The sequence below is a fragment of the Heloderma suspectum genome, chromosome 2 (assembly GCF_057233095.1).
Source record: "Heloderma suspectum isolate Gila_16-S chromosome 2, 16-S_ref, whole genome shotgun sequence".
Classification (NCBI taxonomy): domain Eukaryota; kingdom Metazoa; phylum Chordata; class Lepidosauria; order Squamata; family Helodermatidae; genus Heloderma; species Heloderma suspectum.
Window position 1 is genome coordinate 402,760,798 of NC_139459.1, and position 71,076 is coordinate 402,831,873.

The 71,076-nt window shown below is 48.5% G+C and overlaps 2 protein-coding genes across 2 annotated transcripts; both read right to left on the minus strand.

Annotated features, from left to right (window-relative positions):
• Positions 1-23,301: 23,301 nt before the first annotated feature.
• Positions 23,302-46,603, minus strand: LOC146356673 (vomeronasal type-2 receptor 26-like). Its single transcript, XM_084830251.1, has 5 exons — positions 46,365-46,603; positions 31,101-31,164; positions 29,581-29,811; positions 29,005-29,131; positions 23,302-24,206 (listed from the first exon to the last, which is right to left on the minus strand). The coding sequence occupies exons 1-5, from the start codon at positions 46,601-46,603 to the stop codon at positions 23,302-23,304; spliced, it is 1,566 nt and encodes a 521-aa protein (XP_084686377.1).
• Positions 46,604-55,335: 8,732 nt separating this feature from the next.
• Positions 55,336-68,169, minus strand: LOC146356674 (vomeronasal type-2 receptor 26-like). Its single transcript, XM_084830252.1, has 6 exons — positions 67,931-68,169; positions 62,575-62,698; positions 61,452-61,748; positions 58,573-58,803; positions 57,989-58,115; positions 55,336-56,237 (listed from the first exon to the last, which is right to left on the minus strand). Exons 1-6 carry the CDS (start codon positions 68,167-68,169, stop codon positions 55,336-55,338), a joined length of 1,920 nt encoding a protein of 639 aa, XP_084686378.1.
• Positions 68,170-71,076: the final 2,907 nt, after the last annotated feature.

A 71,076-nucleotide genomic window follows, 5' to 3' on the forward strand; every position in this document is an offset into this window, starting at 1 on the left:
CACCTGGGTCAGTTGTTCCCAGTGACACCCAAGCTTCAGCCCTTTTAGCCTCTCAGGGTTCCAGAGAAACCCAATATGCTCAATTGGTTCTCTCCACCCATTACAGGAGAAGTAACAAGGAAAGAGATTCAGTAATGGACACACAATAAGACAATTAACCCATCGGAATCTGTTTTTAAAAGCAAAAACAAATAAAAGATGTATTTGTAACACCACAAATTATATGTTGTTATTATTCATTCATGCTTGGTCCTAGCTTTCCTGCCTACTCTACCCCTTCTCAACTCCTTTATGCAACCCCCCTTGCTAACTAGAAGTAGCTTCTTCAATCCCTAAGGCCCCATCTGACTTCTAACTGACAGTTCATCCCTGATATGACCGTTCAATCCACACACACACCCCTCGCACCTTTCACTCACTCACTTCCCTGGGTCACATTGAACCATGAGAAGACTATCATTAATATTATAGGCATATGACACCAGCCTCCCCAGTGGCTGTAAGCCACATTTCGTATGTTGGATATGCTCAGGGAAAGTTTTACTAAATTCAGCAATGTCAGCAGTGTATGCCGTGGTGAAATAAGACATGCCTCTGACTGCTTTATTAACCAGTCTTTGAAAGGAAGAGGAACTACTCATTAGGCCAAAAGCTGTAGCGGAATACGCACTGCACTGTGTGGAGTAAAAAAGAATTAATTGTATTTTGGAGACGTGACTAGTTCCGTGAGTGTGTGTGTGATGAGGTAACTATGAGTAATGGAAGGTATAAAGGAGTATGACAAGGCTGTATATTGTCGCCCTGCTTATTTAACTTATATGCAGAGTACATCATGAGAAATGCCGGGTTGGATGAATCAGAGGTCGGAATTAAGATTGCCGGGAGAATTATCAACAACCTCAGATACGCAGATGATACCACCCTAATGGCAGAAAGCGAAGAGGATCTCAAGGCCTCTTGTTGAGGGTGAAAGAGGAGAGTGCAAAAGCTGGTTTGAAACTCAATATTAAAAAGCGAAGATCATGGCATCTGTCCCCATCACTTCCTGGCATATGGAAGGGGAAGAAATGGCAGCAGTGACAGATTTTATTTTCTGGGGCTCCAAGATCACCGCAGACGGTGACTGTAGCCATGAAATTAAAAGACGCTTGCTCCTTGGGAGGAGAGCTATGGCAAACCTAGACAGCACAGTAAGAAGCAGAGACATCACCTTGCCGACAATGGTTCGTATAATCATGGCTATGGTTTTCCCAGTAGCAAAGTATGGCTGTGAGAGTTGGACTATAAGGAAGGCTGAGGGCTGAAGAATGGATGCTTTCGAACTGTGGTGCTGGAGAAGACTCTTACGAGTCCCCTGGACTGCAAGGAGGTCAAATCAGTCCATCCTAAAGGAAATCAACCCTGACTCCTCATTGGAAGGACAGATACTGAAGCTGAAGCTCAAATATTTTGGCCACCTAATGCGAAGAGAAAACTCCCTGGAAAAGACCCTGATGCTGGGAAAGATTGAAGGCCAAAGGAAAAAGGGACGGCAGAGGATGAGATGGCTAAATAGCATCACTGATGCAATGAATATAGACTTGAGCACACTCCAGGATGGAGCAGAGGACAGGAAGGCCTGGCGTGCTATGGTCCATGGGGTCATGAAGAGTCAGACATGACTGAACAACTGAACAACAACAATAGAAAGTATTCTTGGAATGGAAGGGAGGCTGCCTCTCAGTCAGGTCAGTCAGGTACTGGAAGCAGCATTGGGAACACTGGGAATGGTGGTATGCCCAGGTCCAAAAGTAAGGGCGAGGTCATCAACCTCATGGGGGTTATAAAAGACCAGGGTTTGATTTGTGTTGGAGAGAGATCCTGGGAGAAAGAGAAACCCGCCATACGTGCCTAGGCTGGCTTGGCCCACCATGCCTCCCATTTTGGTAAATATGAAACTTTGATATTGACTGTTAGACAGAGGGGAACCTAGGTGTTACTATGTTGACCATATGCTTGCTACGATTTCCATTATAGTTTTAGCTAAGTAAATACTTATGTAGCCTATCACAGCCTCTACAGGGATGCAAATGGCGTCCCTGCGTTAGCCGTGATAGGCTACGTATTTGCGTAGCCTATCACGGCTATGAAGAGGAGGAAGCGAATGGCGGCTGCAGGATGGCCGCCATTCGCAAAGCAGCGCAGACAGGAGCAGGTAAGCGCTCCCTTTCGCACACCGTTCATGGGGGGGCTTCATTCTGCGATGGATTTCAGCCTCACCGAGATCTGTTGCAGAATTCTCTGCCATCCCTAATTTTAGCAATTATAAATTGTGAGTATTTAGGGCAGTTTGCAATCTGCCTCGTCATAGCTAAAGCTTGTGATTCTCTAGACTGTTTGAGCAATGAATATAGATTCTTCAGTACCATATTGTGTTGTCTGGCTTGAGACAGGTTTCAAGGATCACTGCCCATACATTAATCCTTGAAGCCCAAAACACGTGGTAAAAATCTGGCAATCTATCACTGAGTGGGGTCTCTCCTTAAAGCCGTTGCATTGTCCCTTGCTCTGGTGAGTCTCCGACACACCCATTCAACTTTGGCAAATGCGCTAGCGGGATGAAGCAAGAAGAAGTTTCTCCTCTCAGGTCCACCTGCCCTCCTCCTTGCTCTGCCTTCTCTCTCTCCCCCTGCCCCCACTCCACCAAGGAGGGCCTGTATTTCAGCAGCAGCAGGAGCGACACTTTGTGGCCTCCACACACACAAAAGAGTTATGGGGGGCGGGTGGGGTTTCCTGAGCCAAGGAACCCAAAGATGGACCAAGGGGCGGGTCCTTCCCCAGCCCCCCCTTGGGCTGCAGCCCTGCTTTTCTCTGTGAAAGGCCCAGAGTGACCCCACACACACACCTTCAGGTGGGAATTTGGCCTCCCCCCTGAGGTGCCGCTAAGAATGGAAACACTCTTGGGAGAGAGGGGGACCAGAGATACTGAGGAAGAGGAGGAGGAGGAGGGAGAGGAAGGCTGACAGCTGATACATCCCAATCAAGGAGACGGGAATCCTGGGAGACACACAGCTCCCTTCTATCCCAGACAGGTGGAAGATGGATCCCCTCCCCACTCCGTCCTTTCTACTGGAGCGTCTGGTCAAAGCAACGGCTCTTTGATGGCAATTTTGTTTGCCACCGGGAGCTCCGTAATTTGGTGTCATCCCCCCCCAAGTCTCCCAGTCTTGCTTCTGAATGTAAGTTTTTCCTCTCTGCCTCCTTCCTGCCCATTCATGCCATGGGAAAAGGCCCCTGTGCTGACCAAGCTGTTACCAGAGGAAAGACACTTAGTGAACTGCCCAAGGAGGGCAGAGTTCCAACTTTCAGCCAAGGCACCCGAGGCGAGTGGTGGGGTGGTACGTAGGCTAAAACAGTGAAAAAAAGGGAACGCATGTGGCAGCTGCCGTAGCCGCCACCATTTGCGTACACTTTTTTTTTTTTTTGCTTGACGTGATAGGCTACGTAAGTATTTATGTAGCCTATCACGGCAAAGGCAGCTACGCAAATGGTGTGGTGGCCACCATTTGAGTCCGCAGCAGATGTACAGAATAATGCATGGTGTGGAGAATGTGGATGAGGAGACATTTTTCTCCCTCTCTCAAAATATTAGAACCTGGTGTCATCCTATGAAGCTGATTGGTGGGGGATTCAGGATAGATAAAAGCAAGGACAACAGCAACTAGAAGCCCAAGACCAAGACCTAGGGGTGGATGAAAGTCCCTTACCTGTTCTCGAAGGACGTTCACGGTGGGGGGGAGGCGCTTCGCTGCTCCCCCCGCGAAGTTCCGGCCGGGGGGGGAGGCTTCCCGCCTCGCCCCGGCTGAAATTCAGGCCGGGGGGGAGGCTTCCCGCCTCGCCCCGGCCGCGAACGCGAAAGTTTTTTTTTTTTTTAAAAAAACGCCCCCTGATAGGCTACGTGACGATTCACGTAGCCTATCATGGCTAGATCTGAAAAGTCAGCCGTGATAGGCTACGTCAATCGTCACATAGCCTATCACGGGTGACTTTAAAAAAAAAAAAAGCGCGTACGCTAATGGTGGCCCCCATAGGGAGCTGCCATTCGCGTTCCTTATTTAGTCACTGTAGTCTACATAAATCTTTACGTAGACTACGGCGAAAATAAGGGCAACGCAAATAGCGTTGCCCTTATTTTCGCTGTAGTCTACGTAAATCTTTATGTAGACTACAGCGACCAAATAAGGAACGGGAATGGCGGCTCCCTATGGGGGCCGCCATTATCCGTACACACTTTTTTTTTTTTTAAGTCACCCGTGATAGGCTACGTGACAATTGACGTAGCCTATCACAGCTAGATTTCCAAAGTCAGCCGTGATCGACTACGTAAATCGTCACATCGCCTATCACGGGTGACTTTGGAAAAAAAAAAGCACGTACGCAAATGGCGGTGGCCCATGGACGCCACCATTTGTGTCCCTTATTTTGGCATGTCTAGTCTACGTAAAGATTTACGTAGACTATGGCAAAAATAAGGGCAACGCAAATAGCGTTCCCTTATTTTCGCTGTAGTCTACGTAAATCTTTATGTAGACTAGACGTGCCAAAATAAGGAACGCAAATGGCGGCGCCCATGGGCCACTGCCATTTGCGTACGTGCTTTTTTTCCCCCAAAGTCACCCGTGATAGGCTACGTGACAATTAACGTAGCCTATCATGGCTGACTTTGGAAATCTAGCCGTGATAGTCTACGTTAATCATTACGTAGCCTATCACGTTTTTTTTTTTTCACTTTTTCTTTTGCGGCCAGGCGAGGCAGGGCGCCTCTCCCCCCTCACCTGAACTTCGGGGGGAGAAGTGAAGCGCCTCCCCCCCACCGTGAATCACCCCTGTGAAAAGGTAAGTGACTTTCGTACATCCCTAACCAGAGCTGCCGCCGCCAGAGCCGCCGCTGCCAGAGCCACATCCCCAGGTAAGCTTTGTCCCGGGGGGATTCCACGAAGGGGTGGGGGGTGGGAGGCCGTTCTGCCACAGGTTTCGGGGGGCCAAATGCCAATGCATTCGGCCTCACTGAAATCCATGGCGGAATTTTCCACCATCCCTACTCTAGGAATTCAGCCTTCTTAGCACATCATTCCTAGAAGCCCTCTTGCCCACTCCTGCTTCTTCTCACTAGGGATGGTGGAGAATTCCGCCACAGATTTCAGTGAGGCCAAATGCACTGGCATTCAGTCCCCGCAAAATCCGTGGCGGAATGGCCTGCCCCCCAACCCCCCTGCTGCTCTGCGGAGCTGCCGTGGAGCAGAGCCAGCCAGGCAGGATTCTGGGGGGGGGAGGACTGGATCGCCTCCCCCTCCATTGAGTATTCCGGGGGGAGGGACAGAGTGCCTCCCCCCACACCACGAGCACAATCTGCAAAAAGGTAAGTGACTTTCGTACATCCCTATAATCTGTCCAAATTGTATGATGTGAAGCAAGAGAAGGATGAAAGCCGCTTTGCATTCCTGGAAAAGTTGTTTGAAGCCTTTAAGAAGTTTAGTAATATGTAGGGATGGCAGAGAATTCCACCACAGATTTCAGTGAGGCCGAATGCACTGGCATTCGGCCCCCAAAATCCGTGGCAGAACGGCCTGCCACCCCCCACCCACCTGTGGACTCCCCCTGGGATGAAGCTTACCTGGGGCGGATGTTCCGGACGGCGGCGGCTCCGGCGGCGGCTCAGGCAGTGGTGTCTGGTCTTTCAGGTGGCTGCATCCTGGTCTTTGCCATGGTAGGGTACGTAAGTATTTACGTAGCCTATAACAGCAAGCGAATAATAAAAAAAATAACGGCGTACGCAAATGGCGGCGGCTACGGCAGCTGCCATTTGCATTCCCTATTTTTCACCGCTTTTGTCTACATAAATATTTACGTAGGCTATTACAGCAGGGAAAAAAAGGGGAATGCAAATAGCATAGTGGGCGCTATTTACGTTCTTTTTTTTCCTGCCATTTTAGCCTACCTAAATACTTATGTAAGCTATTACGGTGAAAAATAGGGAACACAAATGGCGGCTGCCGTAGCCGCTGCCATTTGCGTACGCTGTGGGGTTTTTTTGCCCTGCCATGATAGGCTACATAAATACTTATGTAGCCTATCACAGCAGCCTGGCTGGACACAAATGGTGGCCGCTACGGCGGCCACCATTTGCTTTCGCAGCAGCCCATCAATGGCCAGAAGTCCAGCTGCAGATGGCCCTGGTTGGCTGCTCCATGGAGCCACCGTGAAGCTCAGCCAGCCAGGCAGGATTCCAGGGGGGGAGGATCAGATTGCCTACCTCCGTCGAGGATTCCGGGGGGAGGGACAGAACGTCTCCCCCCCCGCCGTGAATCAATTCCGCGAAAATGTAAGTGACTTTCATACATCCCTAGTAATATAAATCCCGAGGTGGTGGAGAATCAACGAATGGTGAATGTGATGTTTATTGGCCAGTCAACTGAGGACATCTGTCGCCAGCTGCAGAAAACTGATGGCATCCAGGGAAAGCCCCTGTCTGAGCTGGTTGAAATTGCTTATACGGTCTACAACAATCAGGAAAGAGCCCAAGAGAAATGACTAGAGATGAGGGAAGAGAAGAGGGGGGTGAAACAAATGTCTCTCTTGGCGGCTGCCCTAGAGGGAAGAGGACCTGATCAGAAGAAAGATAAAAGAAGGAAGAAGGGGCAGCCCCAAAGAGGTGAATGTGCCTATTGCAGAGAAAAAGGACATTGGAAAAAGGATTGCCCCAAGCTGAAGGAAGGCTCAGGAGGATGCCAGATGAGGGCAGAGACCTCTGGAGAAGATTCTAGTTGAAGAAGAATGGGATCTAAGGCCATGCCCAGAAGGATCCTGTGGTTAAAATTAGGGCTGGTGGCAGGGACTACGAAGCTCTAGTGGACACTGGGGCTACATTTTCTATGGTCCCTGAAACATCTTCAGCTACAAGTAGCGGAAAGCATGTGACTATTGAAGGAATAGAGGGAAGAAAGGTCAAACTGCCAGTGTGTAAGCCTCTCCTCTCAAAAGTTGAAGGAAATTATTTGGAACACGCATTTGTTGTCTCCCCATCTTGCCCGATTGCTTTGATCAGACGCAACTTGTTAACCAAGCTCCAAGCTGAAATTTATTTTCAAGGATATCAGATGGTTGTGAAATTGCCAGTAAGACAAGGATCCAACTATCAAATGGCATTACAGGGGGGAAAGAGTCAACCCAACAAGACCCAACTACACCTGGAAGGTGTGGATTCAGTAGTTTGGGCAAATGGGGTGCCTGCCAGAGCAAGGGAAGTGGAACCTGTGCAGATCAAGTTGAAGGAAGGCGAGATACCCGTGTGCATTCAGCAATATCCCCTCAAAATCTCCACCTGCCAAGGTCTGAAGCCATTGATTGAGAAATTTAAGGAGTATGGCTGGCTAATAGAAGGATCATCCCCCTTCACCACCCCCATTTTGGGAATTCTGAAGGCAAATGGGACCTCTTTTCATTTGGTCCAAGACTTATGGGCCATCAACCGGAAGGTCCAGCCTGAACATCCCACAGTGCCAAATCCGCACACGATCCTCACACAAGTACCTGGGAAAGCTGCTATATTTATGGTGCTCAATTTAAAAGATGCTTTCTTCTCAATTCCCCTGTGTGATGATAGCCGGAAACTGTTTGCCTTCGAGTGGGAAGACTCTGATATTAGGGATATACGAATCCCTTACCTGGCTCCGCACCGGGGCATCTGCAGTGGGGGGGAGACGCTCCGTCCCTGCCCCTGGAAGCCTCCCCGGCTGGTACCACTCCATGGCAGCTCCGCGGAGTCTCCAGCCGGGGCCAGCCGCAGCCAGAGTTCTGGCCATGGCCGGGCTGCTGCGGCTGCAAACAGCGGCCATCGTAGTGGTCGCCATTTGCGTCCTTGCAAGCAGCCATGATAGGCTACATCAGTATTTATGTAGCCTATCACGGCAAGGAACAGGGATGCAAATGGCGGCCACTACGCCCCTGCTCTTTGCTGTGATGGGCTACGTAAGTATTTACGTAGCCTATCATGGTAAAGCACCTTCACGGATCACTGTCTTGTTGTGGCGAAGGGGCTTGCGTAACTCAGTGAAGCCATAAGCTATGCTATGCAGGGCCACTCAAGATGGACACATCATGGTGGAGAGTTCTGACAAAATGTGGTCCACTGGAGAAGGAAATGGCAACCCACTCCAGTATTCTTGCCAAGAAAACCCCATGGAACTAGGGATGTACGAAAGTGACTTACCTTTCACGGATTATGTTGATGGTGGGGGGGAAGCGTTCCGTCCCTCCCCCCGGAATCCTGGACGGGGGGAGGCGATCTGTTCCTCCCCCCCGGAATCCTTGATGGCCGGCTGTGCTCCGCAGCAGCTCCGCGGAGCAGCCGGCCAGGCCCAGCCCAGCCCAGAGCCATCCGCAACCAGATTTCCGGCCGTGGAGGGCTCTGGGGGGGGGGAAACAGCGTACGCAAATGGTGGCGGCTATGGCCGCCGCCATTTGCGTTCCTTATTTTTGGCCATCTGAATCTACGTAAATATTTATGTAGACTATGATGGCGAAAAAAAGGGAACATAAATAGCGTAGCGGGCATTATTTGCGTCCCTTTTTGATTTCGGATTACCTCTTGGCAGCAGAAGGAGGGGTTTGTCAAAAATACAATTGGACAGACCGCTGCATGGAAACCAACGATAACAGCCAGGCAATCATCGACCTGGCAGATCACATGGTAAAGATCACCCATGTTCCAGTGCAAAAATGGTCAGGGTGGGATGTGAGTAACTGGTTTACTTCCTGGCTCCCTAACTTTGGCTGGCTGAAAGGTGGCTTTATGATTTTATGCTTTGTAATCTTGATTCTTTGTCTGCTTCCATGCTTACTTCCTTGCCTTATGGCCTTGATAAGAAATATAACAGAAGTGGTGGTGCACCGTGAGATGCACTCCCAGTACCAGTTGCTGGAGCAGGTTACGGATACTGAGGAGGTTGAATAAGAAAGCATCTTGAGGGGGGAATTGATTAGGGATGTACGAAAGTCACTTACCTTTTCGAAGGGTGACATTCGCAGTGGGGGGGAGGTGCTCCATCCGTCTCCCCGAAATTCTCTCCGGCTGACTCCGCTCCATGAAGATTCCACAGAGCTACCAGCCAGGGCCGCCCACAGCCGGACATCTGGCCGCTGGGCAGCCTGCAGGGACGCAAATGGCAGCTGCCTTAGCTGCCGCCATTTGCGTCCCTATATTTTGCCATGATAGGCTACGTAAATATTTACGTAGCCTATTATGGAAAAAAAAAGGAACACAAATGGCAGCCACTACGCCATTTGCATTCTTCTTCTTTTTTACCGTAATAGCCTACATAAATATTTACGTAGGCTATCACTGCAAAAAAAAAAGGGAACGCAAATGGTGGCTGCCGTAGCTGCCACCATTTGCGTTCCCTTTTTTTCCCATGATAGGCTGTGTAAATACTTACGCAGACTATCACGGCTTCCACAGGGATGCAAATGGCGTCCCTGCGTTAGCTGTGATAGGCTTCGTAAGTATTTACGTAGCCTATTACAGCTATATGGAAGAAGCGAATGGCGGCCACAGATGCGGCCACCATTCACAATGCAGCACGGATGGCAGCAGGTTCCAGGCCCATTCCAGGTGGGGGTGCGGGGGGCTTCGTTCCACCACAGATTTTGGGGGGCCGAATGCACTGGCATTTGGCCTCGCCAAGATCCATGGCGGAATTCTCTGACATCCCTAGAATTGATGCATTAGCTGAGCTGGGAATTAATAAATCAACTGAGTTGGCCAGCAAGGATTTCTTTGCTAGCACATTCTTAGACCCTTGGTCAGCAAGAACTGCTTTTGCTTATTCCAGTACATTCTTAGACCCTGTTGCTAAGGGGAAGGGGCAAAGTTTCCAGTGAGTTACTTATTGCCTTATGTGTACACAAGAGAAGCAATATACCAGGAAGTGCATTAGCCAATCAGAGGAAGGGGCTTTGTCTGTACAGCCTATAAATGCATTGCCTCAGGCATTGCCCGGGGCCAGCTTTGTTTTTGGCGTTAGTCGCTTACTGGACTGTTTGCAAGCAATAAAACTGTATTGGACCAAGCCTGAGCATGACTCATTTTCTTGGGGAAATTGACTGCCTCCAAGGGAAGCCGAACTGTAGGGATGGCAGAGAATTCCGCCATGGATCTCAGTGAGGCTGAATGCCAGTGCATTTGGCCCCCTGAACTCCATGTCGGAACGGCCTGCCACCCCCTGCCCCCCTGCGGATCCCCCCAGGATGAGACTTACCTGGGGCGGATCTTCCGGGTGGCGGTGGCTCTGGTGGCGGCTTGGGCAGCGGCTTGGGCGGCGGTGGTTGTGGTGGCTGGTCTTCCGACCAGCTGCCGCTGCCATCATTTCCAGTGTTAAAAAAAATAAAAGACGTGATAGGCTACGTAAAGATTTACGTAGCCTATCATGGCTAGGTTAAACAAAAAACAAAAAACAACGTGATAGGCTACGTAAATCTTTATGTAGCCTATCACTCCTGACTTTAAAAACAAACTAAAATGCGCGTACGCAAATGGCAGCGGCTACGGCCGCTGCAATTTGTGTTGCTTATTTTGGCCCGTCTTAATCTACATAAATATTTACATAGACTAAGACAGCGAAGATAAGTGGGAATGCAAATAGCCATTTGTGTATGCAGGTGGCGAAAATAAGGGGGAACGCCATTTCCGTACGTGCGTTGTTGTTGTTTTTTTAAAGTCAGACGTGATAGGCTATGTAAAGATTTACATAGCCTATCATGGCTGACTGCAGGGATGCAAACTGCAGCGGCTACGGCTGCCGCCATCTGCGTCCCTGCTAGCCAGCGGCCGGATGTCCGGCTGCTGGTGGAGTCGGCCGGCGGCTCTGCGGAATCCCCGCAGAGTGGAGCCGGTCGGCCAGGATTCCGGGGGGAGGGACAGAGAGCCTCTTCCCCCCAGCGGAACCTGGCAGAGATAGGTAAGGGCAATTTCGTACATCCCTACCGAACTGCCCCTCGTGCAACAATGGGATGACCGCGAGTTCTCGTATATTGAGAGAGGAAGAAAGATCCATCCCATCATCTCCAAGACGTCCCCACCCCACCCCGCCGAGTGCCCATGTGGGGCAAGTAAGGAGGCATGGAGCATCTCAATGGATCCTGTCCCAGACTTTCAGGCCTTGATATTTGGTGGACCTCTGGGGCAGCAGGAACATTGGTGCTTGCTGTGTCTGTGTGTGTGTGGGGGAGTCTTGTAACATATGCCTGTTACATTGATGTATGTGTTTGCATGGTGAGTTGTGACCCAGGTAAGGTAGAGTTACTAGAGTGTTAGAGAATGAGTGAAAGGTGGGAGGGGTTTGTGTGTGTGTGTGTGAGGACTCTGGGCTTATATAAAGGGTGAGCTGACAGAAGTCAGATAGGGCCTTAGGGACTGAGGAAGCAACATCTAGTGTGTGGGTTTTGGGAATAGGATTTAGAAGGGGTTGAGTAAGTAGGCAGGTTAGGACCAAGCATAGATGGCTTAATAATAATATATAACTCTTCTTGTGCTAAATTAAAAAAATGGCTTGTTTTTAACTATAAAATCCCACGTGTTAATTTATCTTATTGTGCAACCATTAGGAAAACATATTTCCTTGTTACTTCGCCTGTACTGGGTAGAAGAAACCAACTAGGCATATTGGGTGTCTCCTTAGTCCAGAGAGTAAAAGGGGCTGAAGCTGTGTGTGACAGTGAGGACAACTGACCCAGAGGAGGCGGACGTCCTGAAGGGGTTTTCTTCTCAATTTCATTGGGGGGAAGCTGGGAGCGTTCCATTCCAGCCAGTTTTGCAGAATATGGACTATGGCCCAGAAGGGCTACTGAAACGTGGTTTCCGTGGAAGTTTTGTGGCTTGTTATATCAATCCTGTCTAGTCTGGTGTGAATGGTGAATTTGATTGAGTTGGCTCACTTGGAAGTTGCTATTCCGGGCCTGTTTTGCGAAATATGGACTATGGCCTGGAACGTCTACTGTTTGAAACATGGTTTTTGTGGAAGTTTTGGAGCTTGTTATATCAACCCCATTGAAAAATGTGCGACTGGTGAGTTTGGTTGAGTTGGCTCACTTGGAAGTGGTTGTTCCAGGCCATTTTTCTTGAATACAGACTGTCACCCAGAATGGGTATCAGAAGGTGGTTTTGGTGGACGTTTTGTGGCTTACTGCATCCCTGCCATGTAGTTATGTGTGATGGGTGAGTTTGATTGATTTCATTCATTCAGAAGTGTCCGTTTCGGGACATTCTGTTCTGTTCTGGATGTGTTCTGGGCATTATGGGGTTAATTATAATATATTATTCCAACATGCACCTATTTTTAGCTTTTTTAATATTGGGGCTATTCCAGCCCGTTCAGTTATTTTACACCACCCCACAAGTAGTGCATGCTGGATGCCACAGAATCAGGGTCCCCTGTGGGGTGCTACTTCAAGAATCAGAGGATGCAGCCCCAGAGTGGAAGGAACAAAGAGCCGCCTTTTGGGGTGGGGGCTGAGCCTGCCTCCCCCCCCCCTTGAGAGGCCAAGGGAAGCCCAGCCCAGTCATTGAGCAGGCTCCCTCTCCTCCCCTGCTCACTGTAGGTCAGAAGGCCTGCTGGGCATCTTGTGGATGCTCTTTCCCCAAAATCACCAGGCTAACCGGGCAATTGACTGCCCCCTCTCTGCTTAAAATGTGGCTTCTGCTTTGGAGCCCCAGCTGAGCTGCAGCCCCCCTAGCCTGGCAGAAGGAGAAACTGGGGGGGTCTTTAATTCACACACTCACAAACACACACAGAGTTTCCTCTGCCTTCCTTCGCAACAAAAACCTATCTTCTCAGTCTGGACAAACCAAGGGACCTTCTGCCTGGAGACTGATGACACTGTTAATAGGGAATTCTCAGTGGTACTTCCTCCCTCCCCCCCACCTTAAATAGACCAAAAAGTTTCCATTCTGGGGCTGGAAGCAGATTTCTCTCTCCCCTCCTTGCAGAGTAGCATCCATGGGTCCGGCTTTGGCTTTCCCAGTGAGGCTGATGCTGATGATGGGGCCACCCTTGGTCTCTGGGACTGGAGGAAGGAAGGAGCCCCCAGGTAAGGAGAAGAGATGGGTGGAGGGAGGAGGGAGGGCATGAAGAAAAACCCCCTTATGCCCCTCACCATCCCAATGGGATACCAAATAAGTCTCCCCTGAGGACTAGAATCATAGAATACTAGGGTTGGAAGGGGCCTACAAGACCATCCAGTAGAACCCCCTGCTCAGTGCAGGAATCCAAGTCAGAGCATCTCTGACAGATGGCTGTCCAGCCTCGTCTTGAATGCCTCCAGTGTGGGAGAGCCCGCCACCTCCCTAGGGAATTGGTTGAAGATAAGCCCAAATCTTAGAGGATTTCTGACAGGTAATCTTACCTCTGAGCTAGTGAGTTGCTCTAACTCCAACAACACAGTTCCTCAGCAGCTCCCCTTTCTCCACTGACAGGAGAAATACTGTTTTAAACTGGCCTTTTGACAAGGGCTTCTCTTAGTGAAGTCAGAATGTACCCTTGTGACCACTTGTCTGGTCATACTTGTTCGTATCCCAACCCTACCACCATCTGTGACGAAACCTCCCTTTCTTCACCCAGGCTACGTTCCCTCAAGTCAGGGGTTGTTCTTCTTTGCTTCCACCTAGGCAGGTTGTTCCCACCCAGCTCAGGTTTCCACCTTTTACCACCTTTCTCATACTCCGTTATTTCCCCAGAGTATAATTGTGTGTGTGAGTTGTGCCCTTTTTTAACTTCTCCCTAGGTTAAGTATATGTAGCATGATGAAGACTTCAGCACAGATTCAGTGCAAAGGAATCAAAATAATTTATGTGTATTATTATACAGACTGAACTATAAATTCAATGACCCGCAACGTTCGAATTTCTCTGTTCCTCAAATGGCTAAAATTTGAATCCCAGCAAGCTGCCCCCATCTGTAGCAAAACCTCTTCTCTCTTCTCCCAGCCTACAGTCCCTCAAGAGGGGGGTTGCTTTTACTTCAGCCTGGGCAGGTTGTCCCCACCCGCCTCAGGCATCAACCTTTAACTAGGGATGGTGGAGAATTCCGCCACAGATCTCGGTGAGGCCGAATGCCAGTGCATTCGGCCCCCCGAAACCTGTGGTGGAACGAAGCCCCCCTGCCCCCCCGCCCCGCGAAAGTCGCATGCAATGGAGGACTCACCTGCTGCCGCTCGCGCTGCTCTGCAAATGGGTTTCCTGCCCTGCTCATCTCCCAGCAGAAGCTGCCCAGGAATCTCCCAGCTCCCTTCTAAAAGGATGGGCCCCGATCCAAGGGACGTTGCCACCCTCCTCCTAGCAGAGTGGCTAAGAGATGGAGTGGTGAATCAGGAAGTCCTCAGTTCGAATCTCACCTCTGCCATGAACTCATCCAGTGGCTTTAGACAAGCCGCTCTCTCTCAGCCTCCGTCTCCCAGCCTGCAATATTCCAGATCACTTGGAAGTGCGACTGGCTGTGGCAGAGAGAGGAGGGCCTCTCCCATCACCTCCTCCCTGGCATTCTTGCTTAGCTGGAGATGCCAGGATTGAACCTGGGGGGATCTTCTGCATGGAAAGGAGCACTGAGCTACGGTCCCTCCCCTCGTATTCATATCCTGGTAGTTGCACAGATCCTGCACCGGTGCTCAGGGGAGCTTCTGACCACAGGAAGGGAGGGGGTCCTTGTGCTCAATGCCACCCCATCGGCCAGGACAACAGAAGGCCTCTGAGGAGGGTTTGCTTGGAACGATCCCCCTCGAGTAGAGGTCAGTTGAGCTGCACGGTCGGGAAGCGGGTTGAGTTTTGCCACAGGTGTTTTGCCCAAGTCTTTGGCTGGGCAGAGAGCAGAGGTATGAGGGGTTTGTGCTTTGAAGGGCAGTTCAGGCCTAGGGGAGGAGGGCGTCATTTTGACCCCCACACACACGCACAACACCAGCCCTCCATGGATGTACAGAACTGTTTCTCCATCTCTCGCTCTCTCTTTTTAGCAACATCCATCTAAGAACCTGCAGGTGAGGACTCTCTGCAACTCCTCCCCCAATTGCTTGTGTTTATTTTTATCCTGCCTTTCCAAAAGAATTTGTCTAAAGTAGTTTACAAATGTTTCAAAAAGACCACACAACTCAGTATCCAGAGTGCAGCTCCTCCGCGGCGTGCAGAAACCCCTGCTCTGCGAGTCCCTTGGAGCAGAAACAAGCAAGCGTCCTGTGGCACATCGAAAGCTTGCAGATTTATTCTGACAGAAGCTTTTATGTGCAGAGCCCACTTCCTCAGATGCAGGAAGGGCTATCCCCAGTTTGTCTGTTCGTTTATTATTAATATGTATATTAGGGATGTCAGAGAATTCGGCCATGAATCTCAGGGAAGCCGAATGCCAGCGCATTCGGCCCCCCGAAATCGGTGGCAGAACGGTCGACCCCCCCCCGCCCCCCCCGGGACGGGGCTTACCTTGGGCGGATCTTCCTGGCAGCGGCGGCTCTGGTGGTGGCAGCTCCGGCGGCGGTGCAGCAGTGGCGGCTGCAGCGGCCGGTCTTCCAACCGGCTGCCCCCGCCGCCATTTCCAGTTTAAAAAAAAAAAAAACACGCACAAAAAGTGATAGGCTACGTAAACATTTACGTAGCCTATCACGGCTAGATTTTTTAAAAAACACCGGGATAGGCTACGTAAATGTTTACGTAGCCTATCACGGCTGATTTTTTTAAAAAAAACAAACAAACGGGCGTACCCAAATGGCAGCGCCCATGGGCGTCGCCATTTGTGTTCCTTATTTTGGCACGTCTTAGTCTACGTAAACATTTACGTAGACTAAGACGGCGAAAATAGGGGGAACGCAAATAGCGTAGACACTATAACGTAGACGTTGTTGTTGTTGTTTTTAAATCAGCCGTGATAGGCTACGTAAACATTTACGTAGCCTATCACGGCTGACTGCAGGGATGCAAACGGTGGCAGCTATGGCCGCTGCTATTTGCGTCCCTGCTAGCCAGAATCCCTGCGGAGCAGAGCTGGCTGGCCATAATTTCAGGGGGGAGGGATGGAGCGCCTCCCCCCCGGCCAGAATTTCGGGGGGAGGGATGGAGCACCTCCCCCCCCACCTTGAATCAATTTCGCTAAAAGGTAAGTGACTTTTGTACATCCCTAACGTATATACCACTTAATATAATAAAATCTCCGAGTGGTTTACATATAACGATATTAAAATCATAGCTTAAACTACACTGTTAAAACGTTTGCAACTACAACAATAAAAACAATACAAAAACAGTAAAATAGAGCAGCAGTATGATTAATTACAATTATTACAAGCCAGATTAATTGCAAGCCTGTTTACAGATAGATATATATGTATTCAGAGGGGGCAAATCCAGCTAGAGGGTCCCAAAGGCATTGAAATGCAAATGTTGTTTTGAGCGAAACACATGTATACAAGAAAAGCACAGTGATAATTTACAACCGCAAGAAGTTGAGATAAAGCCTTCCCAGTTTTGCTATGTTAATTTAACACTTCCAAAGGGAGAGATGAATCCTTGTTCTCAATTAAGCCCGAAATGAATAGAATCAAACTTGCTGACGATTCTTCTTCAGCAGTTTCATTCTGGAGCCTCCCTTTACAGTTGGTCGGTCAAAACCTCATGATCTTTGGGTCAGCAGCAGAGTATCCAAAGAGGCTGACTTGTGGGGGTTCCCCTCACTGGGCTGCAGCCCCCTTCCCTGAATAGCATGCCATTCTGAAACATCCATCAGTCATTCTCAGTGGGGTGATGGTGGGGTGTGAGGGGCTGCAGTGGGAAGGGGATTAGTGGGAAAGACCCTGGGCAACTCAACATCCTCAACCCTCTTCACTTCTGGCACACTGGAACATGTGTACTTTCCTATTTACTTTTGTATTTGACTATACATTTTCCTTTTATTCTCTCCTACTTTTTCCAGCACAGCACTTGTCAGCTAGTCCTTCCAGCTCTGAGTCCCAACATGGGAAACAGCTCTTTGAATAGCTACTGGAGCTCTTTCTTTTACTCCTTTCCTGAGAAGATGCAAAACTGAAGGGGGTGGAAAACACCCGCCCCACAATGGTTGAGACTAACTGGGTGACAACTCCCCCTCACCCCACCCTGATCCCCCTGTCCAGAGCCTGTAGGACCCCTATCCCCCCTTTCTCTTCCACCTTCTTTTTCTACAAAAAGACCTTCTCCAAGGGGACAAGCCAGGGGCCCTCCTGCCTGGAGACTGATGACACAGCTGAGCAACAGATTCTTATTGGTGCCTCTGTTTGCCCTGGCACTCCTAGGACTCTAGAAGTTAAGAGAAATACTGCTGTCCCTCCTCCCAGTCCCGCCCCCCATAATCAGTCCCCACGTTTTCTCTGGTGGGGCTGGAAGGAGGTTGTTCTGTCTCCCAGTCCATGTGGGGCAGCAGCTGTGGGGGCTGCTTTGGTTCTGCTACTGGTGCTTCCAGTGGGGCCATCCTGGGGGCTCCCCTATATTAAAGAAAAACTGGGAGTCCTGCAGAGCTTTCTGCTTCCCTTTCGGTGAGATGTTGACAACTGGCGCTTTAGACCAAATGTCCTTCCTCAACATCCCCCCATTATCAGTGACTTAAAAACAGCTTCATCCAGTGGCTGAAAGACAGCAGTACACCCCGTGGTTTATTCAAATCCAATTTAAAAGGGGCTTAGATTGCTCTGACTTACACCGAGGATAGTGCCGGAGGGGCTCTGGATGCTGACCACATCATATAATGGACCTGCAAGCTTCTGCCAGTGGCCAGTCATGAGCGCAGGATAAATGCCTCCTATAGAAATGGCCTTGGGACATCTCTACACCAGCCTAAAATCCTGCATTTCAAACAGGGCTTTCTGCTTCCGTTTTAAATGCAGGATCACAACGACACCCTTTTTTCAGCCGCTTCCTCCCCCACCTCTCCTTCCTCCCTCCTTCTCCTGGTATCTGAGACTTCCATTATCTTTCATCGATCTCGTTCCTCTTCTTGCCGCTTTTCCTCTTTTCATGGAGGAAAACTGAAGCAGAACACAGCGGGGTAATTTGATAGCTCATGATCTGCGATCTATTTCAAAACGCAACAAAGGGCATTGAGTGCAGGAGGGTCATGGTGTCATGTAAAGAGCCTGCAACCTTCCATGAAGGAGCAATCTCAATTGCAGGACAAAAGCTCAGTGGGAAGAAAGCCTAGGTCACTGGAACTGAAGGAAAGAAGAAGCCAACAGGGGGGAAGGGGAGGGGCTGGAGGAGGAGCCCACCCCATTATGCCACTCACTGTCCCAGTGGGGTTGCCAACAAGTCTCCCCTGAGGCAGGGGTGGTGGTGGAAGAACCTGAGACCTTCAGAGACCCCCGAAGGCAGAAGACATTTTTCTCTCTCTCACTTAAGACTAGAACCCAGTGGGGTCATCCCATGAAGCCTCGACTCCAGAAAAGCTTTTGACAAAGTGCCCCGGGCCATGATATCCTGATGAGCGAACTAGCTCAAAGTGGGCTAGATGAAACAACGATCAGGTGGATCCACATTTGGCTACAGAATCGGACTCAAAGAGTGCCTATCAATGGGATCTTCTCAAACTGGGGAGAGGTAACGAGTGAGGTACCGCAGGGCTCAGTCCTGGGCCCAGCGCTCTTCCACATTTTTATGAATGACTTGGAGGAGGAGGTGCAGAGAATGCTGATCAAATTTGCAGATGACACAAAATTGGGTGGGATAGCTAATACCTTGGAAGACAGAAACAAAATTCAAAGTGATCTGGATAGGTTGGAAGGCTGGGCGGAAAGCGAGAGAATGAAATTTAATAGGGATAAATGCCAAGTTGTGCACCCAGGAAAAGATACCAAATGCACAGTTACAGGATGGGGGATACGTGGCTCAACAACACTACAAGAGAGAAGGGTCTCAGAATTGTTTTCGATCACAAGCTGAATATGAGCAAACAATGCGATTTGGCTGCCAACAAGGCCAATGCTCTTTTGGGCTGCATTCATAGAAGCATCGCTTCCAAATCCCGGGAAGTACTAGTTCCCCTCTACTCAGCACTGGTTAGGCCTCATCTGGAGTACTGTGTCCAGTTCTGGGCACCACACTTGAAGAAGGATGCAGACAAGCTGGAGAGGGTTCAGAGGAGGGCAACAAAGATGATCAGGGGACTGCAAACAAAGCCTGATGACGAGAGACTGAAAGAACTGGGCCTGTTTAGCCTTGAGAAGAGAAGACTGTGGGGAGATATGATAGCACTCTTCAAGTACTTGAAAGGCTGCCACAGAGAGGAAGGCCAGGATCAATTCTCAATCCTCCCAGAATGCAGGACACGGAATAATGAGCTCAAGTTCCAGGAAGCCAGACTCCGGCTGAACATCAGGAGAAACTTCCTGACTGTTAGATCAGTACGTCAATGGAACCAATTACCTGGGGAGGCAATTGGGCTCTCCCTTGCTGGGGGCATTCAGGATGAGGCTGGACAGCCGTCTGTCAGGGATGCTCCGACTTGGATTCCTGCACTGAGCAGGGGGCTGGACTCGACAGTCTTATAGGCCCCTTCCAACCCCACTATTCTATGACTATTCTATGATTCTGTGATCGGTGGGAGATTCAGGACCAATAAAAGGAAGGACTCCTTCACGCAGCACAGAGTCAAACTATGGATTTCACTGCCTCAAGATGTCGCGATGGCCACCAATTTGGATGGCTTTAAAAGGGGTTAGACAATTTCCTGGAGGAGAAGGCTATCAATGGCTACTAGTCTTGATGGCTATGTGCCACCTCCAGTATCAGATATAGTATGCCTATTGTGCACCAGTTGCTAGGCAACATGGGCAGGAGGGTGCTGTTGAACTCATGTCCTGCTTATGTGTTTTCCCCAGGCAGTTGGTCGGCCACTGTGTGAACAGAATGCTGGGCTAAATGGACCTTGGTCTGATCCAGCAGGGCTCTTCTTATGTTAAAGTGATTCTACAGATCCCAGAACTTCCCAGAGCCCCCTCTTCTGCTCCTTCGCCCTGCCCTCGTTTCCTTGCCAGTCCAAAGGAGGCAGAGGATCCTGACTCAGGATGTTTCCACGCAGCTACGACAAAACCCAGACCCTTGTTTCCCCACCCCACCCACCCCTTGATGTATGAGACCAATAGGGTGACAACTCTCCCCTGGCCAGCCCAGAACTCCCTTCCAGGAGCCCATCAGCAGGGATGGGTCAAGACATTTTGCTGCCGGAGGCAAACCAGAAAATCGTGCCCCCTGGTCTGTCCTCTGTGTGCCCCCGCATCCCAATGCACACACTATCACACACTACTCAAGATGTCTGTCTCAAATTCCAGCTTCCCCATGAAGCTCACGGGGTCACCTTGGCCCAATCACAAACTCTCAGCCTAACCTACCTCATAGGATCATTGTGGGGATTACAATGTAATGTGTGTGTGGGGATCTTGTACACCACCTTCAGCTCCTGGAGAAAAGGTGGAATAATAAACTGACTACAGGTAAGAGTAGTTATAGTTGGAAAAACATGATTTTTAAAATACACTATAAATAGTTCAAAACAAGCCACCCTGATGTGCAAAATGACCATCTGTGCATTGCGTGGGTGTTTATAATGTGCATGCATGACCAAAGATAAGACGCACCAAACGACTGTACATGGCCCTGGTGGTGTTTGTCAGTTGGGTGGATATAAATCTAAGGAATTAATTATTTAATTGAAAGACGTGGTTTTGATATTACATTTACACAGACCTTGGGAAGGCAGCTAAGGCTGCAGTCCGATGTGCACTTACCAGGGAGAAAGCCCAGTTGGCAACTGAACAGGGTGGGACTGACTTCTGAGTAAACATGCATAGGACTGTGTGATCAGTCCTAAAAACTGGCACAAACCAATTCTTACAAGGGACGTTAATGCTTCAGTAGCTGAACAAGACATCGACTTGCTTCTCATTGGCACCACCCATCTGCCTCCATCTTTTTCATGATCACCAAGGTGTGAAAGAAATTTGCAATAATTTCTCCACCACTCTCTGCACTGTAAACACCCTTGCTGAGGGAGCTGGTGTGTTGTTGTGGCCCTGTTCTTCTTTCCTGCCCTGGAATTGTGGGAGTGGAAAAAGGGGGTCTTCTTCCTGGCTCTGGCTGCTGGTACAGGAGATTACTTGGGAGAACTGCCAAGACCAAATTCAAGCATCCGGAGTTAAGGGTGATGCAGTCATGAGAGCCTCTAAGGACATCTCATTTAAGGAGATGTTCACATCAATGAGGGCATATTTTCAGGAGGAGGACAAGGGTCAGGCCATTCACATCTTTACACCCTCATTTCCTGAAGGCACATGATATCCAAACAGTGTGAGTAAAAATGCAATAATAATAATAATAATAATAATAATAATAATAATAATAATAATAATAACTGCAACATGAAGTTAGGTGTACTCAAACTGGCAATGGGAGGGAAGTGTCTCTCTACAGGTTTAATATCTTTGTGCTTCTTTCTTTCTTTCTTTCTTTCTTTCTTTCTTTCTTTCTCTCTCTCTCTCTCTCTCTCTCTCTCTCTTTCCTTATTGCATTTCTATATACTGCCCAACAGTGGATGCTCTGTGGGCAGTTCACAGCCACGGGTTGCAGGGGTGAGATCATCGACTGCAAGGGCAGACTCACGCTCAGGGCGAACTGCCAGGTTCCGCAGACCTTTGCCTCTTAAGACTCCCTGGGGGCAGAAGTCGGAGCTGCCCATCGAAGCCAATGGAGATGGAACCCAGGCTTTGGCACAGCTGTGTCTGGGCAGCGGCATGTCTTCCACCCTCCCCAAGGAAAAGGGAGCAGCACAGACAGGGCCTCCTGCTCTTTTGAACTCAGGCCTTGTTTGCTGTGCAAAATATGAGTTTCCTTGTCTGGGAGCATCTAAGGTAGATCCTGACTTGGCTAGGGATGTCAGAGAATTCTGCCATGGATCGGCCCCCCTAAATCCATGGTGGAACGAAGCCCCCCACCCCCCCACCCCATGAAATGGGCCGGGAATGGAGCACCTACCTGCTGCCGTCCGCGCTGTCTTGCAAATGGCGGCCGCGTCTGCGGCCACCATTCGCTTCTTCTATGCAGCCGTGATAGGCTACGTAAATACTTACGTAGCCTATAACGGCTAACGCAGGGATGCCATTTGTGTCCCTGCAGAAGCTGTGATAGGCTACATAAGTATTTACATACCTATCACGGCAAAACTAAGGGAACGCAAATGGTGGCACCTACGGCGGCTGCCATTTGCGCTCCCTTTTGTTTGCCGTGTGATAGGCTACGTAAATATTTATGTAGCCTATTACGACAAAAGAGGGGTGCAAATGGTGTAGTGGCCACCATTTGCGTCCCCTTCCCCCCCATAATAGGCTACGTAAATATTTACATAGCCTATCACACGGCAAAAAAAAGGGAACGCAAATTCGCTGTTTTTGTTTTTGTTTTGCCGTAATAGGCTACGTAAATATTTATGTAGCCTATCAAGGCAAAATACAAGGACACAAATGTCAGCGGCTACGGCAGCCGCCATTTACGTCCCTGCAGGCTGCCAAGCGGCTGGATGTCCAGATGCGGGCAACCCCAGCTGGCAGCTCCTTGGAATCTCCATGGAGCGGAGCAGGCTAGAGAGAATTTCAGGGGGAGGGATGGAGTGCCTCCCCCCCACCATGAATGTCACCCTTCGAAAAGGTAAGTGACTTTCGTACATCCCTAGACTTGGCCACTTTGGCTCCCATGTGGTCCTGGGAATTCCCTGATCCCCCCCTTGGGTTGTTGGAGGTTGAGAGGGGATCAGCTGAGAGGCTGGGGTAGGTGAGAGGCCATAAGATCTTCTGGCTGCATTGGTCTTTTCTCTTGCTGCTCTATTTTGCTTATATTGGGCAGGATTGCTTATAATGTACACACACACACACACACACACACACACACACACAGAAAGAGTTAGAGTTTTTACTAAAAGGCACCTTACATGGGGTGATATGGCTTGAAAGGGGGGTTGGAAAGATTGATGGAGGAGAAGATATCAATGACTTCTAGTCATGATGGCTATTTACTACCTCCTGTTACAAAGGCAGGAGAGGGCGATTCCATCAAGGGAACCATGGGGAAGGGGGATTAGGGAAGAATAATTGGGTTTCACCATGATGGGCCTCCTCCACTTCCTCCCTGCCTGTCCCTCCCCCACCCTTGAGGAGTGGGGAGAGGGGAAGGGAAGGGGAGCGGACTACTGGTGTACTTAGAAACACTATGAATCAGAATTATTCTTTTGTTTTCATCATGAGAAGGTCTTTTGTATTCAGATCAGGCCTCAGTACGATAATGTAGCACTTTGGCAGAAAGATGCAGCCCAGCAAGCCAGCACTGGAGGCCAAGATGGAGAAGACCTGCACGGCCACCATGTATTTCCCCTTGGTGCTTAGGTAGGTGGGCACAAAGGACACCCAAACACTGCAGAAGACCAGCATGCTGAAGGTGATCAGCTTGGCTTCATTGAAGGTGCCAGGCAGCTTCCTGGCTAGGAAAGCCACCGTGAAGCAGATGGCCGCCAGGAAGCCCATATAGCCAAGGGCAGCATAAAACATGGTGACAGACCCTTCGTTGCATTGCAGGATGATCTGTGCAGGCTGGGAGTGCATGTCAGAGTCTGGGAACGGTGGAGAGATTCCCAGCCACATGGTGCATATAACAACTTGGACACCAGAACAAGAAAGGATGATGGAGTTGGACAAACTCTTCCCCAGCCATCCCCTCACCCTGTTCCCTGGCTTTGTGGCCAGGAAGGCCAGCACCACAGTGATCGTTTTGGCCAGCAGAGAAGAGACAGCAACTGAGAAGATGATGCTGAAGGCCATTTGCCGGAGGAGGCAGGTTGCTTTCCATGGCTGACCAATGAAGAGGAAGGAGGACAAGAAGGAAAGCAGGAGGGAGACAAGGAGAATGTAGGAGAGATCCCGGTTGTTGGCTTTGACTACGGGAGTGTTGAGGTATTTTATGAAGATTGCTAACACAAAACCTGTGATTAAGGACAACAATAGGGCAAAAGAAGCCAGGATGATACCCAAATATTCTTCATATGACAGGAAGGTTATATTCTTGGGGATACATTCATCTCGGTCCTCGTTTGGATGCTGATCCTCTGGACACTTGGTGCAATGGTCTGCATCTGGAAAAAACAAGACAAACATCTCCCTTACACCCTTAGCCATCTCTGTTCTTTTACATTCCATCAAAGATATTTTTCTGGTGTGATTGGCAGGACGTATTATTGTCATGCAGGGCATGGTCAGGCCTGCTGGGCTTCATCATTCTCCCAGGTCAACAACCCACATTTGGTGCTTAATCCGGACTGCAAATGTTCCTTATTCGTCCCATGAAACCTTCATGAATCCCTCCAGGCTGATCAAGTGTGCTTTATGCGGATCATCCATCTGGCACCTTGCCTGGGAATTACATTATGTCAGCAGCCTGGCCCTCTCCCTGATGTCATTCAGGGCATGGAGGGCAGGGTGGGAAGCCCCCCATCAAAATTTAGTCCCCCACTTCTGCTGTAACGATCATGTTGTTTTAAGAGGTCAGGTGAGAGGATCCAGGAGCATTCTGAGAGAATGCCTTTTAGCCCTCAAAAAGGTGCGTCCGCTACGTTATTTGCGTTCCCCCTTATTTTTGCTGTCTTAGTCTACGTAAATATTTACGTAGACTTAGACGGCCAAAAATAAGGAACGCAAATGGCGGCGGCCATAGCCACCGCCATTTGTGTACGTGTTTTGTTTGTTTTTTTAACCCAGACGTGATAGGCTACGTAAGTCTTTACATAGACTATCACGAATGGGGGGGGGAAACAGACTGCAAATGGCAGCGGCGGCGGCAACCGGAAGACCAGCCGCTGCCACCGAAACCGCCGCTGGAGCCACCACCATCCGGAACATCTGCCCCAGGTAAGTCTCGTCCCGTAGGGTATCTGCACGGGGGTGGTGGGGTGGCAGGCCATTCCGCCACGGAGTTCGGGGGGCTGAATGCACTGGGATTTGGCCTCACTGAGATCCGTGGCAGAATTCTCTGACATCCCTAACTCAGGGTTGATTTCCTTCAGGATTGACTGATTGGAACTCCTTGCAGTCCAGGGGACTCGTAAGAGTCTTCTCCAGCACCACAGTTCGAAGGCATCCATTCTTCAGCCCTCAGCCTTCCTTATAGTCCAGCTCTCACAGTCATACGTTACTACTGGGAAAACCATAGCTTTGATTAGATGGACCTTTGTCGGCAAGGTGATGTCTCTGTTTCTTACTATGCTGTCTAGGTTTACCATAGCTTCCCTCTCAAGAAGCAAGTGTCTTTTAATTTCATGGCTACAGTCACCTTCTGCGGTGATCTTTGAGCCCAAGAAAATAAAATCTGTCACTGCTGCCATTTCTTCCCCTTCCGTATGCCAGGAAGTGATGGGGCCTGATGCCATGATCTTCGTTTTTTTTAATGTTGAGTTTCAAACCAGCTTTTGCACTCTCCTCTTTCACCCTCAACAAGAGGCTCTTGAGATCCTCTTCGCTTTCTGCCATTAGGGTGGTATCGTCTGTGTATCTGATGTTTTTGATAATTCTCCCGGCAATCTTAATTCCGACCTGTGATTCATCCAACCCAGCGTTTCTCATGATGTACTCTGCATATAACTTAAATAAGCAGGGAGACAATATACAGCCTTGTCGTACTCCTTTCCCAATTTTGAACCAATCAGTTGTTCCATGACTGGTTCTTTTTGTTGCTTCTCGACCCTCGTAAAGGTTTCTCAGGAGACAGGTCAGGTGGTCTGGTACCCCCATCTCTTTCAGAATTTGCCACAGTTTGTTGTGATCCACACAATCAAAGGCTTTAGCATAGTCAATGAAGCAGAAATAGATGTTTTTCTGGAATTCTCCTGCTTTCTCCATGATCCAGCGAATGTTGGCAATTTGATCTCTAGTTCCTCGGCCTCTTCGAAATCCAGCTTGTACTTCCGGTAGTTCTCGGTTCGCATACTGCTGAAGCCTAGCTTGTAGGATTTTGAGCATCACCTTGCTGGCATGTGAAATGAGCACAATTGTGCGGTAGTTTGAACACTCTTTGGCATTGCCCTTCTTTGGAATTGGAATGTAAACCGACCTTTTCCAGTCTTATGGCCACTGTTGAGTGTTCCAAATGTGTTGGCATATTGAGTGCAGCACATTAACAGCATCATCTTTTAGGATTTTAAATAGCTCAGCTGGAAGACTGTCATCTCCACTACCTTTGTTGTTACTAATGCTTCCTAAGGCCCACTTGACTTCACTCTCGAGGATGTCCAGCTCAAGATCAGTGACCGCACTATCATGGCTATCAGGGACATTCATATCTTTCCTGTATAGTTCTTCTGTGTATTCTTGCCACCTCTTCTTAATCTCATCTGCTTCTGTAAGGTCCCTGCCTTCTTTGTTCTTTATCATGCTCGTCTTTGCACAAAACATTCCCTTGAGATCTCCGATTTTCTTGAAGAGATCTCTAGTCTTTCCCATTCTGTTGTTTTCCTTGATTTCTTTGCATTGTTCATTTAAGAATGCCTTCTTGTCTCTCCTTGCTATTCTCTGGAACTCAGTGCATTCAGTTGGATAGATCTTCCCCTTTCTCCTTTGCTTTTTGCTTCCCTTCTTTCTTCAGCTACTTGTAAACCCTCCTCAGACAGCCACTTTGCTTTCTCGCATTTCTTTTTCTTTGGGATGGATTTCATTGCTGCCTCCTGAACAATGTTACGGACCTCCATCCATAGTTCCTCAGGCACTCTGTCTATCAGGTCTAATCCCTGAAATCTATTCCTCACCTCCACTGTATATTCATCAGGGATAAGATTTAGGTCATACCTGAACGCAACAAGCTCATGATCTGAGCCACAGTCAGCTCCAGGTCTTGTTTTTACTGACTGTATAGAGCTTCTCCATCTTTGGCTGCAAAGGTCATAATCAATCTGATTTCGATATTGACCATCTGGTGATGTCCATGTGTAGAGTCGCCTCTTGTGCTGTTGGAAAAGAGTGTTTGCTATGGTCAGCGTGTTCTCTTGGGAAAACTCTATTAGCCTTTGTCCTGCTTCCTTTTGTACACCAAGGCCATGCTTGCCTGTTATCCCGGTGATTTCTTGACTTCCTACTTTAGCATTCCAATCCCCTATGATGAAAAGGACATCTTTTGTTGGTGTTAGTTCTAGAAGGTGTTGTAGGTCTTCATAGAACCGATCAGCCTCAGCTTCTTCGGCCTCAGTGGATGGGGCTTAGACTTGAATGACTGTGATGTTGAATGGTTTGCCTTGGATTCATACTGAGATCACTCTATCATTTTTAAGATTGTACCCCAGTACAGCTTTTCCCTCCTTTTTATTGACTATGAGTGCTACTCCATTTGTTCTACGGGATTCTTGCCCACAGTAGTAGGTATGATGGTCACCTGAATTAAATTCGCCCATGCCTGTCCATTTTAGTTTGCTGATTCCCAAGATGTCGATGTTCAATCTTGCCATCTCATGTTTGACCACCTCCAGCTTACCTTGATTCACTGCTCTTACATTCCAGGTTCCTAAACAATATTGTTTTTTACAGCATCAGATTTTCTTTTCACCACCAGACACATCCACAGCGGAGTGACCTTTCGGCTTTGGCCCAGCCGCTTCATTCTTTCTGGCGCTACTTGGAAATACCCTCTGCTCTTCCCCAGGACTACATTGGACACCTTCCGACCTGAGGGGCTCATCTTCCAGTGTCATCTCTTTTAGCCTTGTGATACGTTCCATGGGGTTTTCTTGGCAAGAATACTGGAGTGGGTTGCCATTTCCTTCTCCAGTGGACCTCATTTTGTCAGAACTCTCCACCATGACCTGTCCGTCTTGGGTGGCCCTGCATGGCATAGCTTATGGCTTCACTGAGTTACACAAGCCCCTTCTCCACAACAAGGCAGTGATCCATGAAAGGGGAGCACCAGTTAGGATGGCTTTAAAAGGGGGTTGGACAAATTCCTGAAGGAGAAGGCTATCAAAGGCTACTAGTCCTGACAGCTATGTGCTACCTCCACTACCAGAGGCAGTGAGCCTATATGCACCTTTTGCTGGGGAACATGGAAGGGAGGGTGTTAGTATACTCATGTCCTACTTGTGGGTTTCCCATTGATGTATTTCATTGGCCATTGTCTGAATACAGTGCAGGACTAGATGGGCCTTTGATCTGACCCAGCATGGCTCTTCTTATATTCCTATGAGCATTTGTGAACAAACTGAAAAGCTACAAAATGCCACTAAGCCTCCACTGACCACCTTCCAAAGGAAACCAAACACTTGGTAAACGCTCCATCCCTGAAATTTCTGGAGTCCAAATCAGCCCCCACATCAGTAACCACAGATGTGGACAAAACACACTCGAGTGGTGGGTTAGGAACAGACTTTACTGGAGATACAGCAAAGTGACTTCTCCAGGTAAGTTGGCTGTGGTCAGCCCCATGGTCAGCATCATTTGGAGAGGGAAGAAGGAAGAAGAAAGGAGAGGGAGGAGACCAGGAGAAGGTAGGACGACCTCTTAGAGATCCCCTCCCACCTCACTCAGGTACATATTAACCCTTCCACTTCAGGTTAAGTGACTCATGGCCCGAGTCCCTCCAACAATTTCTCACCACTCAGAGAAGTGGGGCTTAGCATAACAATATTAACCATGGAGGACTTGCACCCAATGTCAAGTGCAGGAGACACATGCAAGCTGGGGGTGCTGATCCCTGTCCCATCCTCTGCCTCCCCCCACCCCAACCCTCAGTCCATTCTCCCAGGTTATTTTTCATGAGTCGTTTTGGGAAATAAATTGTGGCTATTGCAATAAAGGATCCAAGTGCAGAAATGCCTTTAAGAAAAGCTTCAGTGAACATGTCCGGGTGGATCTTTACCATCCCTCACTAGGGCTGCATTTTCCTCTGGAGTCACTCACCTTCCTGGCTGGAGATGGTCCCTTCACTGCAGGGAGAACAGTCATAGCAGCAAACCAGCCTTCCTTCCTGAACCACCTTGACGGATCCAGGGCGACAGCTTTCCACACACCTGGAACAAGGCAGGGGCTACGCACAGAAACAAGGATCACCAAGGGAAATGTGTTGGGGCCAATTTAGCTACAGAAATGACAGACACAGTTCAAAGGGCCCAACAGGGTCTCCAGGACTGAACATGAAGCTCGTCACTAAGCCTGAGCATGTGCAGCTTCCCAGTTTCCTCCCTTGTTTCCTTTGTGTTGAATCTTAAGCGACATGTCCACTTCTCCTCCATGAAGTGTCATACAGACTTGTGGTGCTATTCAAATAAGATAAGAGATAAGTCCCAAGTCACCTGCTGCAGGCTGTGTTTGGCCCATAGCTGGGAAGCAGAGCTCTGAAAATGATCCCCTCTCTCTGAGATCTTGGAAAACTGCTGCTACTTGGAACTTCCAGGCAGACCGGGAACCTGTTCCATTTAGCAGAGGTTAAAAGATGGTAAATAAATACCATGAATTGAAAGGAATTGTTTTCCTCACCTTGTTGAACCATTGGGGCCACACAATGGCATCCTGATCAATGGTGAACTTGAGGTCAGCTGGGGATCCCCGTCTTTCCATACTCCCAAATTTCACTTTAACCACAGACATATTGGGGAACTTCACCCAGTTCACAATGTCAAAGGCGGCTACTGGGTCTGCGTTCTCATCCAAATACACTCTGTCCATGGAATCATTGTAGAACTGGGGGTTTCTCAGGAAAGGATGAAGCTAGAATGGCAGAGAAAACACAAGCATGGGGGAAACCAGAAACCACACTCGATTTCTCAGTTCTACCCATTACATGCTTGAATCTTCTATGGCTCAGGAGTGGTTCCCGACCCAAGTGGATGGGGGTGTCTCTTCACATTCTCAAGGGACCTCATTTCATCCCTGAATGCCCTTTCTCTGCTTAAACAATTAGGGAGCTAAACTCTTCCCATAAACTATGATCATCATCAGAGGTTGTTGATTATTTTTCCATTGTTTTATGTAAATATTTTCTATATTATGTTTTCTATTTTATTTTAAGGTTTTAATCTTTTGTAAACTGTCCAGACAGCTTGGCTATTGGGAAGTATAGACATGTACTTTTAATAATGCTTAAAAATTGTAGGCGTATAAATTAGTTCAGCAATCTGGGCCTGGTCCTACCATCAGGCAAAGGGAGGCCGACCTCTCCATGGGGCACATTCTCAGCCCAGTTGAAAGGCAGCAAGTTGTCAGGTAGGTAATGAAGGCTGAGGTCCTATGCACAAAAAATGCTAGTAATTTCGGCTGAACTCAGTAGGACCCGGTTTTGAGCAGTAGGCACACAGAAATTGAGCTGTAACCACTATAGGTTTAGCATATGTCTGGGAACGAATCTAGATTCCTTGTGTCAGATGTCAAATTGTACAACTGGACATTTAGAAATTGTTCTAGCAAGAAAATCCTTATTGACATGCGATAAAACCAGATGCAAGATACTTTTCTGCACATTGTGGAAAAAGTAATTTTAATTCTACACAATGGGGGAATGTTCAGCTTAGCACTGTTGTAAAAATCAACAGAAAAAATAGAAATGTACATTTCTCTTAAACGCCATCACTACATGAACCTTTCATTTGTATCCAGCAACCATTTCAGATGGCAGCACTCCCCCCTGACATTCACACAGACAAAGGAAGGAGGGAGGGGCAACAGTGGACCCAGGTAGGTGTCAAACTGGCAGCCCAGTCAAGGTGGCAGGAAGGAGCAGCATGGCTGACTCCAGTGGTGGAGCACGGGGAACGGGCCAGGGCAGAGACAGAGGGGCTGCACCCACATTGGGACTGTGGCCAGATGGGCTGAGTCCTCAGGGGCTGGTGTCAGGAGGCCAAAAGAGGGAGCAGCACAGGGAGTTTCACAGCTGGTTTTACTCCACAGATATCCAGCATTTCACCTCATATTCTAATAGTTGCAGCTTCTAAAACCAGGGAAATCATGTTTGAATTGTACCACTGATTCATCATGGATATCTGTGATGGTTAAGGGAATACCTGCCATGGCTGCAGCCTTGGAACATCCAGCCTGTCTCCACCCTGCAGCACCCTCCTTTTGGATCTGTACAAATAAGCCGCATCCAAGGCATGGGCCACAGCATGGACAGTGTTGTAAATGATGTAGCTGTCTAGAGACAGGATTCTCTCCATGATCTCTTGGGGCAGGGCCTCCAGTTTCTCATTCTCCCTGCATCTTTTCCAGCCTTTCACAGACAATGTATGCTTTGAATAGGCACAATTAAATGCTTTCTCCACAAACTGCTTGATAATAAAGCGAAAGTGTGAAAAACCATCATATTTTGACCTTTTATTTTGCTGGAGAGTGAAGGAAAATAGACCAAGGATAAGTTGGAGAGAAGGACGATTATAAGTCAACTCCAAGGCAAAGTCCCACAAAGCCGTTGTGACCCAGACTTTCCCTACAATGGGTTTCATCAATATTTCAACATACTGTTGCATAACGTTTAGTCCAGTAAAGAAATATCTAGTCTCTGCACAATAAACAAAGACGTTGACTTGTCTCCAGTTGTGGAATGAAGCCTGAGGGAAGTCCACTTTGTTTGTATTCAGTCCTGAGATGCTTTGTGAGAAAGCAACACAAACACTGTTCCTGATGAGCTTGGGGGTCAAGGCCCTCATGCATGTCTCTCCGTTGTCGGTGTCCGGAGCAACGAGACCGATCAATGTCCATCTGAAATGCAGGAGCAGTTTGACAATCCCTGGGTACTGGCTTCCTTCTTTGGGGACCATCCGGTAGAAGAAAGGGAACTCAGTTTTTTCACTCACAAGATCAGAAACAAAAGCATAGCTGACCTGGCAAAGAAAGGAAGAGACAGGTGGGTTTTTTGCATCACAACCACATTTCAGTTCTCCATTGGATACTTCTGAAAGATGGCCAGATGATACCAATTAACTGGAAATATCTGTGCCATCGTTCATAGCAGTGGAACAAATGTGCAAGCACAGCAGCAGCAAAAAACAACAACACAACAGCAAACGCAAATGGCGACGGCTATAGCGGCCGCCATTTGCGTTCCCTTTTATTTTTGGCCGTGATAGGCTACATAAGTATTTACGTAGCCTATTGCAACAAGAGATGGGCATAAATGGTGGCCAGTATGCCATTTGCGCCCCTCTCTTTTGCCGTAATAGCCTATGTAAATATTTACATAGGCTATCACGGCCAAAAATAAAAGGGAACGCAAATGGCGGCCGCCGTAGCTGCTACCAATTGTGTTCCCTTTTTTTTTTTTTTTTTACCATGATAGGCTATGTAAATACTTACGCAGCCTATCATGGCTTCCGCAGGGAGTCAAATGGCATCCCTGCATTACCCGTGATAGGCTACATAAGTATTTACATAAGATGGATTATCTAGATCCATTTCAATTGGGCTTCAGGCCTGGTTTTGGAATGGAAACTGCCTTGGTCGCCCTGTGGAATGACCGCTGCCAGGAGAGGGACAGGTAGGGGTGCACGAAAGTCACTTACCTGGTCTCGCAGCTTTTCGTGGGGGGGGGGAGGTGCTTCGCTGCTCTCCTCCTGAAGTTCAGGCTGGGGGGGGGAGGCTTCCTGCCTCGCCCGGCCGAAATTCAGGCCGGGGGGGAGGCTTCCCACCTCGCCCGGCCGAAATTCAGGCCAGGGAGGAAGCGCCTCGCCTCGCCCGGCTGCAAAATAAAAAGTTAAAAAAACACACACAAAAATGCCCCCGTGATAGGCTACGTGACGATTAACGTAGCCTATCACAGCTAGATCTGCAAAGTCAGCCATGATAGGCTACGTAAATCGTCACGTAGCCTATCACAGGTGACTTTAAAAAAAAGAAAAAAAGCACGTACGCAAATGGCGGCCCCCATAGGGAGCCGCCATTCGCGTTCCTTATTTGGTCGCTGTAGTCTACGTAAATCTTTACGTAGACTACGGCGAAAATAAGGGCAACGCAAATAGCGTTGCCCTTATTTTCGCCGTAGTCTACGTAATCTTTACGTAGACTACAGCGACGAAATAAGGAATGTGAATGGCGGCTCCCTATGGGGGCCGCCATTAGCCGTACGCTTTTTTTTTAAGTCACCCGTTATAGGCTACGTGACGATTAACGTAGCTTATCACGGCTGACTTTGCAAATCTAGCCGTGATAGGCTACATTAATCGTCACATAGCCTATCACGGGGGCGTTGTTTTTTTTTTTAGTTTTATTGGAATGGCGGTGGTGGCAGCCAGTTGAAAGATCGGCTGCCGTCCCCGCCCCTGACGAACCGCCGCCGGGACTCGCCACCAGGAGGGACATTCGGGAAAGGTAAGTCCCGTCCCGGGGGGGGGGGAGTGCGTGAGGTGGGGGGATGCGGAGAATTTCTCCCGGAAACTTGTTCGGGGGGCCGAACACATTGGCGCTCGGCCCCCCGAAGTTTCGGGGAGAAATTCTCCGCCAACCCTAGGGACAGGGGAAGTGCGACCCTGTTGATTCTCCTGGACCTCTCAGCGGCTTTCGAAACCATCGACCATGGTATCCTTCTGGATAGGTTGTCTGGGTTAGGAGTTGGAGGTACTGCACTACAGTGGTTCTGCTCCTACTTGGATGGCCGATTCCAGAAGGTGGTGCTGGGGGATTATTGCTCTGTGCCATGGCAATTATGCCATGGGGTTCCACAGGGCTCTATTTTATCCCCCATGCTGTTTAACATCTGCATGAAACCACTGGGGGAGGTTATCCGGAGGTGTGGGCTGAGGTGCCATCAATATGCAGATGACACCCAGCTCTACCTCTCTTTCTCATCAAAACCAGGTGAGGCAGTGGCTGTTCTGAATGGTAATGGTATGGATGAGGGCTAATAAACTGAAACTCAATCCAGACAAGACGGAGGTACTGTTAGTGGGTGATTCTTCTGCCTGGCTAGGTGATATTCAACCTGTTCTGGAGGGGGTTACACTCCCCCTAAAGGATCAGGTTCGTAGTTTGGGGGTACTCTTGGATCCAGAACTGTCACTTGAGGCACAGGTGAACTCAGTGGCATGGAGCACTTTTTATCAGCTTAGGCTGGTATACCAACTACGCCCTTATCTGGACAGAGAGAGCCTAGCTACAGTTATCCATGCTCTGATAACTTCTCGTCTGGATTACTGCAATTCATTATACGTGGGGCTCCCTTTGAAAATGGTCCGGAAACTTCAGCTGGTCCAAAATAGGGCAGCAAGATTGTTAACAGGGACTGGCCTGCGAGCTCATATTACGCCAGTACTTTTCCAGCTGCACTGGCTGCCAGTCCATTTCCGGGCCCGATTCAAAGTGCTGGTGTTAACATTCAAAGCCCTTAACGGCTTGGGGCCAGGTTACCTGAAGGATCGCCTCCTCCCATATCTGCCTGCCCGGACCTTAAGATCATCCTCAGCGGCCCTTCTCTGTGAGCCCCTCCCAAAGGAATTGAGGCGGGTGGCTACTAGGAGGAGGGCTTTTTCTGCTGTGGCACCCCGGCTCTGGAATGAGCTCCCTAGTGAGGTTCGCCTGGTGCCTACATTGTATTCCTTTCGGCGCCAGGTGAAGACCTTTTTATTTTCCCAGGCATTTTAGCATTTTAGCTTTCTAAATTTTTATCTTTCCTGTTTTAAATCTGTATTTTAAACTCTTGCACTGCTGCTAGGTTTTATTGTGGTTGTACTGTTATATTGTGGTTTTAATGTTCTATATATTTTAAATTGTTTTATTGTGTGTTGTTTGGTTTTAATTTTTGTGAACCGCCCAGAGAGCTTCGGCTATTGGGCGGTATAGAAATAAATAAATAAATAAATAAATGAATGAATAAATAAATAGTGATGAAGTGAATGGTGGCTGCGGACATGGCTACTGTTCGCAAAGCCGTGTGAACGGCAGCAGGTAGGTGTCCCGTTTCGCGAGCCTTTCGCGGGGTGGTGGTGGTGGGGCTTTGTTCCGACACGGATTTTGGGGGGCCGAATGCACTGGCATTTGGCCTCACTGAGGTCCATGGAGGAATTCTCTGACATCCCTATGAGGATGCCAGAAGCTACGGAGCATTTCCTGAGTGTCCATAAGGGAAGCAAATCTTTACGGAGACTACAGGGACCAAATAAAGAACGCAAATGGCGGCTCCCTATGGGGGCCGCCATTTGTGTATGCACTTCTTTTTTTTTCAAAGTCACCTGTGATAGGCTACGTGACGATTTACGTAGCCTATCATGGCTGACTTTGGAGATCTAGCCGTGATACACTACATTAATCGTTACGTAGCCTATCACGGTTTTTTTTTTTTTTTACTTTCCTTGTAATGGCAGCGGCAGCAACCGGTAGAAAGACCGGCTGCCGCCCCCGCCCCTGACGAAAACCAAATTGCCGCCAGGACCCGCCACCGGGAGCGACATTCGTCAAAGGTAAGTCCCATCCCGGGGCGGGGCAGGGGGGTGGCGGAGAATTTCACCACCGATTTCAGGGGGCCAAATGCGTTGGCACTCAGCCCCCCAAAGTTTCAGGGAGAAAACCTCCCCCATCTGGGTAAAATAAAAGAAAAAAGGCGTACGCAAATGGCGGTGGCTACGGCCGCCGCCATTTGCGTTCCTTGTTTTGGGCCATCTTAATCTACGTAAATATTTATGTAGACTAAGACGGCAAAAATAAGGAACGCAAATGGCGGCGGCCATAGCCACCGCCATTTGCGTACTCGGTCCCCCCCCCCAAGCCCTCTGCGGCCGGAAATCCAGCTGCGGACGGCTCTGGCCTGGCTGGGCCTGGCCGGCTGCTCCGTGGCAATGCTGCAGAGCACAGCCAGCTGTGGAGGATTCCTAGCGGGAGGAACAGCACGCCTCCCCCCTCATCGAGGATTCTGGGTGGAGGGACGGAATGCCTCCCCCCTCACCATCAACATAATCCGCGAAAGGTAAGTGACTTTTGTACATCCCTATGAATAGGAACATGCTTGATTTTCAGGGGTGACCAGCAGCTGCACAGAAGTTTGCCCACCCCCTCACTCCTTTCTCTGGCTGCTTCCTTCTTTTCTGAGTTATAAATAATCATAAATTAGGAACAAACCACACATGACATTAATTACGTTATTTTCCCTTGAATGTAGGATTTTGCTTTCACAAATACCCTGTGTGCCCCCAATACACTGTCAGACCCACGAGGGGAGGGGAGCCCTATCACTCTGCACCCCACTGTGGATCCAGTTCCCTGATTTTCTTGGGTGGGGGAAACTCTCTTTGACATTCTCTGGAGAACGTTTTTTTTTCCTTTGGAGAGAACCTCAAGCAGAGTTAGACTCAGCCTGTAAAAATCTCCCCCCACTGCACCTGAGGGATTTTGTAGATGCCCAGCATGGTTGAAATCTGGATGGAGATGTCGGAGTCAGAACCTTCTAGAACAGCCAATGGGTGATGCCTTCTTCCACAGCTGTAGTTGGGAACATTTCCCTGCCCAGGAGAGATCAGGTCTAGCAAGGCATCCGAAGTCATTCTTGCATCGAAATAGTTGTCATGGATGTCATAGCCCAGGGTTATGTTGGGTAAGAGTCTGGGACTCTGGTTGATCTCCTGGGTGGCCAACAAGAAGGGCAGAATCTTCCAGTACTCTGTGTCTCCTTTCCTGATTAAAAAAAAGTGTCACACTGTCATCCTGTCTGCAATAAGACAAGAATATTTAGTTGTTTCTTCTTTTACTCCAAAGCAAATATCTCTGGGTTACATTTCCAGAAAGTTCCTCATGCTAACAGTCATCCAGAGCCCAAACCAGAAGCACAACACCCAATCCCCACTTAGTGCTTTGCTTGTGTAGAGGCAGCCAGGAAAAGGGGGAAGAGCCTTTGCTGAGGGTCAAGATTCAGGATCCATGTCAACACAAAACCCCAGAGCAGATGTACACCCCAGTGCCAGAATTAGGCATGTGTGCAACCCTTGGAATCGAGAAAGAAATTGCGACAGGACAATGGATTGGGAAGATTTCTTAAATGATGGGGCATTCCCCTTAGACAGCCTCCCCCAGCCCTCAAGTTGTTTTGGACTACATCTCCCAGCATGCCTAACTATTGGCCATGGTGGCTGCAGCTGATGGGAGTTGAACTGCAAGGCATCTGAGGGTCACTAGGTTGGGAAGGCTGTTCTAAGGGGATTGGTATCTCATTAAATTCAGGTGTGTGTGTGTGTGGGGGGGGGGGGTTGCCTGGGTTCACTTTTGGTAAAACAGAACAAGCAGCATCTAAACCGGGAAGAAAATAACTGAATGACTATTATGTGCCCATGACACAGAGTGAGAATGGGGAGAGCGCTTGTCATCATGACCTCCCTTGAGTTGCCACCCCAGGGCCAAGGCATCTCAGCCATAGTGACAAAGTGTCAGCACACAAAGCTAAGCCCCCATGTCAGTTTAGCAACAGGGTGAGGAGACCAGGGCAGTTGACTCTTCCCTCCCTGCTCATAGTAAGTAACTGTAAAAAAAGCACATTCCCCAGCTTCTTCTACTAACAAGTTAGTTTTCCAGGTAAAAAAACCCCAACTAAAGCATTTTTTTAAAAAAAAAATTATGAAGATAGAAAGTCAGCAAATGTGTTGGCCATGTCCCATGTATTGCGTGGAGTACCACATGTATGTAGCAGCACCTGGCATCTGGAAAACCATCTCTCGTGTAGTTCGGGAGGCAAAAAGGGGACATCTTCCAAATGCCTCCTGAAAACACACTTCTTCACCCCGGCTTTCCCTGTACTGTAAGTAAATTAATCATGCCACTCCATTTTACTTCTCCTTGATTGTTACTGTCGTTGGAAGTGTTTTTAATGTTTTGTTTCTAATATTGTATTTTAATATTGTGAACCGCTGTGGGATTTTATATTCAGTGGTATATAAATGCCACAAATAAATAAATAAATGCCTGCTGGACAGAAGTCATGGGTGTGTGTAATGAGTTCCTTGAAGACAAGGTTGTGGACCTGGAGGAACTAAGAGAGGCTGAGGGGTTGGTGGACGAGTCCTTCAGAGACTGGACAGCGGTGTCCCAAGGGGTCTCTGAGTAGGAGGGAGTCATTCTGAGGAAAAGGGAAATGATCCCCTAGAAGGAACCCATTCCTCAAATGACAAATATCCTCTAATGCCAAGGATGTGCCTCTGTGGTGAGGGCGGCTTGTGGTAGTGGGAGATTCGATCATTAGACACATAGACAGCTGGGTCTGTGATGGGCATGAAGAGCACATAGTGAATTTTTAAATTGTGCATATTGTACTTTTAATGTTTTAACCTTTGTAAACTGCCCTGAGAGCTTTGGCTGTGGGGCGGAATACAAATGATGACGATGATGATGATGATGATGATGATAATAATAATAATAATAATAATATTGCCTGCCTGGAGTGAAAGTTGCAGACATCTAGACATCATGTGCCACCTAGATAGCATAGTAGATAGTGCCTGGGTTTGTAGCTGTGCTCTATGCTGGTACCAACGATGTGGGGAAATGCAGTCATGATGTCCTGGAAGTCAAATTTAGGTTACTAGGTAGGAGGCTGGAATCCAGGACCCCCAAAGTGGCTTTCTCGGAAATGCTAGCTGTTCCACGCACAGGGCCAGCTAGACAGGTGAAGCTGAGGAGTCTCAAAGCGAGGATGAGATGGTGGTGCAGGGTGGAGGGGTTCAGATTTGTTAGGTGCTGGGGAACGTTTTGGGACAAGCTGGGCTTGTAGAAGAGGGACAGACTCCATTTGAACCACAGTAGAACCAGACATCTGGTGCTGAACATAAAAAGTGTGGCAAAGTAGCTCTTCAACTAAACCCAGGGGGAAAGCCGACAGGAGCTGGGAAGCATCTGGCTTTGTTTAGATCATCTCAAAGGGATGAAGCTGAAAATGTTTTTGATTGACCAAATGTAGAACAGGAGGAAATAAGCCATGAGTATGTGGTGCAACATGATAGCCCATCAAAGAGACCTAAGTGCCACAGCAGAAGGTGCACACCCCAGAGGCATCTGGACAGGGTCACTATGCATAGACGTTTCTATGCAAATGCCAGAAGCCTCTGAGCCAAAAGGGGAGAGCCGGAGTGCTCGGTTTTAAAGGAGAACCTGGATATAGTGGGCATTACGGAAACCTGGTGGAACGGAGAGACCCAGTGGGATGCGGTCATCTCTGGATGTAAACTCCACAGGAAACAGAGGGAAGGGTGTGGTGGGGGATGTGTTGCCCTGTATGTCAAAGAGGGCATAGTATCGCACAAACTAGGAAACCTGAAAGAGATCCACGGAAGTACTGTGGGGGATAATACTGGACATCAAAACTATTTTAGTGCTAGGAACGTGCTGTTGTCCCCCAGACCAGAATGCTCAGGGTGATCTTCAGATGGAAAATAGAATCAGAGAGGCCTCCAAACGAGGAAGTGTTGTTCGAATGGGTGACTTCAATTCCCCCCATGTTGGCTGGATTAATGCATGTCCCAGTCAGGACAAAGAGGTAGTTTTCCCAATGCCCTAAATGGCTGTGCCCTGGAACAGCTGGTCATGGAACTAGGGATGTCAGAGAATTCCGCCACGGATCTCGGTGAGGCAGAATGCCAGTGCATTCGGGCCCCCGAACTCCGTGGCAGAACGGCCTGCCACCCCTCCCCCGTGGATCCCCCCTGGGATGAGACTTACCTGGGGTGGATGTTCCGGATGGTGGCGGCTCCAGCGGCGGCAGCACTGGTGGCGGCGGCTGGTCTCCCAACCAGCTGCTGCCGCCGCCACCATTTGCAGTCTGTTTCCCCCCCCAGTCGTGATAGGCTACGTAAAAACTTATGTAGCCTATCACGTCTGGGTTAAAAAAAAAGAACACGTAGGCAAATGGCGGCAGCTATGGCTGCCGCCATTTGCGTTCCTTATTTTTGGCCATCTTAATCTACGTAAATATTTACGTAGACTAAGACGGCAAAAATAAGGGGGAACGCAAATAGCGTACTGGATGGTATTTGCGTTCCCCCTTATTTTCACCATCTTAGTCTATATAAATATTTATGTAGAGTAAGACGGTGAAAATAAAGGGGAATGCAAATAGTGTCCGATATGCTATTTGCATTCCCTTTTCTTGCCTTCATCTTAGACTATGTAAATATTTACATAAACTAAGACGGCCAAAAATAAGGAACGCAAATTGCGGCGGCTACCTTCAAAAAGGTACGTGTTTTTTTGTTTTTTTGTTTAAACCAGATGTGATAGGCTACATAAGTCTTTATGGAGCCTATCACAGCTGAATTCAGGGACGCAAACGGCGGCGGCTAGCCAGCCGCTGGATGTCTAGCTGCTGGCAGAGCCGGCCGGCGGCTTCGTGGAATCCCCGCGGAGCGGAGCCGACCAGCCAGGATTCCGGGGGGAGGGACGTAACGCCTCCCCCACCAGTGGAACCCGGCGGAGCCAGGTAAGTGGGGTTTCATACACCCCTACATGGAACCAACCAGGGGGGAGGCGACCCTGCATTTCTGGTCCCAGGGCAGAGTCCGAAGGCACATGAAGCAGCCACTTTGCTGAAGTTGCTGAAGAGGTCAGTGTTCGGAGGGGAGACTACCTGGGAACCACATATAATCACATGAATCCAAGGCAAACCATTCAACATCACAGTCATTCAAGTCTATGCCCCAACCACTGAGGCCGAAGAAGCTGAGGTTGATCGGTTCTATGAAGACCTACAACACCTTCTAGAACTAACACCAAAAAAAGATGTCCTCTTCATCATAGGGGATTGGAATGCTAAAGTAGGAAGTCAAGAAATCACCGGGATAACAGGCAGGCATGGCCTTGGTGTACAAAAAGAAGCAGGACAAAAGCTAATAGAGTTTTGCAAAGAGAACACGCTGATCATAGCAAACACTCTTTTCCAACAGCACAAGAGACGACTCTACACATGGACGTCACCAGATGGTCAATATCGAAATCAGATTGATTATGTCCTTTGCAGCCAAAGATGGAGAAGCTCCATACAGTCAGTAAAAACAAGGCCTGGAGCTGACTGTGGCTCAGATCATGAGCTGCTTCTTGCAAAATTTCGGCTTAAATTGAAGAACGTAGGGAAAACCACTAAACTATTCAGGTATGACCTAAATCATATCCCTGATGAATATACAGTGGAGGTGAGGAATAGATTTCAGGGATTAGACCTGATAGACAGAGTCCCTGAGGAACTATGGATGGAGGTCCGTAACATTGTTCAGGAGGCAGCAATGAAATCCATCCCAAAGAAAAAGAAATGCAAGAAAGCCAAGTGGCTGTCTGCTGCGGCTTTACAAGTAGCGGAGGAAAGAAGGGAAGCGAAAAGCAAGGGAGAAAGGGGAAGATATACCCAACTGAATGCAGAGTTCCAGAAAATAGCAAGGAGAGGCAAGAAGGCCTTCTTAAATGGACAATGCAAATGGAACTACCGGAAGTACAAGCTGGGTTTCAAAGAGGCAGAGGAACTAGAGATCAAATCGCCAACATTCGCTGGATCATGGAGAAAGCAAGAGAATTCCAGAAAAACGTCTATTTCTGCTTCATTGACTATGCTAAAGCCTTTGATTGTGTGGATCACAACAAACTGTGGCAAATTCTTAAAGTGATGGGAGTACCAGACCACCTTACCTGTCTCCTGAGAAACCTGTACGAGGGTCAAGAAGCAACAGTAAGAACCAGACATGGAACAACCGAGTGGTTCAAAATTGGGAAAGGAGTACGACAAGGCTGCATATTGTCACCCTGCTTATTTAACTTATATGCAGAGTACATCATGAGAAACGCCGGGTTGGATGAATCAGAGGTCGGAATTAAGATTGCCAGGAGAATTATCAACAACCTCAGATATGCAGATGGTAACACCCTAATGGCAGAAAGCGAAAAGGATCTAAAGAGCCTCTTGTTGAGGGTGAAAGAGGAGAGTGTAAAAGCTGGTTTGGAACTCAACATTAAAAAAACGAAGATCATGGCATCTGGCCCCATCACTTCCTGGCATATAGAAGGGGAAGAAATGGAAGCAGTGACAGATTTCACCTTCTTGGGCTCCAAGATCACCGCAGACGGTGACTGTAGCCATGAAATTAAAAGATGCTTGCTCCTTGGGAGGAAAGCTATGGCAAACCTCAGCATAGTAAGAAGCCAAGGTCCGTCTAATCAAAGCTATGGTTTTCCCAGTAGTAATGTATGGCTGTGAGAGCTGGACTATAAGGAAGGCTGAGCACCGAAGAATTGATGCTTTCGAACTGTGGTGCTGGAGAAGACTCTTATGAGTCCCCTGGACTGCAAGGAGGTCAAATCAGTCAATCCTAAAGGAAATCAACCCTGACTGCTTATTGGAAGGACAGATACTGAAGCTGAAGCTCAACTATTTTGGCCACCTAATGCGAAGAGAAAACTCACTGGAAAAGATGCTGGGATAGACTGAAGGCAAAAGGATAAGGGGATGGCAGAGGATGAGATGGCTAGATAGCATCACCGAAGCAATGAATATGAACTTGAGCACACTCCGTGAGAGAGCACAGGACAGGAAGGCCTGGCGTGCTATTGTCCATGGGGTCATGAAGAGTCGGACATGACTGAACGACTGAACAACAAATATTGTTAACACCATAAAACCTAGGTTCCTCTCAATCTAACATTCTATATTGAAGTATCGTATTTGGAAGGCATGGTGGGTGAAGCCTGCCTAAACACATATGGTGTGTTTCCCGTTCTCCCAGCATCTCTCTCCCCAAAGTATCAAACCTTGGCTTTCATAAGCCCTATGAAGTCGATGACTTCATCCTTAGTTTCAGACCTGGTCTTACCATGATTACCCTTGCCCCCAGTGTAGTCAGGCCTGCCATTGATACCAGTAACACCAAGATGAAGGAATCCCTCCTAAGCTAAGCAGCGTGCTGCTTCCAATATTTGACCGACCCCTTCGTGAAGGCCTTCCTTCATTTCCAAGAATACATTCCATTGCTCACAGTTATCTCACAACACAAACATGGAACTAGTTCCATCTGCAAAATACGATAAATTCTTATCAATCCCACACAGTACAATGCATATTCTGCTACAAGAGGGTTAAATCCCTCCAAAATGCTCAGAGGTTACTCAAAACCATAATACTACAAGCTCAGCTAGAATGAATACCAGACCACACCTCAAATACTGTGTACAGTTCTGGTCACCACACCTGAAAACAGATACTATAAAGCTGGAAAAAGTGCAGAAAGGGGCAACTAACGTGATCAAGGGGCTGGAGCATCTCCCCTATGAGAGAAGGGTACAGCAGTTGTGATTGTTGAGCTTGAATAAAAGCAAGAGTCGGACACGACTGAACGACTGAACAACAAAAGGGGAAGACATGATAGAGATGTACAGAATAATGCATGGTGTGGAGAATGTGGATGAAGAGACATTTTTCTCCCTCTCTCAAAATATTAGAACCCGGTGTCATCCTATGAAGCTGATTGGTGGGAGATCCAGGATAGATACAAGCAAGGACAACAGCAACTAGAAGACCAAGGCCATGACAAATTCAATGACACTGCCCCCCTTGGATCGGGGAGGTTAATTCTAGGGATGTACGAAAGGCACTTACCTTTTGTGGATTATGTTGATGGTGGTGGGAGAGGCATTCCGTTCCTTCCCCCCCCCCCCCGGAATCCTGGCCGGATTAAAAAAAAAAAAAAGGCCTGTAGTTGCCGCCGTTTGCGTCCCTGCAGTCAGCCGTGATAGGCTACATAAACATTTACGTAGCCTATCACGGTTTTTTTTTTAAAACCTAGCCGTGATAGGCTGCATTAATGTTTATGTAGCCTATCACGTCTTTTTTTTTTTTTTAACTGAAAATGGCGGTGGTGGCAGCCGGTCGGAACACCAGCTGCCGCAGCCGCCGCTGCCGCTGCACCGGTGCCGCACCGCCGCCAGAGCCGCCGCCGCCAGGAAGATCTGCCCCAGGTAAGTCTCGTCCCAGGGGGGGCGGGGGGGCAGACCATTCCACCACCGATTTCGGGGGCCAAATGCGCTGGCATTCAGCCTCCCCGAGATCCATGGCGGAATTCTCTGACATCCCTAGTTAATTCTACTGCAGCTCTACAGTTCTTAGCTTTTATCTTGTGCTTTAAGGTAGTGAAAGCACATCATATCTGCAAGGCCATTTTTATCTTTAGCCTCGTGTTATCCCTGTTTTTATTACCATCTCCATAGTTAGTTCAATGATTCCAAGGCACTTCCTGGGCATATAATGTACTGTGTGCTGTTAAAAGCTGAGGTGGTGTCACTCACAACCCTGGAATGTAGTCCACTGTTCTTATCTCAAACTGCACATCAAGGAAAGTCCCTCCACCGCCTCTCACTAACACAGCAGCAGAAGCATCTCACATGCAACTACAGGCAGAAGCTAAAAATCCCACCTCCTCCCATTTTTATCACCGAAAACATATTCCAACATCAATATGTAACCTGCCCTAAGGTTGGCCAGAGGACTGAAGAGTAGCCAATGCAATGCTTTTATTCTTTTCTTTTTTAAGGAATCCAGGGAGAATCCAGGAAATGGCAAGCCAGTGAGCATAAAGTGTGCTCTGGGTAGATTTCTGAAAAGTTAAAGTTTTCTTTTTCAAGAATATCAAATGACCACCCCTGCAGGAAAAGAATCAAGGTGTCTTCTGCAAAGGTATGTTTTGTCCCATTAATCTTTGAGAGTTTTCTGAGAGTTTCAAAACACATGAATACGGTGATCTGCTGAATAGAGAAATAAAGTTTTAACAAGGTCCCTCATCAAAGACTCCTGAGCAAATGTCCCAGTCATGGAATAAGAGGAGACAAGTAATTGGTTAAAGAACAGAAAGCAAAGAGTAGGGAGAAATATATGCCGAGAGGATCCAAGATGCTGCTGCAGAGCTCAGTGAAAATTTTGATCTAAAGAACAGAAAGCAGAGAGTAGGAATAAGTGTGGGAAAAGGCGAAGTCCATGTTGGGGATCACTAGGAAATGAACCCTAGCAGTTCACACTCGGAAGGGATCTTGGAGGCCATCTAGCTCAGTCCCCTGCTCAGTGCAGGAGCTGCAGTGTAGGATGCAATAACAGCATCCCTGACAGGTGGCCGTCCAGCCCTGCTGAAACCCCTCCAGGGGAGAGACCTCGCCAGTTCCTGAGGCCACCTGTTCCACTGCTCAACAGCTTGTTTCATGAGGAAGTTTCTCGTAAGGCAGACTTCCCCCACCTGGTGTCCCCCCGCTGTTTTGGACTTCATCTCCCACCATCCCCAGCCAGCACGGAAAATGGTAGGAATGCTGAGAGTTGTAGTCCAAAGGACAGAGGGGGCAGCAGGTTGGTACAGTTCTCCTAATGTGTAGCCCAATTCTGCTTCCCTGCAACTTCTGACCGTTGGTCCTGGCCTCCTCTCGGGAGCAACAGCGACCATCCCTGCTCCATCTTTGGCATGACAGCCTGCCTGTCAAATATTGGAAGACGGCTCTCATGTCTCACTTTCGTCTCCCTAAACATACCCAGGTCTTCCAACTCTTCCTCAGAGGATTTGGTGTCCAGAGAAACATTTGCAGTCTTACTGGGCAGTCATGGGGGGGGGGGTTGGGGATGAGAAGTGCTCTCTCCCCTGAGGCACAGTGTGGGTCTGCTCACATGGCTTAGAAGAGGAGCAGATGTTCCTTCTGCACACCCACATGACAGCAGATCAAAATGTTCTGTCTTATGTTGGCACAATTCTGAAAATGAGCCAGCAGGCTGGGCACTGAATGGAATGATGATGTCCCCCCCCCCCCCGGCAAAACAGGGCATTTGGCATTGCCAGCGCATTTGGCCCCCCGAAATCAGTGGCAGAATGGCCCGCCCCCCGCCCCCCCTGAGACGGGACTTACCTGGGGCAGATCTTCCTGGCGGCGGTGGCTCCGGCAGCAGCTCCGGTGGCGGTTTGACGGTGGCGGCGGCGGCGGCTGCCGCCATTTCCAGGGTTAAAAAAAAAAAGAAACCATGATAGGCTACGTAAAGATTTACGTAGCCTATCACGGCTAGATTTTAAAAAAACACCGTGATAGGCTACGTAAATGTTTACTTAGCCTATCATGGTTGAATAAAAAAAAAAACACGTGCGTACGCAAATGGCGGTGAACAGAGCGCCTCCCCCCCGGCGAGGATACCGGGGGAAGGGACGGAACGCCTCCCCCCGCACCATCAGCATAATCCCCGAAAGGTAAGTGTTTTTCGTACATCCCTAGTCCTGGGCCATTCAGGATGAGCGGAGCTCATGAAATTGGTAGCTGGTGGAACAGCAGCAGCTCCCCTGCAGCTCACACACAGATTCAGAATGACTTACGTGTGAATCCTGGTAGACGGAGGCTTGTCGAACGGGGATGGCAGAAAGAGAACTCCCGTGGCATAGGTGACCGCACCAACGAGGAGGTCCCCCGGCCTGTAGTGGTTCAGTGGGGCTGATTCATCCCTTTCCAAAGTCAAGGGGCATCTGGCCCGGAGCATCCCGCAGGTGGCCTGGGGCAGCAGCAGCAGCGAGAGCAGCAGCGTCCTCGTTCTGGGTACGCCTGGCGCAGCCTCCATCCTCCTGCCTGCTCCTCTCAGCTGACTGGATGTGCAATTAGAGGGAGGCACAGTCCTCTTGGAAGCCGGAGGGGTCAGTGGCCTCCCCAGTAGAGATGGAGCCCAGGCAAGCAAGACTTCACATCTGGAGGGGGTGGGAGCAAGTCAGCTCCACACAGCCTCAGAGCCCTCCTCACCTGACCCCGAGCTCAGCCAAGCTCTCCGTGGCTCAGGAGGCCTGTGCAAGACGCAGCTTCGTGTTGCTCGGTATTCTGATGTTTACCTCAGCGGACTCAAAGGGGAGATTTGAGAAAAGAGCCCCTTGAGGTTTGGCAGAAAGACGAATAAACCACTATGATTTTGATAATTATGTGTGGAGGAAGTTGCATCACCTCTGCAATTTCCTGAACTCGCCATTCAGCTGGAGTAAAAATGTTTGTGACAACTCACAGATGCTGCTCCACACTCTTGACATGGGCCGGGGGGGGGGGGGACAGGTGAGCTTGGCCTGGCCTTTGCCTGTGGAACACCTCCATGTGAAACAGGATCAAGATCAAGGGTGTTGTAGGTTCTTAAAAGGTTCGGGGCACAGGCCCATAACACAAATTTGGATATCTGTCTGTCTATCTATCTATCTATCTATCTATCTATCTATCTATCTATCTATCAATGTCTAAGTGCACCTCTAATGTGTGTGTGTATATGTTCTTCAGTCGTTCAGTCGTGTCCGACTCTTCGTGACCCCATGGACCATAGCACGCCAGGCCTTCCTGTCCTGCGCTCTCTCCCGGAGCGTGCTCAAGTTCATATTCATTGCATCCGTGATGCTATCTAGCCATCTCATCCTCTGCCGTCCCCTTCTCCTTTTGCCTTCAGTCTTTCCCAGCATCAGGGTCTTTTCCAGGGAGTTTTCTCTTCGCATTAGGTGGCCAAAATATTGGAGCTTCAGCTTCATTATCTGTCCTTCCAATGAGCACTCAGGGTTGATTTCCTTTAGGATGGACTGATTTGACCTCCTTGCAGTCCAGGGCACTCGTAAGAGTCTTCTCCAGCACCACAGTTCGAAAGCATCAATTCTTCGGCGCTCAGCCTTCCTTATAGTCCAGCTCTCAATGAAGCAGAAATAGACATTTTTCTGGAATTCTCTTGCTTTCTCCATGATGCAGCGAATGTTGGCGATTTGATCTCTAGTTCCTCTGCCTCTTCGAAACCCAGCTTGTGCTTCCGGTAGTTCTCGGTTCGCATACTGCTGAAGCCTAGCTTGTAGGATTTTGAGCATCACCTTGCTGGCATGTGAAATGAGCGCAATGGTGTGGTAGTTTGAACACTCTTTGGCATTGCCCTTCTTTGGAATTGGAATGTAAACTGACCTTTTCCAGTCTTGTGGCCACTGTTGAGTGTTCCAGATTTGTTGGCATATTGAATGCAGCACTTTAACAGCATCATCTTTTAGGATTTTAAATAGCTCGGCTGGAATACTGTCATCTCCGCTAGCTTTCTTGTTACTAATGCTTCCTAAGGCCCACTTGACTTCACTCTCTAGGATGTCCGGCTCAAGTTCAGTGACCGCACTATCATGGCTATCAGGGACATTCAGATCTTTCCTGTATAGTTCTTCTGTGTATTCTTGCCACCTCTTCTTAATCTCATCTGCTTCTGTTAGGTCCCTGCCTTCTTTGTCCTTTATCATGCCCGTCTTTGCACAAAACGTTCCCTTGAGATCTCCAATTTTCTTGAAGAGATCTCTAGTCTTTCCCATTCTGTTGTTTTCCTCGATTTCTTTGCATTGTTCAGTTAAGAAGGCCTTCTTGTCTCTCCTTGCTATTCTCTGGAACTCTGCATTCAGTTGCATATATCTTCCCCTTTCTCCCTTGCTTTTCGCTTCCCTTCTTTCCTCAGCTACTTGTAAAGCCTCATCAGACAGCCACTTGGCTTTCTTGCATTTCTTTTTCTTTGGGATGGATTTCGTTGCTGCCTCCTGAACAATATTACGGACCTCCGTCCATAGTTCCTCAGGCACTCTGTCTATCAGGTCTAATCCCTGAAATCTATTCCTCACCTCCACTGTATATTCATCAGGGATATGATTTAGGTCATACCTGAACGGTTTAGTGATTTTCCCGACGTTCTTCAATTTAAGCCGAAATTTTGCAAGAAGCAGCTCATGATCTGAGCCACAGTCAGCTCCAGGTCTTGTTTTTACTGACTGTATGGAGCTTCTCCATCTTTGGCTGCAAAGGACATAATCAATCTGATTTCGATATTGACCATCTGGTGACGTCCATGTGTAGAGTCGCCTCTTGTGCTGTTGGAAAAGAGTGTTTGCTATGATCAGCATGTTCTCTTGGAAAAACTCTATTAGCTTTTGTCCTGCTTCATTTTGTACACCAAGGCCATGCCTGCCTGTTATCCCGGTGATTTCTTGACTTCCGACTTTAGCATTCCAATCCCCTATGATGAAGAGGACATCTTTTTTTGGTGTTAGTTCTAGAAGGTGTTGTAGGTCTTCATAGAACCGATCAACCTCAGCTTCTTCGGCCTCAGTGGTTGGGGCATAGACTTGAATTACTGTGATGTTGAATGGTTTGCCTTGGATTCGTACTGAGATCATTCTATCATTTTTAAGATTGTACCCCAGTACTGCTTTTCCCACCCTTTTGTTGACTATGAGTGCTACTCCATTTCTTCTAAGGGATTCTTGCCCACAATAGTAGATATGATGGTCACCTGAATTAAATTCGCCCATGCCTGTCCATTTTAGTTCGCTGATTCCCAAGATGTCGATGTTCAATCTTGCCATCTCCTGTTTGACCACCTCCAGCTTACCTTGATTCATTGATCTGACATTCCAGGTTCCTAAACAATATTGTTCTTTACAGCATCGGATTTTCTTTTCACCACCAGACACATCCACAGCTGAGTGTCCTTTCGGGTTTGGCCCAGCCGCTTCACTCTTTCTGGCGCTACTTGGAAATACCCTCTGCTCTTCCCCAGTAGCATATTGGACACCTTCCGACCTGAGGGGCTCATCTTCCGGCGTCATCTCTTTTAGCCTTGTGATACGTTCCATGGGGTTTTCTTGGCCAGAATACTGGAGTGGGTTGCCATTTCCTTCTCCAGTGGACCACATTTTGTCAGAACTCTCTGCCATGACCTGTCCGTCTTGGGTGGCCCTGCACGGCATAGCTTATGGCTTCACTGAGTTACGCAAGCCCCTTCGCCACAACAAGGCAGTGATTCATGAAGGGGGTGTGTGTATATACGTATATATATACATACGTGTGTGTGTGTGGTTGTGTGGTGTGTGCATGTGGCATGCTTGTGTGTGTTTAGAGATTACATACATACATACATAAGAAGTGCCTGAAATTATCAGACACCCAATTCAGCATATTGGAAAACATCCCACTTCTGCTCGGGCCAATTGGTAGTCAGACCACTTCAGCTCAGCACCAAACCTGAGTCAATGTTTGGAAAAATGAGTCTTTATGCTTCCTGTTGACCACCATGGGAAACTGGAAAAAAACTGTACCATTTTCTCTTGGTCAGAACTGGATGATAACTCCAAGCACAGTAGCCCCCTAGAAGAGGATTACACCTGCCCAATGTCAGAAAGACAGGTGCAGCAGTTCACGTGGAAGGGGAGTTCTCCGATTGGGGGGAGGGAGGGATTTGCTTTCCCTTCCATTCACCTCTTCCCCAATAGTTTTTGGGTAACTTTGTATAGATTCATAGAATCATAGAATAGTAGGGTTGGAAGGGGCCTACAAGGCCATCGAGTCCAACCCCCTGCTCAATGCAGGAATCCAAGTCAGAGCATCCCTGACAAATGGCTGTCCAGCCTCGTCTTGAAGGCCTCCATTGTGGGAGAGCCCACCGCCTCTCCAGGTAATTGGTTCCATTGTTGTATTGCTCTTACAGTCAGGAAGTTTTTCCTGATGTTCAGCCGGAATCTGGCTTCCTGTAACTTGAGCCCATTATTCCGTGTCCTGCATTCTGGGATGATCAAGAGATCCTGGCCTTCTTCTCTGTGACAACCTTTCAAGTACCTGAAGAGCACTATCCTAGCTCCCCTCAGTCATCTCTTCTAAAGGCTAAACATGCCCAGTTCTTTCATTCTCTCTTCATAGGGCTTTGTTTCCAGTCCCCTGATCATCTTTGTTGCCCTCCTCTGAACCCTCTCCAATTTGTCTGCATCCTTCTTCAAGTGTGGTGCCCAGAACTGGACACAGTACTCCAGATGAGGCCTAACCAGTGCTGAGTAGAGGGGAACTAGTACTTCCCAGGATTTGGAAGCGATGCTTCTATGAATGCAGCCCAAAATAGCATTTGCCTTTTTTGCAGCCACATCACATTGTTGGCTCATATTCAGCTTGTGATCGACAACAATTCCAAGATCCTTCTCGCTTGTAGTGTGGTTGAGCCATGTATCCCCCATCTTGGAACTGTGCATTTGGTTTCTTTTTCCTAGGTGCAGAACTTGGCATTTGTCCCTATTAAATGTCATTCTGTTGTTTTCTGCCCAGCGCTCCAGTCTATCCAGATCATGCATAACATGATCTGGACATAACAAAACATGCATAGGACTGAGCTGAAAGGGTAGTCAATCCTTTAGATGCAATTGGGTAGGCACTTTATTAAGCCTGCAGTACCCTGCTCACAACTGGGGACTTATTCTGAGTAAACATGCAGAATATTAAGGAGCAAACCTCCCTGCAAAAGTAACTTGTGCTGGAATCCTACACTCACTTCCCTGAGGGTAAGCCTCATTAAACGTAATGGGACTTCGGAGTAGGCGTACATAGGATTGCATAAATTAGGAATATTTATCTCCCTTCTACTTAAAAAACAAACCCCAGCTCCTATTTTTATTAAAGCTTTCTGTTCAGAGGAACATAGGAAGCTGCCTTGTACTGAGTCAGACCTGGGTCCATCTAGAGCAATACTGTCCATCTAGCACAGTATTGTTGACACTGACTGGCAGCAGCGGCTCTCCAGGGTTTCAGTCCATATTCTTTCCTCGCCCTACCTGGAGATGCTGGGGATTGAAGCCGGGACCTTCTGCATGCCAAGCACGTGCTCTGCCACTGAACTGCAGCCCTTCCTGTTGCTGGATCATGGCAGCGGACAAACAGAACAGCCCCAGATTTGTTTCTCTGCAACCCCGTGAACCCACTTTTCACAAAGGCTTGAGTGAGGAGAAGGAGAAAAGCCAACCCTCCTGTCTGTCTGGTTAAAGTCAAAAGTTCAGAACTTCTCTTCTTCCCCACCAAAGAGAAGTTGCTTTAAGAATTCCCCAAGATATGCTCTGGGTGGAATAAAGGAGAGAAAGAAAGAACAGGATAGGGGAGGGAAGACGAAAAGAAGAATGGGGATTGGAAATGCGGGGTGGTGGTGGTGGTGGTGGAGATAATTCCCTAAGCCAAGTGGCTCCTTTCAGAAAAGTGGTACTTCAGAGGAATTTAGGAGGCTGTGGAGGGTTTGTAAAGGTTGCATGTACTTCCATTAACTTTATCAGGTCAAATGGCTCAGGGCTTTTTCTAAGCTGTAGAACCTATTTAAAAGCCTCAGCAGTTCTTAACATCTTTAAGGAGATGTTCACCTCAAAGAGGGTGTATTTTCAGGAGGAGGACAAGGGTCAGGCCACTCACATCTTTACACCCTCATTTCCTAAAAGCACCTTATATCCAAACTGTGTGAGTAAAAATACAGTACTACTACTACTAATAACAACAACACCAACAGCAGCAACAACAACGTCAAATTAGGTCTACTCAAACTGGCAGTGGGAGGGATGTGTCTCTCTACAGGTTTAATATCTTTTTGCTGGTTTGTTTGTGTGTTTGTTTATTTAGTTATTGCATTTCTATATACCGCCCAACAGCGGAAGCCCTGTGGCAGTTCACAACCATTAGTTGCAAGGGTGAGATCATAGACTGCAAGGGCAGACTCACTGGGGTTGGACTCGATGGCCTTGTAGGCCCCTTCCAACCCTACTATTCTATGATTCACGCTCAGGGCGAACTGCCAGGTTCCGCAGATCTTTGTGTCTTAAGATTCCCTGGGGGCAGAAGTCTGAGCTGCCCATCGAAGCCAATGGAGATGGAACCCAGGCTTTGGCACAGCTGTGTCTGGGCAGTGGCATGTCTTCCACCCTCCCCAAGGAAAAGGGAGCAGCACAGACAGGGCCTCCTGCTCTTTCGAACTCAGGCCTTGTTTTCTGTGCATAATATGTGTTTTCTGAGTTGGGAGCATCTAAGGTAGATCCTGACTTGGCCACTTGGTCTCCCCTGTGCTCCTGGGAATTCCCTGGCCCCCGCCCGGGTTGTTGGAGGTTGAGGGGGGAATGGGGATCTCTTTGGCCACTGCAGCTGGACCCTGGGACACTCCGAAAGGCCTGTCTGCTCCCTCCTTGCCTGTTCAAACCCTTGTGTTGCAGAGGCCTTTGGGGAAGAGCAGACTTCCCGAACTGCAGCCCTCCAGATGACTTGGACTTCAATTCCCATCAGCTCCAGCCAACATAGCCAGTGGTCAGGGATGCTGAGAGGCTGGGGTAGGTGAGGGTCCATAACATCTTCTGGCTGCGTTGGTCTTTTCTGTTGCTGCTTTATTTTGCTTATAATGGGCAGGATTGCTTATAATGTATATACAGAGAGAGAGAGAGAAAGAGTTAGAGACTAAGAGTTTTCACTAAAAGGCACCTTACATGGGATGATATGGCTTGAAAAGGGAGTTGGAAAAATTCATGCAGGAGAAGATATCAATGACTACTAGTCATGATGGCTATTTACTACCTCCAGTTACTGAGGCAGTATGCTGGTGAACATGGGCGGGAGAGGGCGATTCCATCAAGGGAACTATGGGGAAGGGGCATTAGGGAAGAATATGTGGGCTTCACCCGAATGGGCCTCCCCCACCTCCTCCCTGCCTGCTTCAGTTTCAAAGGACGACTCATCATAAGATTGCAATATCAACTCTGACCAGTAGAGGGGCTGTGGTGTTAGGGGTTGGACAAAAAGGAGGATGTTACAAAATGCTTCGGAAATCCAAATCCAAAACTTGCACACACCTATAAAAATGGCAGACTACTGGTGTATTTGGAAAGAATATGAATCAGATTTCTTCTTTTGTTTTCAACATGAGATGCTCTTTTGTAGTCAGATCAGGCCTCAGTACGATAATGTAGCACTTGGGGAGAAAGATGAATCCCAGCAGCCCGAGAAACTCTTCTAGGGATGGAATGTGGAGACACAGAGGGGTGATGACCTCGTGCCTCATATACTATTCTGCATTGAAAGCCAGGCCTGCTTTGTAAGATGTATTTATTTCTTCATTTATTTATTAAATAAAATATTCTTATATCACCTTTCAGTCCTGAAAAGACGCCAAAGGTGTTTGACAATGGTAAAACCTCAAAGCAGTTAAAAAGAGGGAGCGTGAAAAGCCAGAACAAAGCAGTTAAAGAAGAAAATAGCTAGCAGCATTAAAATCGCAAAAACATTTTCTCCGGTGCTTTTCAAAGTTGGAATGAAGTCCCTTTTGCCAAGCACAGAACATAGCACAGAAAAATAGTAGAATATTGGGGTGTTTGGAAAGAATACAAATCTAATTAGAGAGCCAGTGTAGTGTAGGGATGGACGAAAGGGACTTACCTGGTCCCGCAGCTTGCTTCGTGGTGGGGGGGAGGCGCTTCAGTTCTCCCCCCGAAGTTCAGGTGAGGCGGGGGAGGCGCCCCACCTCGCCCAGCCAAAATTCAGGCCGGGGAAGAGGCGCCCCATCCCTCGCCGCCGAAATTCAGGCCGGGGAGGAGCGCCCCGTCTACCCTGCCGCGAAAAAAAAAGTAAAGTAAAAAAAAACACACACCCGTGATAGGCTACGTAACGATTTACGTAGCCTATCACGGCTAGATTTCCAAAGTCAGCCATGATAGGCTATGTAAATCATCACGTAGCTTATCACGGGTGACTTTTGAAAAAAAAAAAAAAAAGCGCTTCCGCAAAAAAAAAAAAAGCTATTTGCGTTGCCCTTCTTTTCACCATAGTCTAAGTAAATCTTTACGTAGACTAGATGTGCCAAACTAAGGAAGGCAAATGGCGGTGCCCCATGGGCGCCGCCATTTGCGTACACAATTTTTTTTTTTCAAAGTCACCCGTGATAGGCTACGTGACGATTTACGTAGCCTATCACGGCTGACTTTGGAAATCTAGCCGTGATAGGCTACGTAAATCATTACGTAGCCTATCACGGGTGTGTGTGGTTGTTTTTTTTACTTTCCTTTTTTATTTTGCAATGGCGGCGGCGGCAGCCGGTCAGAAGACCGGCCACCGCTGCCAAAACGCCACCAAACTGCTGCCAGGACCTGCCGCCGAGAGGGACATTCGCACGAGGTAAGTCCCATCCTGGGGGGGGGGAGCGGCAGAGAATTCCACCACCAATTTCGGGGGGCCGAATGCGTTGGCATTCGGCCTCCCGGAGATTCGTGGAGAAATTCTACGCCATCCCTAGTGTAGTGTAGTGGTGAGAGTGATGGACTGGGAGCCGGGAGATCTGGGTTCTAGTCCCCACTTGGCCATGGAAGCTCACTGGGTGACTTTGGGCCAGTCACAGACTCTCAACCCAACCTACCTCACAGGGTTGTTGTTGTGAGGATACAATGGAGAGGAGGAGGATAATGTAAGCTGCCTTGAGTTCCTTGCAAGAGGGAAAAAGGCGGGATATAAATGCAATAATAAATAAATAAATAATAAAATAATTTATCCTGTTTTCATCATAAGATGCTCCTTGGTATTCAGATCTGGCCTCAGTACAATCATGTAGCCCTTGGGGAGAAAGATGCAGCCCAGCAAGCCAGCACTGGAGGCCAAGATGGAGAAGACCTGCACGGCCACCATGTATTTCCCCTTGGTGCTCAGGTAGGTGGGCACAAAGGAAATCCAAACGCTGCAGAAGACCAGCATGCTGAAGGTGATCAGCTTGGCTTCATTGAAGGCCCCAGGCAGCTTCCTGGCAAGGAAAGCCACCGTGAAGCAGATGGCAGCCAGGAAGCCCATGTAGCCAAGGGCAGCATAGAACATGGCGACAGACCCTTCATTGCATTGCAGGATGATCTGTGCAGGCTGGGAGTACATGTCAGAGTCAGGGAATGGGGGAGAGATTCCCAGCCAGATGGTGCAGATGACAACTTGGACACCGGAACAGAAAAGGACAATTGAGTTGGCCAAACTCTTCCCCAGCCATCCCCTCACCCTGTTCCCTGGCTTTGTGGCCAGGAAGGCCAGCACCACAGTGATGGTTTTGGCCAGCAGAGAAGAGACAGCAACTGAGAAGATGATGCTGAAGGCCATTTGCCGGAGGAGGCAGGTTGCTTTCCATGGCTGTCCAATGAAGAGGAAGGAGGACAAGAAGGAAAGCAGGAGGGAGATGAGGAGAATGTAGGAGAGGTCCCGGTTGTTGGCTTTGACTACTGGAGTATCAAGGTATTTTATGAAGATTGCTAACACAAAGCCTGCGATTAAGGACAAGAATAGGGCAAAAGAAGCCAGGATGATACCCAAATATTCTTCATAGGACAGGTAGGTTATATCCTTGGGTATACATTTATCTCGGTCCTCGTTTGGATGCTGATCATCTGGACACTTGGTGCAATGGTCTGCATCTGGAAAAACAAGAGAAACATCTCCCTTACACCCTTACCAATCTCTGTTCTTTTACATTTCATCAAATAAATGTCGGGAATGCAGGTTGGCCGAGTGTGTTTTATGCATTTTGTGGATAATCCATGTGGTATGTTGGCGGGGAATGACATGATGTCAGGGGCCTGGCCCTCTCCTTGATGTCATTCAGGGCACGGAGGGCAGCTAGGAAGGCGCCCAACAAAATTTAGTCCCCCACTTCTGCTGTAACCATCATTTTGTTTGAAGAGGACAGGTGAGAGGATCCAGCAATATTTCTGGAGACTGCCTTTTGAGTCCTCAGAAGTTTGCCAAGGAGGTCCTCCGTTGTGAGGGAAATTCCAGGTCAATGGCCCACAGTTCAGAAAAAGAGTAGAGCGGAGTTTGATTCAATGCAGAGAAGGAGACACAGGGCCGGTTTGCAGATCACGATAAGCCACCATGAGACAAACAGTGCTGACAACCAACTGCAGGCTGTTGGGTCATGCAAACGGGGTCACAGAGGGGTGCATGTGGAGTCTGCAAGCATCTTACAGTGCTGGATATGGGAAAAGTGGACTACAACTCCCATCACCCACATCCAGCATTGTTTACACTGTGTCTCCACCTGTGCTCAGCCTATGCTCAAAGAGGATCATCCTGTGAAGCTGCCTGCTGGGAGAGGCAGGACAGATAAGGGAAGGGCTCCTTCACACAACTCAGAGTTGAACAATGGAATTCACTTCCGCCAGATGTTGTGATGTCCACCAGTTTGGATGGCTTTAAAAGGGGATTGGACAAATTCCTGGAGGAAAAGGCAATCAAACACTAGTAGTCCTGACAGCTATGTGCTACCTCCAGTATCAGAGGCAGTAAGCCTGTGTATGCCATTGATGGGGAAGTTGGATGGGAGGGTGTTAGTGTACTCATGTCCTACTTGTGGGTTTCCCATTGATGTATTTCATGGGCCATTGTCTGAATACAGTGCAGGACTAGAAGGGCCTTTGATCTGACCCAGCATGGCTCTTCTTATATTCCTATGAGCATTTGTGAGCAAACTGAAATGCTACAAAATGCCACTAAGCCTCCACTGACCACCTTCCAAAGCAAAGCAAACACTGGGTAAACACTCCATCCCTGCAATTTCTGACGTCCAAATCAGCCCCCTCCCCCCATCAGTAATCACAGATGTGGACAAAACACACTCGAGTAGTGGGTTAGGAACAGACTTTACTGGAGATACAACAAACTGACTTCTCCAGGTAAGTTGGCTGTGGTCAGCCCCATGGTCAGCATCACTTGGAGGAGGAAGGAGGAAGAATAAAGGAAAGTAGAGGGAGGAGACCAGGAAAAGGCAGGACGACCTCTTAGAGATCCCCTCCCACCTCACTCAGGTACATATTAACCCTTCCACTTCAGGTTAAGTGACTCATGGCCCGAGTCCCTCCAACAATTTCTCACCACTCAGAGAAGTGGGGATTAACATAACAATATTAACCATGGAGGACATCAAGTGCAGGAGACAGATGCAGGCTGGGGGTGCTGATCCCTGCCCTATCTTATGCCTCCCCCTGCCCCAACTTTCAGTCCGTCCTCCCAGGTTATTTTTCATGAGTAGTTTTGTGAAATAAATTGTGGCTATTGCAATAAAGGATCCAAGTGCAGAAATGCCTTTAAGAAAAGCTTCAGTGAACATGTCTGGGTGGATCTTTACCCTCCCTAACAGGGGGATGCATTTTCCTCTGGAGTCACCCACCTTCCTGGGTGGAGATGGTCCCTTCCGCACAGGGAGCACAGTCATAGCAGCAAACCGGCCTTCCTTCCTGAGCCACCTTGACGGATCCAGGGCGACAGCTTTCCACGCACCTCGAATGAGGCAGGGGCTATGCACAGAAACAAGGACCATCAAGGAAAATGTGTTGGGGCCAATTTAGCTACAGAAATGACAGACACAGTTCAAAGGGCCCAACAGGGTCTCGAGGATTGAACATGAAGCCCGTAACTAAGCCTGAGCACACGCAGCTTCCCAGTTTCCTCTCTTGTTTCCTTTGTGTCGAATCTTAAGGGACATGTCCTCTTATGGTCCATACAGTGCTGTATAGACTTTTGGTGCTATTCAAAAGGAGAGATAAGTCCCAAGTAGCCTGCAGCCTGTGTTTGAAGGGCATCCTTCTGGCCCACAGCTGGGAAGCAGAGCTGGGGAAATGATCCCCTCTCTCTGAGATCTTGAAAAACTGCTGCTACTTGGAACTTCCATGCTGACGGGGAACCTGCTAGATTTAGCAGAGGTTAAGAGATGGTAAATAAATACCATGAAATGAAAGGAATTGTTTTCCTCACCTTGTTGAACCATTGGGGCCACACAATGGCGTCCTGATCAATGTTGAACTTGAGGCCTGCTGGGGATCCCCGTCTTTCCGTACTTCCAAATTTCACTTTAACCACAGACCTGTTGGGGAACTTCACCCAGTTCACGATGTCAAAGGCGGCTACCGGGTCTGCATTCTCAGCCAAATACACTCTGTCCATGGAATCATTGTAGAACTGGGGGTTTCTCAGGAAAGGGTGAAGCTAGAATGGCAGAGAAAACACCAGCATGGGGGAAACCAGAAACCACACTCGATTTCTCCATGCTGCCCATTTCATGCTTGAATCTTCTATGGCTCAGGAGTGGTTCCAGACCCAAGTGGATGGGGGTGTCTCTTCACATTGTCACGGGACCTCATCTCATCCCTGAATGCCCTTTCTCTGCTGAAGCAGTTTGGGGAGCTAAACCCTTCCCATGAACTATGATCGTCACCTGAGGCCCCCATCCAGGTGCCTCCTCTGAGGGAGATATGGAGGATGGCAACAAGGCAAGGGGCCTTTTTGGTGGTGGCCCATCTGTTATGGAACAAGCCTCCCCTGAGTTTATCCAGTGCCCACAATGTAGGGATGTACGAAGGTCACTTACCATTTCGCGGATCTGCTTCACGGGGGGGGGGAGGAACTTTGTCCCTCCCCCTGGAATCCTCGACGGGGGGGAGGCGCTCCGCCCCTCCCCCCGGAGTCCTGCCCAGCCGGCTCTGCTCCGCCAGGATTCCACTGGGATGCAAATGACGGTTTGCGTCCCTGTACTTAACCGTGATAGGCTACAAAAATATTTATGTAGCCTATCACAGCAAAGTAAAAAAAAACGCGTATGCAAATGGCGGCGTCTACGGCAGCCGCCATTTGCATTCGCTATTTTTCGCTGTTCTAGCCTCCCTAAATATTTACGCAAATGTGGTAGTAACTTCCACTGAACTGGTTTTGAGTAGTAGGCACACAGAAATTGAGCTGCAACCATTATAGGTTTAGCATACGTCTGGGAATGAATTTAGATTCCTTGTGTCAGATATCAAATTGTACAACTGAATTTTAAAAAATTCTTCCAGCTAGAAAATCCTTATTGACATGTGATAAAACCAGATGCAAGATACTTTTCTGCACATTGTGGAAAAAGTAATTTTAATTCTACATAATCGGGGAATGTTCAGCTTCGCACTATTGTAAAAGTCAACAGAAAAAAAAGAAATGTACATTTCTCTCCTACACCCATGACACTGTCACGGAAAAAAGGAAGGAGAGAGGGGCAACAGGGGACCCAGGTAGGTGTCAGACTGGCACTAAGGATGTCAGATAATTCTGCCATGGATCTTGGTGAGGCCGAATGCCAGTGCATTCAGCCCTCGAAATCTGTGGCGGAACGGCCTACCCCCCCGCCCCCCTGCAGATCCCCCCCGGGACGAGACTCACCTGGGGCGAATCTTCCGGGCGGCGGCGGCTCTGGCGGTGGCTTCGGCGGCGGCGGCAGCTGGTCTTCCTACTGGCTGCCGCCACCGTCATTTCCACGCTTGTGTGTAAAAAAAAAAAAAAAAAAAAGATGTGATAGGCTACGTAAATCTTTACGTAGCCTATCGTGGTTGGGTGGGTTTTAAAAAAAAAAACACGTACGCAAATGGCGGCAGCTACGGCCACCACCATTTGCGTTCCTTCTTTTTACCGTCTTAATCTATGTAAATATTTATGTAGACTATGACAGCGAAAATAAAGGGGAACGCAAATAGCATAGCAGGCGGTATTTGTGTCCCCTTTAGATTTGCCGTTTTAGTCTACATAAAGATTTACGTAGGCTAAAATGGAGAATGAAAAAGGGACGCAAATAGCCCGCGACGCTATTTGCGTTCCCCTTTATTTTCGCTGTCATAGTCTACGTAAATATTAATGTAGATTAAGACGGTAAAAAGAAGGAACGCAAATGGTGGTGTCCATAGCTGCCGCCATTTGCGTACGTTGTTGTTGTTGTTGTTTTTTACCCAGAGCCCTCCGCGGCCGGAAATCCGGCTGCGGATGGCTCTGGCCTGGCCAGGCCGGGCCTGGCCAGCTGCTCCGTGGAGCTGCCGCGGACCACAGCCGGCCGTTCGAGGATTCCTGGGGGAGGGACGGAACGCCTCCCCCCCACCATCAACATAATCCGCGAAAGGTAAGTCACTTTCGTACATCCCTAACTGGCAGCCTGGTCAAGGAGGCAGGAAGGAGCAGCATGGCTGAGTCCAGTGGTGGAGCACAGGGAATGGGCCAGGGCAGAGACAGAGGGGCTGCACCCATGTTGGGACTGTGGCCAGATAGGCTGAGTCCTCAGGGGCCGATGTCACAAGGCTGGATGGGAAAAGGAATACCTGCCATGGCTGCAGCCTTTGGACATCCAGCCTTTCTCCATCTTCCAGGACCCTCCTCTTGGATCTGGACAGATAAGCAGCATCCAAGGCACGGGCCACAGCATGGACAGTGTTGTAAATGATGTAGCTGTCCAGAGACAGGGTTCTCTCCACAACCTCTTCTGGAAGGGTGTCCAGTTTCTCATTCTCTTTGCATCTTGTCCAGCCTTTCACAGACAATGCATGCTTCGAATAGGCACAATTAAATGCTTTCTTCACAAACTGCTTGATAATAAAGCAAAACTGTGAAAAACCATCATATTTTGACCTTTTATTTTGCGGGAGAGTGAAGGAAAATAGACCAAGGATAAGTTGTAGACCAGGACGATTAGATGACAACTCCAAGGCAAAGTCCCACAAAGCTGTTGTGACCCAGACTTTCCCTACAATGGGTTTCATCAATATTTCAACATACTGTTGCATAACATTTAGTCCAATCAAAAAGTATCTTGTCTCTGCACAATAAACAAAGACACTGACTTGTCTCCAGTTGTGGAATGAAGCCTGAGGGAAGTCCACTTCATTTGTATTCAGTCCTGAGATTCTTTGAGAGAAAGCAACACAAACACCGTTCCTGATGAGCTCGGGGGTCAAGGCCCGCATGCATGTCTCTCCATTGTCAGTGTCTGGAGCAACGAGACCGATCAACGTCCATCTGAAATGCAGGAGCAGTTTGACAACCCCCAGGTACTGGGCTCCTTCTTTGGGGACCATCCGGTAGAAGAAGGGGAACTCAGTTTTATCGCTCAGAACATGGGAAACGAAAGCATAACTGACCTGGCAAAGAAGGAAGAGATGGGTGGTTTATTTTGCTTCACAACCACATTTCAATTCTTCATTGGATACTTCTGACAGATGACATCAATTAACTGGAAACATCTGTGCCATCTTTCATACCAGTGGAACAAATAGTCAGAATTTTATGATGAATAAAACTTTCTGGCATGATGACAGAACAGTGAAAAATGAAGATGCCCGAAGCTATAGGGCATCTCCTGAGTGTCCATAAGAGAAGCAAGTCCCTACAGCTTGTCCCACTTTTCCAGCAGTTTTTAATTTGGCCAAGAACTGGGACCCGGAATAGGAACATGCTTGATTTTCAGGGGTGACAGGCAGCTGCAAAGTAGTCCCTCCCCCCCGCTCTTTTCTCTGGCTGCCTCCTTTCCTCAGTTATAAGCATGAATAAGGAGCAAACCACATGTTAATTACATGATTTTCCCTTGAATGCATGAGTTTTCTTTCACAAATACCCTGCGTGCCCCCAATACACTTTCAGAGACCTATCACTCTGCACCCCACTGTGGATCCAGTTCCCTGATTTTCATGGGTGGCGGAAACTCACATTGACATTCTCTGGAGAACTTTTTGATTTCTTTAGAGAGAAGCCCAAGTAGAGTGAGACTCAGCCTGTAAATAACCCCCCCCCCCACTGCACCTGAGGGATTTTGTAGATGCCCAGAATGGTTGAAATCTGGATGGAGATGTCAGAGTCAGAACCTTCCAGAACAGCCAATGGGTGATGCCTTCTTCCACAGCTGTAGTTGGGAACATTTCCCTGCCCAGGAGAGATCAGGTCTAGCAAGGCATCTGAAGTCATTCTTGCATCGAAATAGTTGTCATGGATGTCGTAGCCCAGGGAGACGTTGGGTAAGAGTCTGGGACTCTGGTTGATCTCCTGGGTGGCCAATAAGAAGGGCAGAATCTTCCAGTATTCTGTGTCTCCTATCCTGATTAAAAAAAAAAGTGTCACATTGTCATCCTGTCTGCAATGAGACAAAAATATTCAGTTGTTGCTTCTTTTACTTTGAAGCAAATATCTCTGGGTTACATTTGCAGAACTTTCCTCATGCTAACAGTCATCCAGAGCCCAAACCAGAAGCACAATACCCAATCCCCTCTTGTTGTTGTTGTTCAGTCGTTCAGTCGTGTCCGACTCTTCCCTCTTAGTGCTTTGCTTGTGTACAGGCAGCCAGGAAAAGCGGGAAGAGCCTTTGCCGAGGGTCAAGATCCAGGATCCATTTCAAAACAAAACCCCAGAGCAGATGTACACCCCAATGCTGGGATTACGCATGTGTGCAACCTTTGGAATCAAGAAACAAATTGCGACAGGACAAAGGATTGGGAAGATTTCTTAAATGATGGGTGTTCCTCTTAGGCAGCCTCCCCCAGCCCTCAAGTTGATTTGGACCATTGGCCTGATGATTGTCTATGGTTTCTGTGGCTCATGGGAGTTGAACTGCAAGGCATCTGAGGGTCAGCAGGTTGGGGAAGGCTCATTTAAGAGGAGTGGTTGTTGTTCAGTGATTAAGTCATTTCTGACTCTTCGTGACTCCATGGACCATAGCATGCCACGCCTTCCTGTCTCCTTTTGGCTTCAAACTTTCCCAGCATCAGGGTCTTTTCCAGTCAGTTTTCTCTTCACATTAGGGGGCCAAAATATTTGCCCTTCAGCTTCACTATCTGTCCTTCCAATGAGCAGTCAGGGTTGATTTCCTTTAGGATGGACTGATTTGACCTCCTTGCAGTCCAGGGGACTCATAAGAGTCTTCTCCAGCACCACAGTACGAAAGCATCAATTCTTTGGTGCTCAGCCTTCCTTATAGTCCAGCTCTCACAGCCATATGTTACTACTGGGAAAACCATAGCTTTGATTATACAGACCTTTGTCGGCAAGGTGATGTCTCTGCTTCTTACTATGCTGTCTAGGTTTGCCATCGCTTTCCTCCCAAGGAGCAAGCATCTTTTAATTTCATGGCTACAGTCACCGTCTGCAGTGATCCTGGAGCCCAAGAAAGTAAAATCTGTCACTGCTTCCATTTCTTCCCCTTCCATATGCCAGGAAGTGATGGGGCCAGATACCATAATCTTAGTTTTTTTAATGTTGAGTTTCAAACCCGCTTTTGCACTCTCCACTTTCACCCTCAACAAGAGGCTCTTTAGATCCTCTTCGCTTTCTGCCATTAGGGTGGTATCATCTGCATATCTGAGGTTGTTGATAATTCTCCTGGCAATCTTAATTCCAACCTATGATTCATCCAACCCAGTGTTTCTCATGATGTACTCTGCATATACTCATGCCTGACCATTGGCTATGGTGACTGCAGCTCATGGGAGCTGAACTGCAAGACATCTGAGGGTCACCAGGTTGGGATGTCTGTTCTAAGGGGATTGCCAAGTGCCAAGGCATCTCAGCCATCGTGCCAAAGTGTCAGCACACAGAGCTAAGCCCCCGTGCGCGTTTTGCAACAAGGTGAGGAGACCAGGGAAGTTAACTCTTCCCTCCCTGCTCATAGTAAGTAACTGTAAAAACAAACAAACCTATAAATAAATTCCCCCCTTTCATCTAGTAACAAGTTAGTTTTCCAGGTTAAAAAAACCCAAACAAAGCAATTCATTTTTAAATAAGTTATGAAGATAGAAAGTCAGCACAGGTGTTGGGGATGTCCCGTGTATTGCATGGAGTGCCACATGTATGTAAACAGCACCTGGGATCTGGAAAAACCTCTCTCGTGTAGTTTGGGAAGCAGAAAATGTGACATCTTTCAAATGCCTCCTGTAAACACACTTCTTCACCCTGGCCTCGGGGATCCGGTGCTCCCCCCTGGAATCCTCGACTGCCGGCTCTGGGCCCTCCGCAGCCAGATTTCCGGCGCGGATGGGCTGCTGCGGACGCAAATGGTGGCCATCGTAGCAGCTGCCATCTGTGTCCAGCCCGGCAGCTGTGATAGGCTACGTAAGAATTTACATAGCCTATTACGGCTAACCCCCCCCCCAAAAAAAACCAGCGTACGCAATTGGCGGCGGCTATGACGGCCACCACTTGCGTTACCTATTTTTCACTGATTTATCTTAAGTAAATATTTACGTAAGATAAAATGGCGAAGAAAAGGGGAACAGAAATAGCATAGTGAGCGCTATTTGCGTTCCTTTATTATTCGCCGTTCTAGACTACATAAATATTTACGTAAGATAAAACGGCGAAAAAAAGGGGAACACAAATAGTGTAGCGGGCGCTATTTGCGTTACTTTATTTTTCGCGGTTCTAGCCTACGTAAATATTTATTTACTGCCGCCACCGAATCCACCGCATCTGCCCCAGCTAAGTGCCATCCTGGGGGGATTCTGCGGGGGGGGGCGGGGGGCGAGAGGTCGTTTCCCCACGGATTCCGGGGGGCTGGATCCTTTAGAATCTGGCCTCACTGGAATCCGTGGCGGAATTCTCTGCCATCCCTAGCTAGGTAGGAGGCTGGAATACAGGACCCCCAAAGTGGCTTTCTCAGAAATGCTACCTGTTCCACGCACAGGGCCAGCTAGAGAGGCGAAGCCGAGGAGTCTCAAAGTGAGGATGAGACGGTGGTGCGGGGAGGAGTGGTTCAGATTTGTTAGGCACTGGGGAATATTTTGGGACAAGCTGGGTAAGGCTATCAACGGCTACTAGTCCTGATGGCTGTATGCTACCTCCAGTGCCAGAGGCAGTGAGCTACACCCATTGCTGGGGAACATGGGCTGGAGGGTGCTGGTGCACTCATGCCTTCCTTGTGGCTTCCCCATGGGCAGCTGGGTGGCCTCTATGTCAATAGGATGCTGGACTAGATGGACCCTGGGTCTGATCCAGCAGGGCTCTTCCTATATTGGTATGTCTCTTCCTGCTTTTCCTGAAGTAAATTGCTCTGCATCTCTTCTGAGATTTCTGTCCGGAGTTGTCTGTGGTGGGGTACATTCCCAAGTCACTGTGTCATAATAACAACACAACAACAGCAAGTAGAAGATTAAGGCAAAGGCGAAGGCGAAGAAGAAGAAGAAGAAGAAGAAGAAGAAGAAGAAGAAGAAGAAGAAGAAGAAGAAGAAGAATTCATCTACATTGCCCCTGAGGAAGATAATTTTACTGCAGCTCTACAATCCTGAGCTTTTATCTTGTGCTTTATGGTACAGAAAGCACATCATATCTTCAATGCTCTTTTTAGTTAGGTCAAGAATCCAAGACACTTACTGGGCATATAATGTATTGTGTGCTGTTAAAAGCTGAGGTGGTGTCACTCACAACAATCCTGGAATGTAGTTCACTGTTCTTATCTCAACCTGCAAATCAAGGGAAGTTCCTCCACCGCCTCTCGCAAACTCATGCAGCAGCAGAAGCACCTCACCTGCAACAATCTGCGCAAGCTGAAAATCCTACATCCTCCCATTTTTCATTGTTGAAAATGGTTATATCTACACATTCCAACACAAACATGTAACATGCCCTAAGTTTGGCCGGAGGACTGAAGAGCGGCCAGTGTAATGCCAATTTTGTTTGTTTGCTTGTTTGCTTGTTTGAAGGAATCCAGGGAGAATCCAGGAAATGGCAAGCTGGTTAGCTTAATGTGCGTTGTGGGTAGATTGGTGGAAAGTTAAAGATAAATTTTTCAAGCCTGTCAAATGACCAGCCCTGCGGAAGAAGAATCAAGGTGGCTTCTGCAAAGGTATGTCTTGTCCCATTGATCTTTGAGTGTTCTTTGAGAGCGTCAAGACTCAGCTCAAGAGAGCAGTTCTGATGGAGAGAGAAACAGAGTTTTGACAAAGTCCCTCACCAAGTCTCCTGTGCAAATGTAGCAGTCCTGGAGTAAGAGGAAGCATGTAACTGGTTAAAGAACAGAAAGCAGAGAGTGGGAAGAAATGGTAAATTCTCCCAGTGGAGGGATGTAAACAGGGGGCTCCCCCAGGGATCTGTATTGGCCGGGACTGATGCTTTTCAATGTGTTCATAAATGATCTGCAATTCAGAGTGAGCATTGAGCTGGCCAGGTTTGCAGAGACCATCAAATTATGTAGCGTGGTTAAAAGAAAAAAGAAAAAGATTAGGAAGAGCTCCAAAAGGAGCTCTCCAAACTGGGAGAAATGCATTAAAATGGCACATGCAATTTAATGTAAGTATAAAGTTGTGCATGCATATTGGCTAGAAATTCCTCACTTCACATATATGCTGATAGGATCTGAGAGGGTGGTGCAGAGCTCAGTGAAAACGTTGCTCAAAGGAACAGAAAGCCGAGAGTAGGAATAAGTGTGGGAAAAGGCAAAGGCCATGTTGGGGATCACTAGGAAATGAACCCTAGAAGTTCATACTTGGAAGGGACCTTGGAGGCCATCTAGCTCAGCCCCCTGCTCACTGCAGGATCTTATGCATAGGATGCAACAACAGCATCCCTGACAGGTGGCCATCCCTGCTGAAACCCCGTCCAAGGAGATAGACCCGCCACTTCCCAAAGCCGCTTGTTCCATGCTCAACAGCTTGTTTCACGAGGAAGCTTCTCCTAAGGCAGACTTCCTGCACCCGGTGTCGCCAGCTGTTTTGGAATTCATCTCCCACCATCCCCAGCCAGCATGGAAAATGGTAGGAATGCTGGGAGTTGTAATCCAAAGGGCATAGAGGGCAGCAGGTTGCTATGTTACTTTCTCCTAACGTTTGGTTCATTTCTGCTTCCTTGCATCCTGCTCCATCTTTGGCACAACAGCCTGTGAGATATTTGAGGATGGCTCTCATGTCTCCCCTTCATCTGGCTAAACATACCCGCCTCTATTGACCCTTCCTCAGAGGAGTTGGTGTCCAGACAAACATTTGCAGTCTTACTGGGCAGTCCTGGGGGTAGGGGTGGAGGGGGGAGAAGTGCTCTCTCCCCTGAGCCACAGCCTGGGTCTGCTCACATGAGTTAAGAAAGAGGAGCAGATGTTCCTTCTGCACACCCACACGACAGCAGATCAAATTGTCCTGTTTTATGTTGCCACACTTCTGAAAATGAGCCAGCAGGCTGGGCACAGAATGGAGTGATGATGCACCCCACCCCAGGCAAAACAGCGCAGGGATTTCCCAGTTCCCAGCTCAGAGGGACAGTCCTGGGCCATTTGGGATGAGCGGAGCTCATGAAATTAGTAGCTGGTGGAGCATCAGCATCTCCCCTCCAACTCACACACAGAATGACTTACCATTGAATCCTGGTAGATGGGGGCTTGTTGAATTTGGACGGTAGAAAGGAAACTCCTGTGGCATAGATGACCGCACCAACGAGGAGGTCCCCCGGCCTGTAGTGGTTCATTGGGGCCGACTCATCCCTTTCCAAAGTCAAGGGGCATCTGGCCCGGAGCATCCCGCAGGTGGCCTGGGGCAGCAGCAGAAGCGAGAGCAGCAGCGTTCTCGTTCTCGGTACACCTGGCGCAGCCTCCATCCTCCTGCCTGCTCCTCTGAGCTGACTGGATGTTCAGTTAGAGTGAGGCACAGTCCTCTTGCAAGCTGGAGGGGTCAGTGGCTTCCCCATATAGATGGAGCCCAGGGAGGAGAGGGTTCACATCTGGAGGGGGTGGGAGCAGATCAGCTCCATACAGCTGCAGAGTCCTCCTCACCTGACCCCGAGCTCAGCCAAGCTCTCCGTGGCTCAGGAGGCCTGTGCAAGACGCTGCTTCATCGTATTCTGATGTTGACCTCAGCGGACTCAAAGGGGAGATTTGAAAAAAAGATTCCCTTGTGGTTTGGCAGAAAGACGAATAAACCACTATGATTTTGATAATTACATGTGGAGGAAGTTGCATCACCTCTGCAATTTCCTGAACTTGCCATTCGGCTGGAGAAATTTTTTTGCCACAACTCACAGATGCCGCTCCACACACTTGACATGGGAAGGGGGGGGGACAGGTGAGCTTGGCCTGGCCTTTACCTGTGGAACACCTTCATGTGAACCAGGATAAAGATCAGGGGTGTTGCTAGATTCTTCAGTGATCCGGGGCACAGGCCCAAAACACACATTTGCATATCTATCTATCTATCTATCTATCTATCAATGTCTAAGTGCACCTCTAATGTGTGTGTGTGTGTCGTGTGTGCATGTGGTGTACTTGTGTGTGTGTAGAGATTACATACATATATACATGCATACATAAGTGTGTAGTCAGACACCCAGTTCAGCGTATTGGAAAACATCCCTCTTCTGCTCGGGCCAATTGGTAGTGAGACCACTTCAGCTCAGCACCAAACCTGAGTGAATGTCTGGAAAAATGAGTCTTTATGCTTCCTGTTGACTGACATTGGAAACTAGAAAAAAACTGTACCGTTTCCTCATGGTCAGAACTGGATGATAATGCCAGGCACAGTAGCCCCCGAGAAGGGGATTACACCTGCCCAACATCCGAAAAATAGGTGCCGAGTTTATATTTTGATTTCCTTTTAAAGTGAACTGCCAATAACATTTTTTATTACTTGGAAGAAGTGGATAAAAAATTCAGGATTCATTGCCTCGTCAGAGAAGATCATGTCTGCCAAAGTTCAGAATGATAGCTACAAGGGTTTTTGAGGTCTCCAAAAGAGGACATACTTATCTCCCTATTTTCCTTGTGGACCACAGTTCTGAAAATTACAGACAGCCTAGAGTTGTCCCTAAGTAAGAAACCAGCAAAGTTTCAGAAGGACAGGTGCAGCAGTTCATGTGGAAGGGGAGTTCTCCAATTTGGTGGAAGGAGTGATTTGGTTTCCGTTCCATTCATCTCTTCCTAGTGATGTTAGAGAATTCTGCCACAGATCCCAGGGAATTCAGCCCCCTGGAATCCGTGGCGGAACGGAGCAACCTGCCCCACCACCATGCGAAAGCCCCGCAAAACAGAGCCTACCTGGCTGTGGCTCCGGTAGCGGCGGCAGCTCCGGCAGTGGCGGCTCCGGTGGCAGCGGCTACTCTGGCCACCATTTGCATCACTGGCAAGCTGTGATAGGCTACGCAAGTATCTATGTAGCCTATCACGGCTCAGGGCAGGGTCGCAAATGGTGTAGCCGCCGCCATTTGCACCCCTGTCTTTTATCATGTTAGGTTACGTAAATATATACATAGCCTATCACGGCAATAGGAAGGAATGCAAATGGCGGCCAACAGAGCTGCCGCCATTTGTGTCTGTGTCTTTAGCTGTGATACGCTATGTATATATTGACGTAGCCTATCACAGCTAAAGACACAGACACAAATGGTGGTGGCTATGGCGGCCACCATTTGAGTCCCTGTGCAGCCCAGTGGCGGGATGTCCAGCTGCAGGTGGTCCCGGCCAGTGGCTCTGCGGAGTCCCCGCATAGCAGAGCCGGCTGGGGAGGATTCTGGGGGGAGGGACGGAGTGCCTCTGCCCACCACGGATTACCTGGCACGGAGCTAAGTAAGAGTTTCGTACATCCCTACATCTTCCCCAATAGTTTTTGGGTAACTTTGTATGAAAATGCACAGTTCATTAGAGGTGTCCCCCAGGCAAGAAACCTGCAAAGTTTCTGAAGGATATACGCATGCAAATTTAGGATCACTCAACTTTATTTGCATTTCACCAATGTTAGCAGCAGGGCAACATGGGGGGAAGGTGCTGTTGCTTTCATGTCCTGCTTGTGGGTTTCCCGTGGGCATCTGGCTGGCCACCGTGCGAGCAGAATGCTGGACTAGATGGACCGTGGTCTGATGCAGCATGGCTCTTCTTATGTTCTCAATGGAGAGCATCTGCAGAACGTTTTTCTTTCACCACTGAGCACTTCCATTCTCCCTCTACCAATTCGAGTCCCCTCCATGCAACCATCCCTGCTCATCCTACCATTCTCCAGAAACTCTCCATAAAAACAGTAGGGGTGGACGAAAGGCACTTACCTTTCGTCGAAGCTTGTTCGCGGTGGGGGGGAGGCGCTTCGCTGCTCTCCCCGCGAAGTTCAGGCCGGGGGGGGAGGCTTCCCGCCTCGCCCCGGCCGAAATTCAGGCCGGGGGGGAGGCTTCCCGCCTCGCCCGGCCGCGAACTCCATTGTTGTTGTTTTTTTAAAAAAAAACGCCCCCGTGATAGGCTACGTGATGATTAACATAGCCTATCACAGATAGATCTGCAAAGTCAGCCGTGATAGGCTACGTTAATCGTCACGTAGCCTATCACGGGTGACTTTAAAAAAAAAAAAAAAGCACGTACGGATAATGGCGGCCCCCATAGGGAGCCGCCATTCGCGTTCCTTATTTAGTTGCTGTAGTCTACGTAAATGTTTACGTAGACTACAGCGACCAAATTATCCGTACGTGCTTTTTTTTTTAAAGTCACCCGTGATAGGCTACGTGACGATTAACATAGCCTATCACGGC

What these genes read in the sequence shown, in the direction of transcription:
- LOC146356673 (XM_084830251.1), bottom strand. Translation starts at nt 46,603, where the DNA reads ATGGAGGCTGCGCCAGGCGTACCCAGAACGAGGACGCTGCTGCTCTCG. An exon ending in CCGTCTACCAGGATTCACAC is followed by an intron (nt 31,165 to 46,364) that starts GTAAGTCATTCT and finishes TTATTTGTACAG; the next exon opens with ATCCAAAAGGAGGGTGCTGC. An exon ending in CAAGGCTGCAGCCATGGCAG is followed by an intron (nt 29,812 to 31,100) that starts GTATTCCCTTAA and finishes CTGCCATTCTAG; the next exon opens with CTTCATCCTTTCCTGAGAAA.
- LOC146356674 (XM_084830252.1), bottom strand. Translation starts at nt 68,169, where the DNA reads ATGGAGGCTGCGCCAGGTGTACCGAGAACGAGAACGCTGCTGCTCTCG. An exon ending in CATTCCACAACTGGAGACAA is followed by an intron (nt 58,804 to 61,451) that starts GTCAGTGTCTTT and finishes CTGCCATTCTAG; the next exon opens with CTTCACCCTTTCCTGAGAAA. An exon ending in GGCCCCAATGGTTCAACAAG is followed by an intron (nt 58,116 to 58,572) that starts GTGAGGAAAACA and finishes TTCTGTGCATAG; the next exon opens with CCCCTGCCTCATTCGAGGTG.